This window comes from Ipomoea nil, unplaced genomic scaffold, assembly GCF_001879475.1.
Source record: "Ipomoea nil cultivar Tokyo-kokei standard unplaced genomic scaffold, Asagao_1.1 scaffold1770, whole genome shotgun sequence".
NCBI lineage: Eukaryota > Viridiplantae > Streptophyta > Magnoliopsida > Solanales > Convolvulaceae > Ipomoea > Ipomoea nil.
Genome location: NW_017618198.1, coordinates 3,485,066 through 3,556,235, shown reverse-complemented (window position 1 = coordinate 3,556,235; position 71,170 = coordinate 3,485,066). Strand labels below are relative to the sequence as shown.

Here is a 71,170-nt window from a genome sequence, read left to right as displayed (position 1 = left end):
TTAATCAAAGCGCTACATTGGACACGTACTTCCTAATTAGCTTTTTATGCCTAAGTGAATATTCTACTTATATTTTTTTAATCAAAGTGGAGATACTGATGATCTTACTAATCAATCATTTAATCGAGCTTTAAAGGTGGCGACCACAGTAATTTTGAAAGTGATTTGTATACCTATCAAAAAATTTACGATAATTGACTTAAATAAATTAATCTCATTTTAAGAAGTATGGATACTAATACAATTATTATTAAAAAAAATTAAGTAAGCATAATAAAATAATCAATTACAGTGATGGTTTTACGTTTTACATTATAATTATTTTCTTATACATTTACAAATTCTATCTAATTTTAAACTTAAACTTATTATATTTTCTCTCTGAATTCACTGCTGGAAATCTCGCGTTTTCCGTCCAACAAAAATTGGACGGAAAACGCGATATATTGGTCGGAAACGACGTTTCCGTCCAACATACCGACCAAAAGGAACGTTCGGAAAAACCTCCGTGGGAAATTTCGTCCAACTACGATTTGTGGTCGGAAATAGCGTCCAACGAACAAAAATTGGACGGAAATTCCGGCAAGTAACCCACCATTTTTTAAACGTTGGAAATTCCATCCAACTACGTGCGTTGGTCGAAAATTCCGTCCAACTACGTACGTTGGTCGGAAATTCTGACCAATGTTGGACGGAAAACTCACATATTATATTTTGTTATTTTCCTTCCAACTGTTGGTAGGAAAATCCTAAATCATCATATGAAATGTTTTATTATTTTTATATTACCATAATTTTATTTATACATGTTGTAAATAAATTATATGTCATCAACAAATTAATGGATACACTAAATTCAAAATTGAAAATATATTTAAATATCAAAATTATTTACAATAAAAATTATGGTCATGTTCATAAAAAAAAAAGTCATAAAAAAATATATACTACTTGATTAATACTACTTAAGTATGAAAATATATACTACTTATTCGATACTACTTATTAAGTATGCTTGTTGCACCCAAATAAGCCTTCAAATCCGGCACTACTTCAATGGCTTTGATCAATGCAACATCCACAACCTCCTTCTTCAATGAGGTTGATCAAGTGTAGACCTTCACCAAAAATGGACCATGATATAAGTAATCTAACACAGAATAAGTAGATACCTATGCATTTTACAAAATGACTAGAAAATTAAAGAAATGCCTTTATGTTTAAGTAATCTAACATAGAAAAAATAGAAAACTTCTGAATTCTTACATACTAATTCTAAAGTTTGCTTAGTATAAGAGCTGTATTACTTCTCTTCATCTGTTCATCCAACAACTAAGTTTTAGCTGGACACTAAATTATTTTGTAGTGTTGCATGCAAACAAAGATTCAAATTAAATCCAATCAAGAGAATGGCAAAGCACTAGAAAACAAGGAAGCACATGCCAGAGATTAAGAAAGCATTCAAGTTATGCAATCTCACCTGATTGAAGTGATTGCTCTATTTGTTGTGCTAGGCCAGCCTCTAGAACATCTTCAACTAGAAAATCACCAGTTAATTTATTTGCAACTCTATAGCAAGCAACATTCGTTGTCAGGAGAGTTCAAGAAACACAAACGACGAAACGTTATGTAACATGAACACCATTGCAAAAGAGGTTATTTGTTTCTGTAACCTAGTACAGAAACAAATAACCAGATAAGATCATTAAAAAGAAAGACACAAAAATGACCATACAAGGTGTTTGTGAGCAAAAAACGCGTGGCTAATCTGGGAAAGAATGCAGTGCAGTTTCGTCATGATAAACCCAACTCAAGAAGGCCAATCGAAAACTGCTAATAACTGACCAACTCAGACCAATAAACTTACGTTGAAAGTCAAATTTGTATTTACCAAGCATACAGCCCGACCAACTTAGCTGGCCCATATTATCATTGCCATTTCAAACATAATAGGATGATGAATCAAGCCATCAACAATATTAAAGAAAGAACAAAACTTTTGGCAGTAAACAAGAACAACAACCTTTACCCATTTCACTTTGCAACACTACAATAATATACAATCTAAATCAAAATATAATGAAATAAATAATCAAGACTGCAACTTTAATCTTCCAAACGAGAGAAGGAGTTTGAACAGAAAGCTTACAGAGGATAAACCAGAGCAAGCATAGGCCTGCAAGCAGAAGAGAAAGCAGCACATTTATACGGTTCATATACGTATATACAGACATCTATATAGTCTCTATAATGTATGTATCCGTTTATACAGATTCATGCAGTTCAGAAATGAAGAAGAAGATGGATTACCAGGCAAAAAAGCATATGATCATCATCTTGAAAATAGTGAAATGCAAAGAATAATAAGAACATGTTCAGATATCTTTATCAATGAATATACTAATCACAGGTGCTTCCATTCAGCACCAGAATTTAGATTAAAATAATTGCAGTAAGGCAACTATATCTACTCACTCAAAGATTAACTGAATTTTACAAACAAATATCATTTTCCAGTGAAATAATAAGAACATGTTCAGATATCTTTATCAAGCCTCCTTAATATTTGTCACTGTGCCCAGTACCACCTCAGCATTCAAATTATCTTTCAAGGATTTTATAAACTACAAGAAAAGATTACAGAACCTCTCAAAAAATGCCTAAGTATCCCATCCTAATGACAAAAGTAAAAGACAAATCAGAACCTTAGCTTAACATAAGCATCACGTACCATTACCACCTAACTACCTATTCCCACAACTAATCAATACCACCATTGCCTACCTTGCACATTAGTATTTTAAAATGAAGAAAGCAAGAAAACAAATTGAAGTTCAAATACTTTCATACTTCATAAATAGAAATAAAATTGAACGTGAGCATATTAAACTCACCAATTGCTTCCATATACTTTGGATCACCAGGTGACTTGAGATCTGTCACTTGAGGCTTCACTCATGATCAACACCACCACCTCATATGTGTGTGTATGCCCACCTTCGACCACTAACACCTCTACCACCATTATCACCTAACTACCTATGCCCACAACTAATCAATACCACCATTCTATTTAATCTTATTATCACATAAATCATAAAAAAAAAAAAAATTTAAATCAAATATAGCAAAATAACAATAAAATTCAAAATAAATCAACAATAATTCGAAATACATTTTATTTAAAATAAAAAAATAGCACAATAACTCTAAGCCCAAGCCAGGGGTTTGTTGAAGAGAATACTTCCTCTAATCATACTCACTGTGCACCTCACAACCTAAACCAGTGAATAGGCAGCAGCTAATCCATTGGGTATCACAAAAAACCTGAAACCCAAAAAGAATATACACACACCAAACCAATTTTATATTTGAGTGTAAAGAATTAAACCCCAACAGAATTTAGTGTGAATTATTAAGGGCTTTCATGTCTGAAAATTTGGAGATCTCCCTAACTTGAATATCTGTCCCTATAAGAACAGAACCAACAAATCGCGCACCTCAAAACCAGCTCTGCAAGTCTTAATCTCTTCTCAACCACCTTTAGGTTGATGCCATAGTAAAATATAAAATATCAATAATATATTTGTACGTACCTATCACTTGCGATGGAGACCGGATATTTCAGCAACAGCGAACGATGGCGACCTTGTGCGAAGAGTGACGGCAACGGAGCGTGACCGGCGACCTTCCTCTGCTCCAATGGAGAACGGGGCGACGACGAACTAGCGAAGGAGGATGCGATGGCGAAGGAGGGGGCGGCAGAGACGACCGGCGATGATGGATGCGATTGGTTGGAGAGAAGACCTAATTTTGCTAAGTATTTGGGACTATTGCGTAATAGAGAAGGTTGGAAGCGGGAATATTTTAATTTCCTAAATATTTGGTGGGAATGAATTAGATTTTATTTTGAGATGATATTTCAGATATCAATTGTGGGAATGAATATTAAATTTCCGTCCAATATTACGTTGGACGGATATTAAAATACCTACTATTTTAATTTCTACCTATCAGTCAATTCGACTTTACCAACCAACACTATAGGTTGGTCAGAATTTCCGTCCAACGCGCGAGTGTTGGACGGAATTTCCGTTCAACACTTGCGCGTTGGACGGAAATTCCGACCAACTTTCCGTCCACCCATCTTTAGTAACAGAAAGTTGAAATCTTTAGTAAAATACCGACCAATTTACGGTTGGACGGAAATGTTGGACGGAAAACGCGAGATTTCCAGCAGTGATTGTTGATTGAACTTATCTTTATAAATTATGTCAAATATTTAGGGCTGGTTTACTAACTGAAGAATAGGAGAATAGAAAACAAAAACATATTTACTAGCACAGTAACAGGAAATAATTTTCAATTTTTTAAAACACTGAAAATTTTTAAAATTTGTTTTCTAAATAGAAAACATAATCATATATCATCTATTTTGTTATATATCACTATAATCATATTTTTACCATTATCTACTTACATCTTTATTCGTTACTATGATTACATTCATTATCATCTTCTTTTACTTATCACATCTTTTATCTTTTCTATTCACATTTACTTATATAAAAATAATTTATTTGCTTACATATAAAGTTATACATTATTCACATTATCAAAATTAAAATTTGAACTCTACACCAAGTTTTAGATTTTGATTGAACTCAATAAATTATTGGTTTGGATATTTTTAGTTATGTTATATTGTAATACATGTTTGGTCCGAATATCGGATATTGAAATTTTACATATATTAGACTTTAAAGTAAAAACAATATATATACATGTCATTGAAATGATTATATCAAAAAATATTTTAAATATTAGCTCAAAAAATATTAATACGGAGTATTATTTAAACTAAATTTTAGATTATGATATATTTTGAGCTATGTTATATACAGATATAAATTTTGTTTGGATATCAAATGTAAATGTCTTACATATGTTAGACTTAAAAGTAAAAAGTATATTTATTAATTCCACTTAAACTAAACATATTTAAAAATATTTTAAATATAAGATCTAAAATTTACTCATAATTAAACTTGTGTTGATTTTATAATGCTAGACTAAAAAATAAATTTGAAAAATGAGTATTAGTAAACAAGTTTTCTAAACAAAAAATAGGAATGAAAATTGAAAAATATATTTAAAAAAAAAAAACAAATAACAATTTCTTAAAGTAAGCGGACCCTTGATTGTACACAAATATTTTTTTTTATTTTACATTTTTTTGGTTGGTATGTATTTATATTTGAAATTTGTGTGTATGTGGTGAAGCTTTTAATTAAATGGATGAATTTGAGGCTTTTAGTTAGTAAAGGAACCACAAACTTCCACCATTGCTTTAAGGAATTATTGCCACTACTACTATGATTTAAACTTTAAAGAAGTGGGCATGAGAAGTTAATTAATCCAAATAAATTCACATATTTAAAAATAAATAAATAAAAGGGTGAAAACTTTTGCCAGAAGTGCATGGCCCATAGATTCACATCTGGTCTATGGATAGTTTGTTGTCACAATTTTGAGTACCACAGTGTGATGTATATATATATAGATAGGGATGAGTGGGACAATTCTATCCACTACGTTTTGTATGTATTATAGGCTCCTTTTTTTTTTTTTTTTTTTAGGGGTGTTTGCAGCTTTATTAAAGTTTTGGACTGTATTTCCCTCAATAATTGGATGCATTATATTATGTATATTGATAACTCAAGTGATGCACTCGGAGCATACTTTTGTAGTCGAAAGGTTGAGTATATATGGGTGTAATGACTTGATAAATGTCCGAGTTTGAATCCTGACAGGGTATATCCTTTGCTTGTACAATCGTAAACCTGCTCGGTATATACACCTAGGGTTTCATAGGCCACATCCCAAACAGAATCGACCCCGACAAAATTTGACCTGACCCAAATTAAGTATAATTTCGTTACATTGAACCGATCACAGTACGCTTTATGTCCCATGGTTGGAGTTAACTCCTCATCCCTCATGCTCGGGTCAGGTATACCTGAATATAGGGTTCATGGCACTAAGGGACAGGCAACATTACCTCGCTCCAACTGGTCGCTTCGCATCAATACAATATCAGAAATCGTCACCCACATGGACCTATTGGAAATGCTGTCGACCGCAGCGGTGCATGTGGAACATGTGGAGGGCATGTTAAACGTCCGACATGTGCTTCCTCCTAACCTCTCTAAATAGCGCATTTAATGCTTATTGAATTGGGAGGACTTTTAAATCTTTCTCATTATCAATATATTTAAGCTCGAGAACTTATGACCTATTGTCAAACGCTTACCTACATACAACATATTTACCACATCAAATCCTCAATGGGGATTTCAACCTTGAGACAAAAAGTAAACATTCAAACCATGCGTCAGTGTCACACAGTCACACATTCTACAATTTGTCTCTGTGACTCTTTTCATAACCTCATAACAAGAGTAAGGGGACATTCATCAAATTTAGAGTTCAAACTTATTGATAACTGATGTTATCTATCTTAAAATTTATGAAAAAAGTAAATTTTAAATTGTTTAAGTGATTTCAGGTTTTCGTATGTACGCTTCTTCTATACACAAAAGTTTGATAAATTATATTTGAAGTTTTAGACTGTATTTCTCTCAATAATTGGATGCATTATATTTGAAGGGAGAAAAATAGGGAAAAAAACAAAGTATAACTGTCCCACTGCCTAAATATGCGAGCACGATCTAAGAGTTGCATTATTATATTACATCCAAAACCTATGCTAATATAATTAAATTAAAGACTTACAGTAGATGTTAAGATTGCTTTAATTGATTTGTTTGTTTGGTTCTTCTTTTCCTCGGATGCGTAAGCGAAAACTTTAAGGTTAGACATTGGGTGAGAAGTCGATAGGGTAATAATGATAAACGAAATAATGGGTTTAGAAGAAATTAGTGGGAATACAGATTATATTAAAATTTATATATATTGAGATAAAAGTTACAGGACAACAAAGAGAGATAAAATTAAGTAATTAAATGAAACTAGAGATGGAATAGGCTTTAGGCAAGTCCTCTATCAGGGGACTAATTTTTGTATAGTAGGGGGTAGAAGATTATGACACTACTGGAAATTATGAAATTTTCGACCATTTAAAAATGATCTTAAATTAAGTTGATACCAAAAAGTTCAAAAAGTGGTCGGAAATAGCAACAAAGGTTTTTCCGGATACTAAAAGTGGTCGGAACAAGACTTTCGACTTGATTTAAGATCACTTTCAGGTGGTCGGAAATTCCATAATTTCCAGTAGTATGAATACTGTAGGGTGATTTTTCCTTTTTTTTTTTCTTGATCTCTTCAATATTTTCTTTCTTATTTATAATAATAAAAGATTATAATAAAAATTTAGAACATATTAATCTCAATCAAACATAATTGACAAACCATGTTGAAGTTCGTCAAGGCATCTAGAAAGTACTGGTCCGTATAATGTCATTTTGTTCATTCATTAAATCCATGTACTTAGTTTTTGTTTAGTTTGGTTTCTAATTTTCTATACTCCAAATTAAAATCTAAAACAATTAAAGAGAATACTTAACAATAAGGTTATCACTTCCACATCCAATTATTCTAACCTATCATGGCAATTATTTTTTCTATTTTGTTTTTAATATAATTAACATCAAAAATAAAAATAATTTAACAACAAAATATAAAAAGGAGAAGCTGATCTGATGTGGCACCTTATAAAATAGGCCTTCTCCTTTTTATATTTTATTATTAAATAATTTTTTTTTTTGTTTTTAATTATAGTAAAGATAAAATAAAATAAAAAATATGGATTGTCATAACACCTTATAATACTTTGACATAGGCACATAGCAATCAAAAAATCAATAATAGTAAGCATGATTTTTAATGACATGCTTGGTTCACATGAAAATAATTTTATGGGGGATTTTTTTTCTAAAATTTGAGGGGGAAAAAAAACAAGTTTTACCTTGTTAGATTGATGGAAATTTTATTTAAATTGAAAATGAATTAATTACTGTTCTTTGGTATTTTGGATGTGTTTGGTACAAGTGACTAAAAAGCTAGTTGAAAGTTGAAAATCTAGTAACTAATAATCTAACTAATTAAAATAAGTGTTTGGTAACATTAATTGTTGAATTATCTGATAAGTGTAAAAACATAAAAAGATAAATTAAGATATTAGAATTTTGGTTAATCAAGGGTAGATGGTGTCATTTTTATAAATTAATAAAGATGGAAAGAAAAATAATAATAAAAAAGTTAATAAGTTATTATTTTAAACTTTACATATTTTACCAAATAGAGCTTATAGCTTATTTATAATTTAAAAAAGTTATATGTTATAAGCTCTAATCTAAACTCCACCAAACAGAGTCTTTATAGGTAAGAATGTTTTGTTTATGATACAATTCGATTTTTAGTAAGTTTATTACGGAATATATTTTAATATATGTTCATTTTTAATATGTTATAAGTCAAAGTAAATTTGTAATACACTGAAACGAATCTATATCACAGTCCATCTTACTGTGCAGACCATAGTCCACGGTATACAATAGTAATTTTGTGTGAACCACGGTAAAAAAAAAAAAAAAAAAAAAAAAAAAAACGACATCATTTTGGTTAATTTTATATTTTCTCGGCCCAACTACAACAAACATTTATATAACTCATAACGTACATTATTCTAAAATATAATGTACATTATTCTAAAGCATAATGTACATTATTTTAAAACTTAATGTACATTATATTACTGCAGATGTTTCAGTACTCTAACACGTAATGTACATTATTTAACACATAATGTACTTATTGTTAAACATAATGTATATTATTTTAACACATATTATACGTTATTTTTATTCATAATATTCACGACGATATTTGAACCGTTGTCCACACAATAATTTGCCCACGGTATAAGCATTGGTCTACAATTGGGCTTGGTCCACTTCAAGTTCTCATCAAACAGGCCTTGTTCAATCTGTCCATCATCGAAACCAGCCACGTCCATCGACCCAATCATTTACATGCCGCAAATTATGCTGTGGACTCGTGTCCACAATGCATTATGAACACGAGTCCAAAATGACGTCGTTTTAAGAGAAAACGCGGCCTTCCAGTTAAAAAAAAAAAAAATTAATTAATTTTGTCTCGCCGTTAACGGCGTTATTCGTTTGTGGCATTATGAATGTACAGTTATGCAATTATGAATGTAAGTTATGAAATTATGAACACAGAGTTCTGACATTATGAACTTACAATTATGAACATATATATGGTGATAAAATTATGAACATAGAGCTCTAAAATTGTGAACATAGAGTTTTGAATATTATGAATTTACAGTTATTGAATTATGAATGTACAGTTATGCAATTATGAACACAGAGCTCTGACATTATGAACTTACAATTATGAACATATACTCCTATAAGAAAGTGGTCAGAATATATTTAAAAAAAAAAAGTGTAAAAGAACGGTTCCATTAACGACACCGTTACCATGTCCACCATGTATGCTGGAGACCGGTTCATAGCATAACGATTGTTTACATGCCAATATTCAATATGTGTCAGAGAAATTGCGCCTCAGCCCAAAAGAGCCCACAAGATGAGTAGTAGGCCCAATACCACAGCTACACTGAGCAGACGTTATGCCATGGAACCGTGTTCACCATTCATGGTGAACACGGTTCTAACGGTGTTAGTACACCGTTATCTTTTTTTTTTTTTTTTTTAAATTAATTGCGTGATTTTTTTTCTTTATTTTCACATTTTGCGGTTTCACTTTAATTTGAGGTGAACAAAGATTTCGGACATTCATAAATTATGAATTCATGCCTGCACATTCACTTTGGAACCATGCCTACACATTCCCGTCCGAAATCACGGACATTCATAAATTATGAATCCATGCCTGCACATTCACTTTGGAACCATGCCTACACATTCACTTTGGAACCATGAGATTATGAATTTTCTGTTATAAGATTATGAATATTCTGTTATGAGATTATGAATTTTCAGTTATGAGATTATGAATTTTCTGTTATGCGATTATGAATTTTCTGTTATGAGATTATGAATTTTCATTACATTCATAATTTCGGACATTCATAAATTATGAATTCATGCCTGCACATTCACTTTGGAACCATGCCTACATATTCCCGTCCGAAATCACGGACATTCATAAATTATGAATCCATGCATGCACATTCACTTTGGAACCATGCCTACACATTCACTTTGGAACTATGAGATTATGAATTTTCTGTTATAAGATTATTAATTTTCTGTTATGAGATTATGAATTTTCAGTTGTGAGATTATGAATTTTCTGTTATGCGATTATGAATTTTCTGTTATGAGATTATGAATTTTCATAAAATTCATAATCTCATAACAGAAAATTCATAATTTGATCAAACGCGCGCCGTTAACTCCACATCCGTGAATTTTTTTTTTTTTGGCCTAAAAACGACGTCGTTTTGCCTTGTATTCACCATTCTCGGTGAACACGATTCTATGGCATAATTTGCGTACACTGAGACCCTAGCTCTATTTGCCATAACAAAATGTTAGAGCATCTTGGATAGGGATATTAAAAGATGTGGGATGAGATTATTTGAAGGAAGAATCCTCCTGCAAATGCAAAAATAATGTCAAAAGAAAGAAAAAAAAAAAACAACACAGGTTGTGCACGTTTGCGCACAGCCTGTGGCCACACGGGTGCGTGCACTGCATGCGCCCGTGTGCGCGTTAGCGCGCCTGACACTTCAATTTTATTTTTTTTTCAATTTAAGTTTTCTCTTTATTTATTTTTTTATTTTTTTTCTCCCCCGCTTTTTCTTTCCTAATCACTTTTACATTATCCCTCAATTCTTCCTAAATGATGCGGATGCTCTTAGGCCAGATCGTCCGTACACCGACAACATGCGACAGGAGGAAAGGGACAGCTCGTGGATGGGGCTGCACATAGGGCCATAAAACACAGGATCAAAAGATTGCCCATACATGAATCCAGTTTATTCTCTTTTTTTTTCTCTTTTTTTTTTAAGCAACACTTTCGTTCATTGCTACCAAGCGTTTGGTTGGGAGGAATAAATTGTAATTCAGAGCTAATAAAAAAAAAGTAAAAATTCAAATTATATTATTTGGTAAGAGAAAATAGAATTATTAAAAATGAGTAGGAAATAAGTGGTATAAAAACTAAAATGTACTTGTATAATAATAATAATAATAATAATAATAATAATAATAATAATAATAATAATAATAATAATAATAAGTAGTGTCATTTCCCCCATTTTTCCTTTTCTACACCACAGAATTTCAATCCATGGGAGTACTCATGAATTACAATTCAACAAAAGGAGAGAATTGCAATGTCCTTTAATCAAACACTATAATTGAGGTGACTAAAGAATTGTGGTGGAATTGCAATGCAATTCATGTCAACCAAACAACTTGTTAAATCTTTTATCAAAACATTACAAAAGGAAAGAAAGAGGATGAGTCACCCATTCCTCACAATTTGGCTTAGAAACAGTTCGTAAATCACTTAACAATAAATAAATAAATAAATAAACACTTGATCAAACAAAGAAATCATATCTTTAATATCTAACTGAATCAAGTCAAAAGATGAGTCTCTTGTAATAGAATTTAGACACTGAACAATAATCAAATCATTAGTCTCAATAGTCACTCTATCGCAATCAAGAGCTTTCCAGACCCGAATGGCAATAACTTCGACTTCTTTTCAGGAGAAAACATCATTTCAACGAATGCATCTAGCCGCTTTTAACTGCCCAAGATCGTCTCATATAATGCATCGTAACCTTATTTTACTCCTGTAGGAGTCAATCGCAGCATCAACATTTATTTTGAGCCATTCCGATTGAAGTTTTCCCTAACTAGTCAGCGCTTGAGCTGGAACATGAATCCATTTATGCATTTATTTTGGTCGCAATCTTAAGCAAATTAATAAAACAATAAATTTGATAAATATAAAATTTCAAGTTAGCTAAGGCCTATTGACGGTCTCTGGACTTAATTTTTAAAATCATTTAAATTGGTGTAACTATTAATTGAGACGGAATGAATTTTTTAATTATTCCAAAACAGCAGAAAATGTAGAGCTCGATTTGCTCGGTATATTGGTCCAATGGATTTTTTTTCAAAACAGCAGAAAATGTAGAAAATGTACAGCTGGATTTTCCCGTATATTCGTCGAACTGATTTTACAGAGATCCCAGGATGTTGAAACCATTTTTGGGTCTGACATAAATTTTGCAGGCCAAGTTGTTGCAGCAGGTTTCAAAGCCCAACATACCAAATTTGTAATTATTATGCTGATAAAATATATTATTTTAACTCATACAATATATTATAAATTTATGATAACACATAAAATATATTATTATAATATATAAATTATATTATTTTAACTCATAAAATTTATAATTTCATTATTGAAATTATATTATTTTAAAACATATAAAGTATATTATTTTAACATATAAATTCATTATTCTAATTATAAAATACATTAAGTCATTAAGTGTAAGTCTAAAAAAATATTATTATTATTATTATTATTATTATTATTATTATTATTATTGTTGTTGTTGTTGTTGTAAATTAAAATGTAATCTCGTATGAATTTTGTGAAATTGTACACTCAAATTACTAAAATGTACATAGGTAGAATATAAAAATTATGTGAAACAGACTCTTTTGATTATACATATGTAGAATATAATCTCGTGGTAATACTTATCTTTCATTTAGTGTTACTACTTTTAACTATACATTCCCCACAACCAACATATATAAAACACCATATTGCCAATAGACTCTTTATCGAGTTGGTTGCACAGAATCTTCCTAACATAATTTACCTCGAGTATATAATTTACAAGCCAAGCACAGTATGCTCAATATAGCTCAGGTGACTCACAGCCTCCCTCTCGCCCAAATGAAATGGGATGAATCAAATCAATAAGCTTTTTGATTTGGTACCTCATGGCTCCGCTTAAAGGAAGATCACGGGATCAATAGATGGAGCAAGTATATTAAGTAGATACCATGTGTCTTCATATAGTAACTGTAAATTTTCCTCATCATTTAATAAAAAATATATAAAGTGACTACCACTATCTTTTGTCTAATACTATAGATTGATGTTTTGTTTTTTTTTTTTTTCTCATGCATGTAACATGTTATTCATGAATATATAAAATGATTTCCACTATCTTTGTCTACTACTATAAATTGATTATTTTTTTAAAAAAATTTTCTCATGCATGTAACATGTTATTCATGATAACATTGAAGCACTTTCATTCTATTTAGGTTAATATAATCCTCACTAGTTTATTTGATAATAATTTATCGATGAATAAAGCATGTTTGATGTTTAGATACCGGCCAGTTCATATTTTAATAATTAAGATTAAGAAAAAAATGATTAAGATATTGTTGATGGGGAATTTTTTGTTTTACTAGCATTTTTGGTCACTTAATTATTAAATTAGACAATTTTTTTAATTTAATATATAATCAATCAATCAATATCTTATGTGAAAATAAAATTTGTCATGTTTAAAACAAATGTAGTATTACATATGTTACTACTTACTAATCAATATTTGGTATCATATCACTCAAAAAGTCGTATTACAAGTGATGGTTTTTGGGTTTTCGGGCCCAAGGAGGTCCAACACAACCTTTAGCTAGAGGATACACCTTTCAATAAAAATGTGGGTCTCGAAGGAAAGAAAAATGCTTTGCTTAGAATCTCTTCTATCCCTCTCCGGGTCCTCTTTTCCCTGTCCTTTCTACAAGAATGGAGGAGTCTTTATATAGCGGCTCCTCCCCTACTGACTTGAAGGCCCTTAATAGCCGACTTCAAGGCTAATTAAAATATCGAGCCGTTGGTCGCCTTTACTGAGTCGGCCAACGGCTCTTTCAAGCTCGTAACAGCCGGACCAAGTCCGGCCTTTTAATGCCCTAACGGTTCCCTGTTTAAGAGTCTCTTTGATGATCTCAACGGCTCCTTGAGCCGAGTCATTCTCTGAGCTTGGGGTCTGGCCGACTCCTCGTCCTCGACCCAAACTCTTGTTGGGCCCTGCTTAGCAATCCTGAGCTAGGTTCCCGTACTTGGGCCTGGGCCGATCCCTGGACTCGGCCCAAGCATTCTCCGGGCTCCTCCTGATGCTAGCCCACTTTTCTTGTCTTGGGCTCTCTTCTTTGGGCCAATTTTTCTTGGGCCGGGGTCCTCACCCCATCAACAAGCAATTTACTTTTATCAATATTTAACACCAAATCAAAATCAAAAAGGCATGATAGATTTCATCATCTAACAAAGGTTACCCTTTTTTTTGAGTGATTACAATGAAAATTCGTTATCACTATTTTAGGGTTTGTACTAAGTAAATTTTATTCATATGAAATAGTCTGTAATCACACAAAAATTGTAAATCATTAGGCTAAAGAAATTTTGTGTGAAGCAAATGCATCCTAATTAATTGTTTACCTTCCTAATAAGTAGCAGGCTAAAATTCCTGGTTACAAAAAACAAAATTTCTTCACCGCAATAAAATGAGAAAAGAATAAATTACAATAATTAAGCGATCACAAAAAAATTACTACACTAAATGTAACTCTATACTACAATTATCAAATTTGAGAAAGGTTAAAGTTGCCCACACTTTCAAGGAAGGCAACCAATGTGCTCGCTAATATGGGACAAAACACTAGTCCAGGGACTTCCATACTTGAAGAACCGCCGAACTGCATCATGGATCTTCTTTTGGCCGATTCAGGAGGTGCTCGAACTCGTAGAATTAGATAATGGGGGCCTTGCCTCCTCCAATGTACCCAAAAAAATACTACAACTATCAAATTTGATTATTTATTCTTTATCTAAAACTTAAGGGCATCCTCAATAGTTGGGGATTTTACCCCCGATTTTGCAGGTGAAAGATGCACTCTAATTTTTGCCTTTTCATTTGTTAAAATGTAAACCATGTGCATTTTACTGTTCTAAAATTAAGGGATGAACTCCTAATGGGGATGTTAAGTATCAACTGAGGTGTATTTGCGTGCTAAAATTCTTCATTTATGAATTTGGGATGTGGCGCGCGTGCGGCACGTTGCGGATTGAAGACCATAGACGCCTCCGCCCTCCGGCCCCCGCCTCCCTGAAACATGTGGCTGTGCGTGGGAGTAGGGCCCCCCAAGCTATATTTAACGACGCGTTTTCTCTTCCGCCATTAAAACCTTGGCCCAAACCCTACACCTGAGACCACCGCACCTACCTGGGAGGCCCATTTCATTTCTAATTTTCTATCCAACAAATTAAAATTTAGTCAGTTTACAAAAATTGCAATTATAATATTCTAAACAACGGCGTGGATTATACTATTAAATAATGTACATTCAATACATAAATAATATATTTTTAATAAATTAAAAATATACATTATATTCATAATAAATAAATTATTTTGTATAATGTACATTCAGTATACGAATAATATACTTTACTATATTAAAAATGTAATTTTTATTATTATTCACATAACACTATGTGAACTATGGTCCACACAATAATTTGTCTCAAAATTGCCCCTTCAATACACGTTGAAAAGTGAGAACGAAAGTGGTTTCCGTAGGTGGGAAATCCTTAGAATTGCCGAATCGGAGATGGAAAACCACACCTGGTAAACAAGAAAGGTAACGCGTGCGAGACTACAATTATATAGCTTGTGGAGCTTAATAATAATAGTGTATAGAATTGAAGGTGGTTGGATTTGACTAACAACTCCCTACTTACTAATTCAAACGGTGCATCCAACCCTCCTGTTTTTATAAACCAATTACGTAGCTACCCAATCGTTATACCGTTGATCCTCTTTAATTTTGACAGCTGACAGCGATTATTTGTTGTTCAATTCAGGTTACAATTTTTTTTTTTATTCCTGTAAAACACGTGTATGTGTTTTGTATTATGCGTTTCTGTGTTTCATGTTATGCAATTCTGTACTTAGCGTATGGATTCTGTATCTGAAATAAAGTAAATATAACATGTGTTTTTGTGTATTGTGCATGCTATGCGTTTTTGTATCTTGATTCTTGTGTTGTGCGTTTTTGTATCTTGTGTTATGCAATTCTGTACCTTAATAATATTGATTATGTACCTGAACTAAAGCAAATATAAAACATGTGTATGTGTCTTGTGGTATGTGTTTATGTGTTTGTTGTTGTTGGTATCTCGGTGGCCATTCTAAATAGATGGTCATAGCACTACTACAGGAAATAGCTTTAACCTCGGCAAAATGACCCCATTTAACCTCGGCTATCCTACGACGTCGACTAAATCGACGTTGTAAGAAAATAAACGACGTCGATTATATAACCGACGTCGTACGTATTTTAAAATTAAAAAATAATGATACGACGTCAGCTAATAGCCAAATAGCCGACGTCGTATGTATTTAGTTTTTTTTTTTTAAATGATACGACGTCTGCTAATTGGCTATTAGCCGACGTCGTATCACTATTTTATATAATATATATACATACGACGTCGGCTACGCCAAATAGCCGACGTCGTATCCATTTTTTTTTTTATACAGAAAATGTTTTATGCTTTCTAGCCAACCTGCTGTGCAATCAGAATCTGTGCAGCTAGTTACATTCAGCATCAACATCAACTAATTCAAACTACATACTAAACATTAAACTAATTAAGCACAATGCAACAAAACTACATACTAAAACTAAAATTAATATAAATAACACAATGCAACAAAACTACTAATTAACATCAAAACAATAAACACAAAGTAGTTTTAAACATAAACTAGTATCAAATTAACAACGTTTTATTAACCCATTCATCAATAAGAAACTTAGACCATTTGTCTCTAACGTCATCAATATCTTGTTTGTTGTAGGGCAATCGTCCTTGTCTTTCCAAAATCTACAAAGTTAAAAAAAAATAATAATAATAAATAAGTAAATATTTTAAACAACATTTGAAAAAGAAATATGTATTATTAGAGTACTTGCCTTATCCATTCCTTTGCTTAGGTTGTTGGAAACAATTTCCCACATGAATTTCATCACATAAAAACCACATTCATAAAAACCACATTCAGTGCTTCCTTTTTGTATAGCACACTACATTTGAATTTCATCACATAAAAGTATACTATAAGCCTAATATGTACTAGTATAATATGATGTTATATTTTAAAAGTATACAATTATAGGCCACTAAAATTTCCAATAATTCATAAAATTTCAAAATATACACAATAATAATTTATAAAATTCAAAATTCAAAAAATATAAAAGAGTAATTAAATATAAATATAAATATAAATAAATATATATATATATATATATATATATATATATACCCTATATATATATACGTACCAGCCGTATATGCGTCGATCGACGACGACGTCCGGCGTCCGGCGGCGTGGCAGCGCGGGCGAGCGGCAAGCGGCGAGGCAACGATCGGCGAGCGGCAAGCGGCGAGGCAGCGAACGGCGAGGCGGCGAGCGGCAAACGTCGAGCGGCGATCTGATCTGTGTCTGTCTACTGTCGCTGCCTCTGTCAGGGCCGTATTTTAAGTTTTTGTGGTCCTGTTCTGATAAATAAATGTGGCCCTATCAAAATAATAATTTTTAAAACTAATATATGCAAGTTTCGAACCTTTGACCTCCTAAGTTAAAATATAATAAATACACATTCTTACCATCTCTTCATGGAACATTTTAAATTCAATTGAAAACTTTTAATTTTATTTTTAAATTAGCTAGGTAAAAATTAAATATTGAACCTCTAAAATTTGGGGCCCCCTAAAATTGGGGGCCCTGTGCGGTAGCCCAGCTTGCACAGCCTAAAATCCGGCCCTGGCCTCTGTCTACGGTGGCGGTAGTGGAGGGTTTTTGGTGGTGGTGGCGGTTGTTGAAATGAGTGGTGGAGAGTTTTTGGTGGCGATCTGATCTGTTTCTTCGATCTGTATTAAATGAAATGAGTATACGGCGTCGCCGACGCTGTATACTATATATATTTTTTATATTTTTTTTAATTCGAGTATACGGCGTCGGCTATATACGTAGCCGACACCGTATACTATATATATTTTATTTTTTATTTTTTAATTCGAGTATACAGCGTCAGCTTTATACACGCCAACGCCGTATACTATATTTATTATTTTTTTTATAGAATATACGGCGTCGGCTTTATTAATAGCCGACGCCGTATACTATATATATTTTATTTTTTATTTTTTAATTCGAGTATACGGCGTCGACCTTATACTCGCCGACGCCATATACTATATTTATTATTTTTTTTTATAGGATATACGGCGTTGGCTTTATAAATAGCCGACGCCGTATAATATATATATATATATATATATATATATATATTTATATTATAGATACGCCGTCGGCTATACCAAAAAGCCGACGTCATATGTGTTTTTAAAAAAATAAAAATTAAATTTAAATATTTAACGTCGGTTTTTAGAAAAATCGACGTTATAATGGCGACGTTAAATCCTTTTTCTGTAGTAGTGTAGGTTTGAACCCCGGTGGTGGGGGCTTAGATTCTTTAGGCTAAAATTGTTAGAAAAAGTATAGAACAGATACTATCTTGTAAAGAATGACGACAACAGTTTATATTGTGGACCAGGGTCCACATAGTAGACCGTGGATCAGAACGACATCGTTTTGATATTTAAGCTTTAACTTATTATGTATTTAATTTAATCTTAAAACAAATTCAGTAGACGCATAACACAAGACACATACACATATTTTATATTTACTTTAGTTCAAGTATAGAATCAATATTCTTAAGGTACAAAATTATAATGCATAACATAAGACAAAAAAAAAAAAAAAAAAAAAAAAAAAAAAAAAAAAAGCGCATAGCACAATACATAAAAACGCATGTTGTATTTACTTTATTTCAGGTACAGAATCTATACGGTATAAAATTGCATAGCATGAGACACAGAAACGCATAACACAAGACACATACACATGCTTTAAAAAAAAAACTATAACGTGAATTGAACAACAAACAGTCGCCGTCAAAATTAAAATTTAAAACTACGTCATTTAAGACCAGAGTCCACAGTATAACGATTGATTATTTTCCTCTTATTCATCCCTCATGTTCTAGCATTAGTTAATTGGTTACTAATTTTTTTTTTTTAACAAGCTTAGTTGCGTGAGTAACCGTCCACTCTCATCCATTAAGAAGAGAATATGGGAGTCTCTTCTTCCAAAAAAAAAAAAAAAGAAGTAGAAGAGAGAATATATGGGAAAAAATTTCAGGAGGGATTGTTGGGTAATAAGGTGGAAAATCCCAAAAATAATAATTTTACAGAAAAATTATTATTATATGGGAAAAATAGAAAACTGGAAAGGAAAAACTAGAGTGTTTGGATATAAGTTTAGCACGAGTTCGAACACAAAGTTCTTTTCCTTAAAACCTTATTTGCTACCTCCCACAAGTGCTAGGAGCGTTGTAGCCTAGGTTTCCCAGGATAAAACGTGCTACGATTCTTTGTTTAAGCACCTAAACAAAGAACCCGGAAAACAAAGCAAAGCTTAGAACACTGCTGGGTAAAGAAGAGAGTATAATCAGAAGTTTTGAAGCAAAACAATACTGGAATTCCTTTGGTTTTGTGCTCTGTGTAAAATGCTTCTGCCTTACCTCTCTTTATATAGGGCTGTTGGAAGGGATAACATTCAACATGACCATTAATTGGTATTAAACCAATTGTATAACACCTGTAACAGCCACCCACTAAGTAGGATTAAACTCAGATTTAATCGGGTTTCGGGTTTCAGACCATTGGGGTGCAGGTTCACACGAGAGACTGTATCAGTTGGATTTTCGATCTATTCTAATTAGTAATGTGATTTGCAACCCCCCCCCCCCCCACACACACACACACACTAAGAAGAGAGTATAATCAGAAGTTTTGAAGCAAAACAATACTGGAATTCCTTTGGTTTTGTGCTCTGTGTAAAATGCTTCTGCCTTACCTCTCTTTATATAGGGCTGTTGGAAGGGATAACATTCAACATGACCATTAATTGGTATTAAACCAATTGTATAACACTTGTAACAGCCACCCACTAAGTAGGATTAAACTCAGATTTAATCGGGTTTCAGGTTTCAGGCCATTGGGGTGCAGGTTCACACGAGAGACTGTATCAGTTGGATTTTCGATCTATTCTAAGTAGGATTTTCGATCTTTTTCCAACAGGGATAAGATGCATTTTCCTTTTGTAAATTTATACGAGCAAACATAAAAACGCAGAAATACTAATTCTTGAAAGCTTCTGTATAGTACATCATATTTTAATGCAAATATCATGGAAAATTACATTTGATGGTATTTTGTAGACTCGCACTATATACCAATGAGTAAGGACTAATGAGAGTTAAATTAAACCTCAAATTCATATAATTTTAAAAACAATTAAAATTAGTGGAGCAACTTACAAGAAAATAAAGAAACAAAAAAAAACAGTCGCCGCTAAGTAAAAGACAGGCAAAAGTATTAGGAGAACCTAGTATTCTTAGATTGCTGCCATCAAAATCTAAGGAACAAAGGAAAGCAAGAAAGAGATATCCTGAAACCTATGCATATATGCATGGGCACGTACAGTCCACAGAATTTTGTCACCGATGCATCCTAAACTATACAAAATTTATTTAGGTTTTAGCAGCTACACTTTTCCTTAAAAAATAAGAAACAAAAAAGCAGTCGCTGTTTCAATAAATCTGGGTTCTTGGCTGCTATATATTTTATTGTGGCAGCGCCATATTATGCCAATTGTAGTCCCAAATAGTCATCATCACCGTCCGAAATAGTCATCACCGTCCTTCTATAAACTCCAAATCATGTTTAGTTTAATTTTAATCTTAAACTTTCATAATTTCATTGTCATACGAGCCCTATTTGGTAAAATAATATATTAACCTATTAATTAAGTTTGACTTATTTGATCACTATTGATTATTTAACTGGTTAAACAATCAATGTGTTTGATTAATTAACTTTTTTAACAACTTATTACTCCAAAATGTTAAAATTTAAAAGTTGCTCAAAGTAAATTTTCTAATAAGCTTTTTTTGAGAAAGTTATTTTGAATTTCTACTTTATTCTTTTCTCATCGAATTATCATTCTTTCCCCTTTAATTCATTCCTTTCAACCAAATGCCATATTAGTTATGAATTCTATTATTACCCTATAACTTTGGGACGAAAAGTGCAAATTTCTATATTTAGTATTAAACTTTAATGTTTGAATATTGTTGTTGAGCTTATCATTATTTATTTGCGGTGGGAAAACGAAAGGTAGGGCGCATGATAGGCCCCAACACACAAAAGTGAACAGCCTAGCTACAAAAATGAGTGGTTCATGTATCCTTGGTGTTGGAGCAATGTGCAGATGATGAGAGGGCAATTACCAAGAAGACAAAATTTAATGCATGTATGTATGTATATGTATATGTATATTTCTAAGGACAGCAACCACACACCTAGTATGCTGATCATCCTCACATTTGGAAATCCATCATTACATTATTGGATTCATATTAGATTACAAGGATCAAAGGATTGATTGAGCCCCACTAATTGCTCCATTGTTGAAAATTTCCATCAATAGTCACTACATAGCAAAATAGGTAAAGAATAAAATGATATTTTGCAATCATCGTCATAATTTTCTCTTCAAAATTAATGATAAATTAAGTGACAGAACATACGTGTTAAAGCCAAACACCCTTGTGTTTAGTCGGCACCTCTGTGAGTTAGTGACTTTTTTTGAAGGAAGGTCATAGGATCAAATTCCGGTGTTGGGATATTTTGATCTTCCCTTGATTAGTTTTTTTTTTTTTTTTTTTTTTTTTTTTTTTTTTTTTTTTTGGATATGGAACCATAACAAATGGTTGTTATTCCTATAATTTGCAAATTGTAATGTGAAGCTTATGGATTCCTATAATTTGCCTAGCCATTTCAAGGTCGATTTAAATCAAATTGTTGTCATCTTAATCTCTAGTTTGACCCTTTATTTATTCACATTTTTCCTATCTGATGCAAAATGTTAAAAACTACTCCGTACTAATTTATGATGTTAAAAACTACTCCGTACTAATTTATGTCTCAAAATTTAATTTCTCATACCAATTTACAAGTTTGGTCATGAGAAATTAAAATTTGAAAATAAAATTAATTATCACTAATAATTCCATTTTAATAAAGATAAAAAAAACTATTCTATTAATTAATTAATTAATTGGGGAGCAAAACGAGAACTGTTTGTAATTGATATATTGAATTCACTATATATATATATATATATATATATATATATATATATATTCATTAATTAATTATAAGTACACGGTATATTTGAGGGACCAGTTTTTGAAGCACAAAGAGTCAACACTGTCTCCATTGAAACTTAATCTCATGACTTTCTATTTGGGAGAGTCAATTCATGCCATTTGAACAAGATGATTAGCATTTAATACAATTTATATTCATTTAGATTAGAAAAAAACGTTACATCCTCCTCATTTAATAGCAAAATAAAACAGTTGAGAAAGGCGAATGGTTTGGGTGACAACATCATAATCGCTTAGGATGAAAACACAACCTTGTCCTGTCAAGTTCAACACGTTTATTCCTAAATTGCCCATAATGCGCAATGCCCACGTTAAGACCACATCTTTTACTTTACTTTTTTCTTTTTTTCCACCCACGTGCAATAATATGTATTTCCATAATACCAACTATTATCTCCAGATCTGATGCAATAGAACTGAAAAAATTGTTCCCACCGACTTAATTCATTCTTCCAAAAAGACTGAACCCCAACCCCGGCCCAACAGAGCATTTGGGAGGATGTAAATCATGGTGACTCAACTGAACATGAATCATGTAGGCTACTGCACACAAGAAGCCCCCTCCTCACTTTAAGAAGTTGCTCCCACACTGCCGCTGGTGAGACTCGATCACTGGTCATTCTTCCAAAGTTTCACCTCTATGACCAGTTGAGCTACCCATGCGGGCCACCAACTTAATTCATTGATTCAAATAACTAGTATTTGAAAAAGAAGATTAATGTTTGAATCTTGGCAGTACATTGCCTAATTAAGATAGGTAATGATGTCATTTACAATATTAATAATTGAGAGATTCAATTTATTATTTAAAAAATTAATATTGTTTTTCCTTGACCTTTTTTTTTTTTTCCCTTCAAGGCATGCCTTGTACACAACAAATAAAACCTACTCATTATTGTATATATATATATAGTGTTTTGGCAATGAAACAAGCAAGGTAAGGAGGTCAAAACTACAAATTCAACACTAATGCAAATCAAATAAAATATCATAAGTAAGTCTAATAAATTAAATATTATACTCTCTAGCATACTTTTATTTAAAAAAAGAAATAAACAATTTTAATTTGTTAAAAACGTGAGATATTTCTTTCTTGTTCACATTTTATTAAAAATAGTATGTAGTTATATTATATGATGTGGTTAAAAAAAAAAAATCTTTTATATATCCTATAAAGATACATTCAACCATTTAATCCTATATATAATAAAGCCACATGGTCTTGTGAAAATTAAATGGTGATAATCAACATTTAATTTTCACAAGACCATAATAATATTGTTAATTATAATAACAATAATAATAATAATAATAATAATTGCAATAATAATAATGATAATATATATATATATATATATATATATATATATATATATATATATTTATTTATTTATTTATTTATATTTCAATTTCTACTAGCAAATTATTGTGTGAACGATGATCCACATAATTGTATGGATCATGAATATCAAATACATTTTTAATATATTAAAAATACATTATTTTTATATTGAAAGTACCTTACATACATATATAATGTACCCTTAGTATATTTAAAATATACTTTTTATTGGCATGCAACCCTAAAGTTCATAAGTTTGAAATTAATATATGGCATAGCTAGGCGGCCTAATATTTAAGATTGTTGATGTGCGTATTGAGGACTACGGAGACAAAGATGCGTTTATTCGTGGATTTATCGGATACTATCCAACAACACTCTCCAACTTAATTGACGTGAAGTAGGCTTAGTAACATTAAGATTATATTTTCGAATGGAACCATGCCTACACATTCACTTGGAACTATGAGATTATGAATTTTCTGTTATAAGATTATTAATTTTTGTTATGAGAATTATGAATTTTCAGTTATGATTATGAATTTTCTGTTATGAGATTATGAATTTTCATAAAATTCATAATCTCATAACAGAAAATTCATAATTTGATCAAACGCGCGCCGTTAACTCCACATCCGTGAATTTTTTTTTTTTTGGCCTAAAACGACGTCGTTTTGCCTTGTATTCACCATTCTCGGTGAACACGATTCTATGGCATAATTTGCGTACACTGAGACCTAGCTCTATTTGCCATAACAAAATGTTTAGAGCATCTTGGATAGGGATATTAAAAGATGTGGGATGAGATTATTTGAAGGAAGAATCCTCCTGCAAATGCAAAAATAATGTCAAAAGAAAGAAAAAAAAAAAACACACAGGTTGTGCACGTTTGCGCACAGCCTGTGGCCACACGGGCGTGCACTGCATGCGCCCGTGTGCGCGTTAGCGCGCCTGACACTTCAATTTTATTTTTTTTTCAATTTAAGTTTTCTTTATTTATTTTTTTATTTTTTTTCTCCCCCGCTTTTTCTTTCCTAATCACTTTTACATTATCCCTCAATTCTTCCTAAATGATGCGGATGCTCTTAGGCCAGATCGTCCGTACACCGACAACATGCGACAGGAGGAAAGGGACAGCTCGTGATGGGGCTGCACATAGGGCCATAAAACACAGGATCAAAAGATTGCCCATACATGAATCCAGTTTATTCTCTTTTTTTTTCCTTTTTTTTTTAAGCAACACTTTCGTTCATTGCTACCAAGCGTTTGGTTGGGAGGAATAAATTGTAATTCAGAGCTAATAAAAAAAAAGTAAAAATTCAAATTATATTATTTGGTAAGAGAAAATAGAATTATTAAAAATGAGTAGGAAATAAGTGGTATAAAAACTAAAATGTACTTGTATATAATAATATAATAATAATAATAATAATATAATAATAATAATAATAATAATAATAATAAGTAGTGTCATTTCCCCCCATTTTTCCTTTTCTACACCACAGAATTTCAATCCATGGGAGTACTCATGAATTACAATTCAACAAAAGGAGAGAATTGCAATGTCCTTTAATCAAACACTATAATTGAGGTGACTAAAGAATTGTGGTGGAATTGCAATGCAAATGTCAACCAAACAACTTGTTAAATCTTTTATCAAAACATTACAAAAGGAAAGAAAGAGGATGAGTCACCCATTCCTCACAATTTGGCTTAGAAAGTTCGTAAATCACTTAACAATAAATAAATAAATAAATAAACACTTGATCAAACAAAGAAATCATATCTTTAATATCTAACTGAATCAAGTCAAAAGATGAGTCTCTTGTAATAGAATTTAGACACTGAACAATAATCAAATCATTAGTCTCAATAGTCACTCTATCGCAATCAAGAGCTTTCCAGACCCGAATGGCAATAACTTCGACTTCTTTTCAGGAGAAAACATCATTTCAACGAATGCATCTAGCCGCTTTTAACTGCCCAAGATCGTCTCATATAATGCATCGTAACCTTATTTTACTCCTGTAGAGTCAATCGCAGCATCAACATTTATTTTGAGCCATTCCGATTGAAGTTTTCCCTAACTAGTCAGCGCTTGAGCTGGAACATGAATCCATTTATGCATTTATTTTGGTCGCAATCTTAAGCAAATTAATAAAACAATAAATTTGATAAATATAAAATTTCAAGTTAGCTAAGGCCTATTGACGGTCTCTGGACTTAATTTTTAAAATCATTTAAATTGGTGTAACTATTAATTGAGACGGAATGAATTTTTTAATTATTCCAAAACAGCAGAAAATGTAGAGCTCGATTTGCTCGTATATTGGTCCAATGGATTTTTTTTCAAAACAGCAGAAAATGTAGAAAATGTACAGCTGGATTTTCCCGTATATTCGTCGAACTGATTTTACAGAGATCCCAGGATGTTGAAACCATTTTTGGGTCTGACATAAATTTTGCAGGCCAAGTTGTTGCAGCAGGTTTCAAAGCCCAACATACCAAATTTGTAATTATTATGCTGATAAAATATATTATTTTAACTCATACAATATATTATAAATTTATGATAACACATAAAATATATTATTATAATATATAAATTATATTATTTTAACTCATAAAATTTATAATTTCATTATTGAAATTATATTATTTTAAAACATATAAAGTATATTATTTTAACATATAAATTCATTATTCTAATTATAAAATACATTAAGTCATTAAGTGTAAGTCTAAAAAAATATTATTATTATTATTATTATTATTATTATTATTATTATTATTGTTGTTGTTGTTGTTGTAAATTAAAATGTAATCTCGTATGAATTTTGTGAAATTGTACACTCAAATTACTAAAATGTACATAGGTAGAATATAAAAATTATGTGAAACAGACTCTTTTGATTATACATATGTAGAATATAATCTCGTGTAAATACTTATCTTTCATTTAGTGTTACTACTTTTAACTATACATTCCCCACAACCAACATATATAAAACACCATATTGCCAATAGACTCTTTATCGAGTTGGTTGCACAGAATTTCCTAACATAATTTACCTCGAGTATATATATTTACAAGCCAAGCACAGTATGCTCAATATAGCTCAGGTGACTCACAGCCTCCCTCTCGCCCAAATGAAATGGGATGAATCAAATCAATAAGCTTTTTGATTTGGTACCTCATGGCTCCGCTTAAAGGAAGATCACGGGATCAATAGATGGAGCAAGTATATTAAGTAGATACCATGTGTCTTCATATAGTAACTGTAAATTTTCCTCATCATTTAATAAAAAATATATAAAGTGACTACCACTATCTTTTGTCTAATACTATAGATTGATGTTTTGTTTTTTTTTTTTTTCTCATGCATGTAACATGTTATTCATGAATATATAAAATGATTTCCACTATCTTTGTCTACTACTATAAATTGATTATTTTTTTAAAAAAATTTTCTCATGCATGTAACATGTTATTCATGATAACATTGAAGCACTTTCATTCTATTTAGGTTAATATATAATCCTCACTAGTTTATTTTGATAATAATTTATCGATGAATAAAGCATGTTTGATGTTTAGATACCGGCCAGTTCATATTTTAATAATTAAGATTAAGAAAAAATGATTAAGATATTGTTGATGGGGAATTTTTTGTTTTACTAGCATTTTTGGTCACTTAATTATTAAATTAGACAATTTTTTTAATTTAATATATAATCAATCAATCAATATCTTATGTGAAAATAAAATTTGTCATGTTTAAAACAAATGTAGTATTACATATGTTACTACTTACTAATCAATATTTGGTATCATATCACTCAAAAAGTCGTATTACAAGTGATGGTTTTTGGGTTTTCGGGCCAAGGAGGTCCAACACAACCTTTAGCTAGAGGATACACCTTTCAATAAAAATGTGGGTCTCGAAGGAAAGAAAAATGCTTTGCTTAGAATCTCTTCTATCCCTCTCCGGGTCCTCTTTTCCCTGTCCTTTCTACAAGAATGGAGGAGTCTTTATATAGCGGCTCCTCCCCTACTGACTTGAAGGCCCTTAATAGCCGACTTCAAGGCTAATTAAAATATCGAGCCGTTGGTCGCCTTTACTGAGTCGGCCAACGGCTCTTTCAAGCTCGTAACAGCCGGACCAAGTCCGGCCTTTTAATGCCCTAACGGTTCCCTGTTTAAGAGTCTCTTTGATGATCTCAACGGCTCCTTGAGCCGAGTCATTCTCTGAGCTTGGGGTCTGGCCGACTCCTCGTCCTCGACCCAAACTCTTGTTGGGCCCTGCTTAGCAATCCTGAGCTAGGTTCCCGTACTTGGGCCTGGGCCGATCCCTGGACTCGGCCCAAGCATTCTCCGGGCTCCTCCTGATGCTAGCCCACTTTTCTTGTCTTGGGCTCTCTTCTTTGGGCCAATTTTTCTTGGGCCGGGGTCCTCACCCCATCAACAAGCAATTTACTTTTATCAATATTTAACACCAAATCAAAATCAAAAAGGCATGATAGATTTCATCATCTAACAAAGGTTACCCTTTTTTTGAGTTGATTACAATGAAAATTCGTTATCACTATTTTAGGGTTTGTACTAAGTAAATTTTATTCATATGAATAGTCTGTAATCACACAAAAATTGTAAATCATTAGGGCTAAAGAAATTTTGTGTGAAGCAAATGCATCCTAATTAATTGTTTACCTTCCTAATAAGTAGCAGGCTAAAATTCCTGGTTACAAAAAACAAAATTTCTTCACCGCAATAAAATGAGAAAAGAATAAATTACAATAATTAAGCGATCACAAAAAAATTACTACACTAAATGTAACTCTATACTACAATTATCAAATTTGAGAAAGGTTAAAGTTGCCCACACTTTCAAGGAAGGCAACCAATGTGCTCGCTAATATGGGACAAAACACTAGTCCAGGGACTTCCATACTTGAAGAACCGCCGAACTGCATCATGGATCTTCTTTTGGCCGATTCAGGAGGTGCTCGAACTCGTAGAATTAGATAATGGGGGCCTTGCCTCCTCCAATGTACCAAAAAAATACTACAACTATCAAATTTGATTATTTTATTCTTTATCTAAAACTTAAGGGCATCCTCAATAGTTGGGGATTTTACCCCCGATTTTGCAGGTGAAAGATGCACTCTAATTTTTGCCTTTTCATTTGTTAAAATGTAAACCATGTGCATTTTACTGTTCTAAAATTAAGGGATGAACTCCTAATGGGGATGTTAAGTATCAACTGAGGTGTATTTGCGTGCTAAAATTCTTCATTTATGAATTTGGGATGTGGCGCGCGTGCGGCACGTTGCGGATTGAAGACCATAGACGCCTCCGCCCTCCGGCCCCCGCCTCCCTGAAACATGTGGCTGTGCGTGGGAGTAGGGCCCCCCAAGCTATATTTAACGACGCGTTTTCTCTTCCGCCATTAAAACCTTGGCCAAACCCTACACCTGAGACACCGGCACCTACCTGGGAGGCCCATTTCATTTCTAATTTTCTATCCAACAAATTAAAATTTAGTCAGTTTACAAAAATTGCAATTATAATATTCTAAACAACGGCGTGGATTATACTATTAAATAATGTACATTCATACATAAATAATATATTTTAATAAATTAAAATATACATTATATTCATAATAAATAAATTATTTTGTATAATGTACATTCAGTATACGAATAATATACTTTACTATATTAAAAATGTAATTTTTATTATTATTCACATAACACTATGTGAACTATGGTCCACACAATAATTTGTCTCAAAATTGCCCCTTCAATACACGTTGAAAAGTGAGAACGAAAGTGGTTTCCGTAGGTGGGAAATCCTTAGAATTGCCGAATCGGAGATGGAAAACCACACCTGGTAAACAAGAAAGGTAACGCGTGCGAGACTACAATTATATAGGCTTGTGGAGCTTAATAATAATAGTGTATAGAATTGAAGGTGGTTGGATTTGACTAACAACTCCCTACTTACTAATTCAAAACGGTGGCATCCAACCCTCCTGTTTTTATAAACCAATTACGTAGCTACCCAATCGTTATACCGTTGATCCTCTTTAATTTTGACAGCTGACAGCGATTATTTGTTGTTCAATTCAGGTTACAATTTTTTTTTTTATTCCTGTAAAACACGTGTATGTGTTTTGTATTATGCGTTTCTGTGTTTCATGTTATGCAATTCTGTACTTAGCGTATGGATTCTGTATCTGAAATAAAGTAAATATAACATGTGTTTTTGTGTATTGTGCATGCTATGCGTTTTTGTATCTTGATTCTTGTGTTGTGCGTTTTTGTATCTTGTGTTATGCAATTCTGTACCTTAATAATATTGATTATGTACCTGAACTAAAGCAAATATAAAACATGTGTATGTGTCTTGTGGTATGTGTTTATGTGTTTGTTGTTGTTGGTATCTCGGTGGCCATTCTAAATAGATGGTCATAGCACTACTACAGGAAATAGCTTTAACCTCGGCAAAATGACCCATTTAACCTCGGCTATCCTACGACGTCGACTAAATCGACGTTGTAAGAAAATAAACGACGTCGATTATATAACCGACGTCGTACGTATTTTAAAATTAAAAATAATGATACGACGTCAGCTAATAGCCAAATAGCCGACGTCGTATGTATTTAGTTTTTTTTTTTTAAATGATACGACGTCTGCTAATTGGCTATTAGCCGACGTCGTATCACTATTTTATATAATATATATACATACGACGTCGGCTACGCAAATAGCCGACGTCGTATCCATTTTTTTTTTTATACAGAAAATGTTTTATGCTTTCTAGCCAACGCTGCTGTGCAATCAGAATCTGTGCAGCTAGTTACATTCAGCATCAACATCAACTAATTCAAACTACATACTAAACATTAAACTAATTAAGCACAATGCAACAAAACTACATACTAAACTAAAATTAATATAAATAACACAATGCAACAAAACTACTAATTAACATCAAAACAATAAACACAAAGTAGTTTTAAACATAAACTAGTATCAAATTAACAACGTTTTATTAACCCATTCATCAATAAGAAACTTAGACCATTTGTCTCTAACGTCATCAATATCTTGTTTGTTGTAGGGCAATCGTCCTTGTCTTTCCAAAATCTACAAAGTTAAAAAAAAATAATAATAATAAATAAGTAAATATTTTAAACAACATTTGAAAAAGAAATATGTATTATTAGAGTACTTGCCTTATCCATTCCTTTGCTTAGGTTGTTGGAAACAATTTCCCACATGAATTTCATCACATAAAAACCACATTCATAAAAACCACATTCAGTGCTTCCTTTTTGTATAGCACACTACATTTGAATTTCATCACATAAAAGTATACTATAAGCCTAATATGTACTAGTATAATATGATGTTATATTTTAAAAGTATACAATTATAGGCCACTAAAATTTCCAATAATTCATAAAATTTCAAAATATACACAATAATAATTTATAAAATTCAAAATTCAAAAATATAAAAGAGTAATTAAATATAAATATAAATATAAATAAATATATATATATATATATATATATATATATATACCTATATATATATACGTACCAGCCGTATATGCGTCGATCGACGACGACGTCCGGCGTCCGGCGGCGTGGCAGGCGGGCGAGCGGCAAGCGGCGAGGCAACGATCGGCGAGCGGCAAGCGGCGAGGCAGCGAACGGCGAGGCGGCGAGCGGCAAACGTCGAGCGGCGATCTGATCTGTGTCTGTCTACTGTCGCTGCCTCTGTCAGGGCCGTATTTTAAGTTTTTGTGGTCCTGTTCTGATAAATAAATGTGGCCCTATCAAAATAATAATTTTTAAAACTAATATATGCAAGTTTCGAACCTTTGACCTCCTAAGTTAAAATATAATAAATACACATTCTTACCATCTCTTCATGGAACATTTTAAATTCAATTGAAAACTTTTAATTTTATTTTTAAATTAGCTAGGTAAAAATTAAATATTGAACCTCTAAAATTTGGGGCCCCCTAAAATTGGGGGCCCTGTGCGGTAGCCCAGCTTGCACAGCCTAAAATCCGGCCCTGGCCTCTGTCTACGGTGGCGGTAGTGGAGGGTTTTTGGTGGTGGTGGCGGTTGTTGAAATGAGTGGTGGAGAGTTTTTGGTGGCGATCTGATCTGTTTCTTCGATCTGTATTAAATGAAATGAGTATACGGCGTCGCCGACGCTGTATACTATATATATTTTTTATATTTTTTTTAATTCGAGTATACGGCGTCGGCTATATACGTAGCCGACACCGTATACTATATATATTTTATTTTTTATTTTTTAATTCGAGTATACAGCGTCAGCTTTATACACGCCAACGCCGTATACTATATTTATTATTTTTTTTATAGAATATACGGCGTCGGCTTTATTAATAGCCGACGCCGTATACTATATATATTTTATTTTTTATTTTTTAATTCGAGTATACGGCGTCGACCTTATACTCGCCGACGCCATATACTATATTTATTATTTTTTTTTATAGGATATACGGCGTTGGCTTTATAAATAGCCGACGCCGTATAATATATATATATATATATATATATATATATATTTATATTATAGATACGCCGTCGGCTATACCAAAAAGCCGACGTCATATGTGTTTTTAAAAAAATAAAAATTAAATTTAAATATTTAACGTCGGTTTTTAGAAAAATCGACGTTATAATGGCGACGTTAAATCCTTTTTCTGTAGTAGTGTAGGTTTGAACCCCGGTGGTGGGGGCTTAGATTCTTTAGGCTAAAATTGTTAGAAAAAGTATAGAACAGATACTATCTTGTAAAGAATGACGACAACAGTTTATATTGTGGACCAGGGTCCACATAGTAGACCGTGGATCAGAACGACATCGTTTTGATATTTAAGCTTTAACTTATTATGTATTTAATTTAATCTTAAAACAAATTCAGTAGACGCATAACACAAGACACATACACATATTTTATATTTACTTTAGTTCAAGTATAGAATCAATATTCTTAAGGTACAAAATTATAATGCATAACATAAGACAAAAAAAAAAAAAAAAAAAAAAAAAAAAAAAGCGCATAGCACAATACATAAAAACGCATGTTGTATTTACTTTATTTCAGGTACAGAATCTATACGGTATAAAATTGCATAGCATGAGACACAGAAACGCATAACACAAGACACATACACATGCTTTAAAAAAAAAACTATAACGTGAATTGAACAACAAACAGTCGCCGTCAAAATTAAAATTTAAAACTACGTCATTTAAGACCAGAGTCCACAGTATAACGATTGATTATTTTCCTCTTATTCATCCCTCATGTTCTAGCATTAGTTAATTGGTTACTAATTTTTTTTTTTAACAAGCTTAGTTGCGTGAGTAACCGTCCACTCTCATCCATTAAGAAGAGAATATGGGAGTCTCTTCTTCCAAAAAAAAAAAAAAAAGAAGTAGAAGAGAGAATATATGGGAAAAAATTTCAGGAGGGATTGTTGGGTAATAAGGTGGAAAATCCCAAAAATAATAATTTTACAGAAAAATTATTATTATATGGGAAAAATAGAAAACTGGAAAGGAAAAACTAGAGTGTTTGGATATAAGTTTAGCACGAGTTCGAACACAAAGTTCTTTTCCTTAAAACCTTATTTGCTACCTCCCACAAGTGCTAGGAGCGTTGTAGCCTAGGTTTCCCAGGATAAAACGTGCTACGATTCTTTGTTTAAGCACCTAAACAAAGAACCCGGAAAACAAAGCAAAGCTTAGAACACTGCTGGGTAAAGAAGAGAGTATAATCAGAAGTTTTGAAGCAAAACAATACTGGAATTCCTTTGGTTTTGTGCTCTGTGTAAAATGCTTCTGCCTTACCTCTCTTTATATAGGGCTGTTGGAAGGGATAACATTCAACATGACCATTAATTGGTATTAAACCAATTGTATAACACCTGTAACAGCCACCCACTAAGTAGGATTAAACTCAGATTTAATCGGGTTTCGGGTTTCAGACCATTGGGGTGCAGGTTCACACGAGAGACTGTATCAGTTGGATTTTCGATCTATTCTAATTAGTAATGTGATTTGCAACCCCCCCCCCCCCCACACACACACACACACTAAGAAGAGAGTATAATCAGAAGTTTTGAAGCAAAACAATACTGGAATTCCTTTGGTTTTGTGCTCTGTGTAAAATGCTTCTGCCTTACCTCTCTTTATATAGGGCTGTTGGAAGGGATAACATTCAACATGACCATTAATTGGTATTAAACCAATTGTATAACACTTGTAACAGCCACCCACTAAGTAGGATTAAACTCAGATTTAATCGGGTTTCAGGTTTCAGGCCATTGGGGTGCAGGTTCACACGAGAGACTGTATCAGTTGGATTTTCGATCTATTCTAAGTAGGATTTTCGATCTTTTTCCAACAGGGATAAGATGCATTTTCCTTTTGTAAATTTATACGAGCAAACATAAAAACGCAGAAATACTAATTCTTGAAAGCTTCTGTATAGTACATCATATTTTAATGCAAATATCATGGAAAATTACATTTGATGGTATTTTGTAGACTCGCACTATATACCAATGAGTAAGGACTAATGAGAGTTAAATTAAACCTCAAATTCATATAATTTTAAAAACAATTAAAATTAGTGGAGCAACTTACAAGAAAATAAAGAAACAAAAAAAAACAGTCGCCGCTAAGTAAAAGACAGGCAAAAGTATTAGGAGAACCTAGTATTCTTAGATTGCTGCCATCAAAATCTAAGGAACAAAGGAAAGCAAGAAAGAGATATCCTGAAACCTATGCATATATGCATGGGCACGTACAGTCCACAGAATTTTGTCACCGATGCATCCTAAACTATACAAAATTTATTTAGGTTTTAGCAGCTACACTTTTCCTTAAAAAATAAGAAACAAAAAAGCAGTCGCTGTTTCAATAAATCTGGGTTCTTGGCTGCTATATATTTTATTGTGGCAGCGCCATATTATGCCAATTGTAGTCCCAAATAGTCATCATCACCGTCCGAAATAGTCATCACCGTCCTTCTATAAACTCCAAATCATGTTTAGTTTAATTTTAATCTTAAACTTTCATAATTTCATTGTCATACGAGCCCTATTTGGTAAAATAATATATTAACCTATTAATTAAGTTTGACTTATTTGATCACTATTGATTATTTAACTGGTTAAACAATCAATGTGTTTGATTAATTAACTTTTTTAACAACTTATTACTCCAAAATGTTAAAATTTAAAAGTTGCTCAAAGTAAATTTTCTAATAAGCTTTTTTTGAGAAAGTTATTTTGAATTTCTACTTTATTCTTTTCTCATCGAATTATCATTCTTTCCCCTTTAATTCATTCCTTTCAACCAAATGCCATATTAGTTATGAATTCTATTATTACCCTATAACTTTGGGACGAAAAGTGCAAATTTCTATATTTAGTATTAAACTTTAATGTTTGAATATTGTTGTTGAGCTTATCATTATTTATTTGCGGTGGGAAAACGAAAGGTAGGGCGCATGATAGGCCCCAACACACAAAAGTGAACAGCCTAGCTACAAAAATGAGTGGTTCATGTATCCTTGGTGTTGGAGCAATGTGCAGATGATGAGAGGGCAATTACCAAGAAGACAAAATTTAATGCATGTATGTATGTATATGTATATGTATATTTCTAAGGACAGCAACCACACACCTAGTATGCTGATCATCCTCACATTTGGAAATCCATCATTACATTATTGGATTCATATTAGATTACAAGGATCAAAGGATTGATTGAGCCCCACTAATTGCTCCATTGTTGAAAATTTCCATCAATAGTCACTACATAGCAAAATAGGTAAAGAATAAAATGATATTTTGCAATCATCGTCATAATTTTCTCTTCAAAATTAATGATAAATTAAGTGACAGAACATACGTGTTAAAGCCAAACACCCTTGTGTTTAGTCGGCACCTCTGTGAGTTAGTGACTTTTTTTGAAGGAAGGTCATAGGATCAAATTCCGGTGTTGGGATATTTTGATCTTCCCTTGATTAGTTTTTTTTTTTTTTTTTTTTTTTTTTTTTTTTTTTTTTTGGATATGGAACCATAACAAATGGTTGTTATTCCTATAATTTGCAAATTGTAATGTGAAGCTTATGGATTCCTATAATTTGCCTAGCCATTTCAAGGTCGATTTAAATCAAATTGTTGTCATCTTAATCTCTAGTTTGACCCTTTATTTATTCACATTTTTCCTATCTGATGCAAAATGTTAAAAACTACTCCGTACTAATTTATGATGTTAAAAACTACTCCGTACTAATTTATGTCTCAAAATTTAATTTCTCATACCAATTTACAAGTTTGGTCATGAGAAATTAAAATTTGAAAATAAAATTAATTATCACTAATAATTCCATTTTAATAAAGATAAAAAAAACTATTCTATTAATTAATTAATTAATTGGGGAGCAAAACGAGAACTGTTTGTAATTGATATATTGAATTCACTATATATATATATATATATATATATATATATATATATATTCATTAATTAATTATAAGTACACGGTATATTTGAGGGACCAGTTTTTGAAGCACAAAGAGTCAACACTGTCTCCATTGAAACTTAATCTCATGACTTTCTATTTGGGAGAGTCAATTCATGCCATTTGAACAAGATGATTAGCATTTAATACAATTTATATTCATTTAGATTAGAAAAAAACGTTACATCCTCCTCATTTAATAGCAAAATAAAACAGTTGAGAAAGGCGAATGGTTTGGGTGACAACATCATAATCGCTTAGGATGAAAACACAACCTTGTCCTGTCAAGTTCAACACGTTTATTCCTAAATTGCCCATAATGCGCAATGCCCACGTTAAGACCACATCTTTTACTTTACTTTTTTCTTTTTTTCCACCCACGTGCAATAATATGTATTTCCATAATACCAACTATTATCTCCAGATCTGATGCAATAGAACTGAAAAAATTGTTCCCACCGACTTAATTCATTCTTCCAAAAAGACTGAACCCCAACCCCGGCCCAACAGAGCATTTGGGAGGATGTAAATCATGGTGACTCAACTGAACATGAATCATGTAGGCTACTGCACACAAGAAGCCCCCCTCCTCACTTTAAGAAGTTGCTCCCACACTGCCGCTGGTGAGACTCGATCACTGGTCATTCTTCCAAAGTTTCACCTCTATGACCAGTTGAGCTACCCATGCGGGCCACCAACTTAATTCATTGATTCAATAACTAGTATTTGAAAAAGAAGATTAATGTTTGAATCTTGGCAGTACATTGCCTAATTAAGATAGGTAATGATGTCATTTACAATATTAATAATTGAGAGATTCAATTTATTATTTAAAAAATTAATATTGTTTTTCCTTGACCTTTTTTTTTTTTTCCCTTCAAGGCATGCCTTGTACACAACAAATAAAACCTACTCATTATTGTATATATATATATAGTGTTTTGGCAATGAAACAAGCAAGGTAAGGAGGTCAAAACTACAAATTCAACACTAATGCAAATCAAATAAAATATCATAAGTAAGTCTAATAAATTAAATATTATACTCTCTAGCATACTTTTATTTAAAAAAGAAATAAACAATTTTAATTTGTTAAAACGTGAGATATTTCTTTCTTGTTCACATTTTATTAAAAATAGTATGTAGTTATATTATATGATGTGGTTAAAAAAAAAAAATCTTTTATATATCCTATAAAGATACATTCAACCATTTAATCCTATATATAATAAAGCCACATGGTCTTGTGAAAATTAAATGGTGATAATCAACATTTAATTTTCACAAGACCATAATAATATTGTTAATTATAATAACAATAATAATAATAATAATAATAATTGCAATAATAATAATGATAATATATATATATATATATATATATATATATATATATATATATTTATTTATTTATTTATTTATATTTCAATTTCTACTAGCAAATTATTGTGTGAACGATGATCCACATAATTGTATGGATCATGAATATCAAATACATTTTTAATATATTAAAAATACATTATTTTTATATTGAAAGTACCTTACATACATATATAATGTACCCTTAGTATATTTAAAATATACTTTTTATTGCATGCAACCCTAAAGTTCATAAGTTTGAAATTAATATATGGCATAGCTAGGCGGCCTAATATTTAAGATTGTTGATGTGCGTATTGAGGACTACGGAGACAAAGATGCGTTATTCGTGGATTTATCGGATACTATCCAACAACACTCTCCAACTTAATTGACGTGAAGTAGGCTTAGTAACATTAAGATTATATTTTCGAATTATTAGTTCTCATCTTTTATTGATTACACACTTAATTCGATAGTATTTGGAAGAAAAAATCAATGTTGGAACTAAGATTGTGATTTTGGTCTTTAAAGGTCAATTATATGTTGCTACATCTAGAGTTAGAAATCTCAAAGGTCTAAAAGTTTTGATCCGTGGTGACTCTAAAATTGTAATTCAATTACTATTGTAGTTTACTAAGTTCTTAAAAATTTGTAATATTAAATAGTATGTACTAAATTTTTAATATAGTTTAAGATTTGTAGTAATCACCCACCTTAAATATTATTTTAATTGTAAATATATTTATGTTCATAATTTTATCATAGGAATTCACACATAATAATTACGGAGTATTAAATAACAAAAATTTTATATATGAATAAACCTCATATAGGTTATATTTTTATAACATATTTTTCGTGCATCGCACGGGACAAATACTAGTTTATGTTAATAGATTAACATTTATAATTTAACATTCATTTATAACTTTATATAAAATCCTTACTAAAATAATATGTCATAATTTTATTAGATTTTAATTTTTAATTTAATATATTCCAAAATATCAAAAAATGAATGTTTTTCAAATTAAAAAAAAAAATCATTCTAAAAACATTTTTTTTTAAACATCATTCTAAAAACATGATAAACTAAACATGTTTGATTTTTCTTCTACTCTACCTTTCTTCTCAACCCCATCTCTTTCCTCTACTCTTTACTTGCACACTTCCTTCAATGATTTTTTATTTTTTTGGTCCAATAGTTTATATAGAGTACTTATCATGTTATCATTAATGAAATGTTTCCATAACAAATCCAATATCTTGGAATAACTCTTAAATGAAATGATAATACAACTGCATGATGATTCTATTCGCGTGGTAATGGTCTAAATTCTATTTTATCTAAAAACATAATAAATGTGAATGAAAATTATACCCTTGATTTATGTCCGTTTTTTTCCTTTAATTTTTTTGTACATTATGTTATAAAGGTTGTACATTAAAATATTTTGGACAAACATACCTTTACCGTTATAACTTTCGTTATCTTTTCCACTATTATTACCATGCACATGCATTCACCATATATTTCCTTATCTTCTTCATTAATAATAATATATAAACATTATATATTTGAGGTATATGTTAATTATTATATAAAATATAAATATCAAATTTATAAAAATGATTTACATTATTATTATTATTATTATTATTATTATTTAGAATAATTTAAATATTTAAAATTTAAATAAATTTAAAATTTTAATATAATGTATTAATATTGGACACCTAATTTTTGCACATCGCGCATAAAAAAATACTAGTCATATTAATAATAACTCATTTATGAAGTTAATTACAATATACTTTTGATTATTTAATTGTTATAGCATCTATATCAATAATTTTTTCACGATTTTTGAGAAAGAAAAAATCATGTATTATTTTTGAACAAATGCAGAGGGTGATTGTTTTGGGCATTTTACTCTTGCAAGTTCAAGATCTTTGTGGGGACCATCGCTCAGAGTGGAATAGGGAAGAGACGCGGAAAATCCGTGTGAAGGGCACTGCCCAGTGCCCGCACGCGCCATCTTGGCGTGTTTACTCTTGGGGTTTTTTTTTTTTTTTTTTTTTTTTCTCCTTCATCCTATTTTCTCTTTCTTTATTGACGCGGCAAAAACATCTAAAATACTTTACTATTGAGGATGTTCTTAGTTTATTTTATTTTAAAAAGTTTAGTCATTGATTTAAAATATTTTAATGCAAAAGCAAAAATGTAAGTTGTACAAAAGTACCAAACTATCCCCTAGTTTTATAGTAGTATAAAATAATCAGCAGAAGCAATTACAGTTCCATGCCAGTTCAGAGACATAAGCAGTACTAAAAGGGAGACCGGTAGGAAAGAGAGAGGAAGAGTAGGCGAGAGGGAGAGAGAAAGAGTAGGGGAGAGAGGAGAGAGAGGAGAGAGGAGAGAGAGAGAGGTATATACACACACATTAAAGGAGCATAGCCCCTCTTTTCCTTTCTTCCTTCGCTTCTCTTTTTCCTCTATTTCTCGGTGAAACACTCGGCCTTCTTCGTCTTCTGCTAAAGATAAACATGATTTCCTTAAGCGGGACCGCTTTTATGGTATTCCTGATCGACCCCGTTTCATATGCTTCAGTTTTGAGAACACCCATTTCCAAAAATTGGATTGCTTTGTGGGAAAGTTTGGATTTTTGGTCTGGGTTTCGCGTGATTTCTTGATTTTGTGGGTTGTGTTTTTTGCAGAACAACTCCCTGTCTGGGGTTTCGAAATGCTTGACTCAGTCACAGTCGCAGCGGAGGTTTTCAGCTCCGAAGGTTGTAGCCGCCGTCAGCTCCAACGGCAGACCCGGAGACCGGAATGCGAGCATCGTGATGGAGAGTGCTCTGAAGGAGGTGACGGAGTCAGTTCCCGTTGTGGAGAAGGAGGCCAAATCCACCGTCGCCGGCGGAGTTGGGGATTTCTACGGCGAGGATACTGCCACCGAGGATCAAGTGATTACCCCTTGGACTGTCTCTGTTGCGAGGTAAAATTGGTAAAAAGATCTAGTCTTTTTACGAGGTTTTGTTGTTTTCTAGTTTGTCCTTTTGATTTCAGTTCATTTCAATTTTGAAGGGTTCTTACTAAATTATATGCGATTCCATATTAGGGGTATTTTAATAAACTGATCTGCTGATTAGATTCTTGGAAATTTTCTTGTTCCCTCTATCTGATCTGAAACTTTTAAGTGATGTATGTACAATATCTGGACTTCTCTTAGGGCTTGGTTATCTGGTTATGCTTTGTGATTTGAGAAAAATATTCTGCTGTGTCTTCTTTATTCGAATCGAATGTTATACTTATATATATGGAGTAGCATCTGATATGATTACTCCTTTTCTGCTCAGTTTTAAAGATGCAGTTCTATGTTAGCAAAGCTGTTTGCCAGTTTACTCCCCTAGCCTGAAAGAAATGCCTCTTAGCTGTGTGTTCTTGATCGTTATGAGATAATAAAGTTTTCATTTTGATGCAGTGGATACACATTGTTGCGTGATCCGCACTACAATAAAGGTCTTGCCTTTAATCAGAAGGAAAGGGATGCCCACTACTTACGTGGTCTTCTTCCTCCCGTGGTTGTCAATCATGAGCTTCAGGTGATCTATAGCATATTTCTGTACTGCATAAATATTGGCAGAAAATAGGTATTGAGAATTATTCAAGAATTGTTTTGTCCTTTTTGCAGGTGAAAAAAATGATGCACAATCTCCGTCAATATGATCTACCATTGCAGAAGTACATGGCCATGATGGATCTCCAGGTAACACTTTGGAGTTTTGTTTCTAAGTTCCTTATTAGTACAGTATTGAAAATGTTTGTATCTATTCTCCCTTTGCCCTCTATCTTACTTTTTCTCTGTTTTCAGGAGATGAACGAAAAGCTTTTTTACAAGCTTCTGATTGACAATGTTGAGGAGCTTCTTCCAATTGTCTATACTCCGACTGTGGGTGAAGCATGCCAAAAATATGGAAGCATCTTCAGGCGTCCTCAGGGTCTTTTCATCAGTTTGAGAGAGAGGTAATTTTCACGACTTTACGGTCTATTTAGTTCCTCAAGTTATAGTGGCAAAGAACTGATTTTTGGAAGCATTCTCCAGGGGAAGAATTCTTGAAGTGATGAAGAATTGGCCCGAGAAAAAAATTCAGGTCATTGTTGTCACTGACGGGGAAAGAATTTTGGGTCTCGGTGACCTTGGTTGCCAGGTACATTAACTTTGTTCGGTTCTTGGAACTGACTCTTTTTTTGTTATCTGGAGCGAGACTCCTTTAATATATATCTGCTTAGTAGACGTGATTTTTTTAATTTTTTTTTTAAATGCTGAAATTAATAGATTGTAGAAATAATATTTTTACCAGGGCATGGGGATACCTGTAGGAAAGCTCTCATTGTATACTGCTCTTGGAGGCATTCGCCCTTCTGCTGTAAGTTTTTGTATTGCTAATATATCTGTTTATAAGTTCTTATAAGTTTTACTTCATACGAGCTTTTCGATTTATGTCATTTATTCCCTTTTTCTATTCAAGTTTTTTTTTTTTTTTTTTTGAAAAGTTTTCTATTAAGTTGATTATTCCCGTTTTATGGCAGCTTATAATGTATTTGCTTTTCTTTTCAGTGCTTGCCCGTAACCATTGATGTGGGGACAAACAATGAGAAGTTGTTAAACGATGAATTTTACATCGGGCTCAGACAAAGGAGAGCAACTGGACAGGTAAATAACTTGATTTCTAGTAGTCTTTGTTTATACATCTATATATTCCAAAGTGTTATCTTTTGTCCACGTGCTGAGACATAGTGTTTATGTACCCCTCACTAGGAATATGCTGAACTTTTCGACGAATTTATGACTGCTGTTAAGCAGATGTATGGGGAGAAAGTGCTTATTCAGGTTTGATTATTTTGCTCTTAATTGCGGATATGTTAATATTCCATTTACTTGGTACTAATTTTTTTGTCGTTCTGTAGTTTGAAGACTTCGCGAATCATAATGCTTTTGATCTTCTCGCAAAGTATGGCCCTAGTCACCTTGTTTTCAATGATGATATACAGGTGATTGGATGCCTTTTCCTTCTTAACTCCTCGGTTGTGTGTGTGTGTGTGTGGGCCCTACTTGAAAATGGTGCGGTATAAGTGCATTCTATAACGCCAATCTCCTTGTGATTATGTTCCAGGGGACAGCATCTGTGGTTCTTGCGGGGCTTATAGCAGCGCTAAAGAAAGTTGGGGGCACGTTGGCTGAGCAAACATTTTTATTCCTTGGGGCCGGAGAGGTATTTTTCTTAGCCATGGTTAGTCGGTTTTAGGATAAACTTAAAGTCTCGTCTTTAATTTCTTTGCTTGGTTCTATGATTAGGCGGGCACTGGCATTGCTGAACTCATTGCGCTCGAGATGTCAAAACAGGTTGGAACTTTATGACAATATCTGTCCGTTCGGGTTGTTCCAAATAGCTACTGGCAAATTGATAAATTTGTAATTAATTTTATGCGTGACTTATTTTATCCAGACGGGAGCCCCATTGGAAGAAACTCGGAAGAAAATTTGGCTGGTGGACTCCAAAGTATGCAAATTTACCATTCCAGATCTTTGTTTCTCTTCGAGTATTTCTTTATCCTTCCCGATGTTGAATCCCGTACTTCAATTTCCCTGTAGGGGCTGATTGTTAAGTCCCGGGTGGAATCACTTCAGCACTTTAAAAGGCCGTGGGCCCACGAACACGAGCCCGTAAAGGATCTTGTGGATGCAGTGAAGGTAAGGATTCTTTCTTGAATTCTTGTGATGTCTCGTGTAAAATAACAATAATAATGAGTTTTTGTTGTTTTGTCAGGCTATCAAGCCTACGGTCTTGATTGGATCTTCTGGAGCTGGAAGAACGTTCACGAAAGATGTTATTGGAGCTATGGCTTCCTTCAACGAGGTTTTCATTCTTCTCCTCTTTTACCGTTTCTTCGCTTTCTTTTCAGGGTTTCGTTCACCTAGAAATAATGAATTGAGATTGTTGCAGAAACCTATCGTTCTTGCTCTCTCGAACCCAACATCGCAGTCGGAGTGTACCGCGGAAGAGGCGTATACCTGGAGTGAGGTAGTTTTTGAATATCCGTTCATTTTGTTAACTCGGGCATTCGTTTTAAACATGTTTGATCATAGTCCCACGCCTTATTTTTCTTCAGGGCCGAGCTATATTTGCCAGTGGAAGCCCATTCCCCCCTTTCGAATACAAGGGGAGGACCCTTTTGTCCGGGCAGGCAAACAATGCATATATCTTCCCCGGGTTTGGTTTAGGACTCATAATTTCGGGTGCAATCCGTGTCCACGATGACATGCTTCTTGCGGCCTGTAAGTTGCTGGTTTTCTTTATTTGTGAGCTAAAGCTCGACATTTCCTTTACGGACGAGAAAATTGTTTTTCGTGCTGGATATATGAAAACCCACAAAGCCTTTGGCCTGAATTTTGATTCTAAAGTTTTATCCCTTTCTGTCTTTTTTCTATCGGGAACAGCGGAAGCTCTAGCTGCCGAGGTTACGCAAGAGAACTTCGATAAAGGACTCATATACCCTCCGTTTTCGAACATCAGAAAAATCTCGGCCCATATTGCCGCCAGAGTAGCCGCCAAAGCATATGAACTCGGTAAGTTAACAATCCCGTTCTAATATTTTAGTACAAATCCATACGCTAGTAGTACCTAAACGACGTGATTTCTTTGTTGGTTTTAAAGGTTTGGCCACTCGTCTACCACAACCCGAAAACCTGGTTGCTTATGCCGAGAGCTGCATGTACAGCCCTACTTACCGTAGCTATCGCTAAGCGGTTGGAAGATTTACTCTTTTTAAGATTTAGATAGTTAAGTCTTTATTTTATTTTTTTCTTCTTTTTACATTTTGAATATGTGGTTTTAATTATTGAAGTTGAGGGTGTTTTTAGGAGCAGGTTTAAGGTTAGATTGCAGAAATGTTGTGTGCTAGTGATGAACTGATGATGTTAAAAAAATAAGAAAGTTTTTTACTACTTGAAAACATATGTAGCTTAAAGAAATTAGAAGGATTGTTGAATCTCAAGTGAAGTTCTGCAAGTTTCAAATGTATACATTTATGAATGATTATTTTCATCCTCCACCTATCAAAAACATGGATTCTCAGCTCCCAAATAAAAACATGAAATTTTGCCCGTATGGGCTTAGCTCACTGGTTCAGTAGGTAGTATTTGAAAGAAGAGATCAATGTTTGAATATCGATGGTGGCAGTGTGAGGATTATGCCCAAAGTTGACAGATTTCTTATATGCACTGGTACTTGGCTCTGTCTATTAAGTTATCGTAATTTACTTCTTTTCAAATACTCTATCGGGTCGAAATGCAAGAGATCCTTGGAGTTGGAGATTTAACTTTTTGGGAGAATGAAAAAGATGAAACTCTTGTGCATTAATCTTAGTTACATACATCTCTTCAGAGGGCAGTTGTTGCGGTGAAGTTAGATTGGCATAGAAACTATAAACTTGCTCGGCTTACACCAATGCACTATATAATTGGAATTACAATTATTAACTTCGGTTATGGGAATCAATGCGGATATATTATAATGGAATTGCAATGATAGGTTTTTGGTTATTTATTGAGTTAATACCCAAAATTGTCCTCGACTATAGTGATTTTTTTTAATTTCGTCCTGAACAACTTTGGTGACCTAATATCGTCCCAGACTTTTGTGTTTCGCTCAATTTAGTCCTCCATTTGTTATTCCGTCAAATTGGTGTTAAATTAAGGGACAATTCAGTAATGTCAATATTGATCTCTCTTTACTTTCAACTTGTGAAGTGCGAAATTCCTCTTTCTTGTACGAATTACACCCAGATTACTCCCAGACCTGCAAATCTAATTTTATATTCGCAGTTTTAGGAGTAATTCGTAAAAAAAAAAAAAAAAGGGATTTTGCAGTTCACATGTCTATGAGTAAAGAGATGCCAATATTAAAATTACTGAATTGTCTATTTATTTAACACCAAATGGACAGAATAACAAATGAGGGACTAAATTGAGCAAAAACACAAAAAGTTTGGGACTAAATTGAGCGAAACACAAAAGTCTGGGACGATATTAGGTCACCAAAGTCGTTTAGGACGAAATTGAGAAAAAGCACTATAGTTGAGGACGATTTTGGGTATTAACTCGTTATTTATTGGAACGCGGTCAATTTAATACGTTAAAAATGTAATGTATAACATTTTAAGCACAATGTATAGATATGATGAAAATGCAATATATAATATTTTAAGCACAATGTATAAATCTATAAAATGACAAAATATCATAGCGATTGCTTAGATTTACACAATTTTTTTAAGACTCTCAAGGCATTAATTTAGATGAAAAATTTCGCTTAAAACTTGCTTCTAGTAGCATGATGAGAGTTTGATTCATGTCAGAATTTTACTACATGAACTCTTAAAGCTTGCTTCTAGTAGCATGATAGCATGATGAGAGTTGAAAAAAAAAATGTCAATATCAAAGTTTTGAGTGAAGGAGAAGTTAGGAGTAGAACTTGGGAGTTCAAGTATAGTATTTTCCTCTTGCCATGGGTATTGGGGTTTTGGGTTGAGTTCTTTGTGTGTGAAATTGTATAATTTGATGTTGATTGACATGGATTTGGGCCGATGGGTTTGGACCTTTAGAGCGGGTTAAATTATCTGATTTACCTTATGAGCTTGCATAGAACAGGTTCATAAGATCCCAGATATAGGGCTTGTTTGGTAAATGGCGGATCCACCAAAAAATTAGCGAATTTGCAATTTTGACGTTTTGACCAGAGTCAAAATGCCAAAAAAAAGTTATTAGTCAAAACGCCAAAAATGTCATTCGGTTCCTCAGTGGAAACACCAATTTTCAATTTGACGTTTTGAGAAAAGAACACATTATATTTATATTTATATATATAAAAAGCCTTGGTAACCAGAGCTTGGAGCCATTAAAGGCTCCTTCCTTAAATGAGCCTTTTAAGCTTCTCTCATAATGAGAGCAATGTTCCTCTTATATAGCGGAGGTCTTTGACACTCTCTCCACTCAAGTAACGATGTGAGATCAAAAGTGGTTTTTTTTTTTTTTTTTTAACTTGATTTTGCTTTATATTATAATTATTATTATTATTATTATTTTTATTATTGCTAATAGTAAAAAAGAATTTCACCAAATATTTTTTTACAAATCACTAATGCAATCCGTTGGTCAAACCCGTTAACACAATCTGCTATCCATTAACAGCTAGCACAATCTTGCCAAACCAGGCCATAATCCGGTAAAGTAAGAAATTAAAACCTATCTTATAAATTTTACTCCGTATTTTTTAAAGATAAAATTAGATAGTTGGGTGAAGGAATGTGGACAAGATACAGGGTTGAATTAAAATATTCACTGAACCTGGTCAAGCCCGCGCAAAGCTTTTTGTAATAAGCTGCTGCCCGCTCGCTGCACTGCTGCTCACCATCACTCCCATCAAACAGTAGTAGAAACCCAGATACAGCATTTTATTTTATAGTGCTTTGATGCACAACAACCCTAATTGAAGAAATCAAGAAACTGAGTAAATAGCTATGAGTGGAGATGGTGGTGGCGGAGGAGGGTGGAGAGATATGGGCAGCGTCGCCGTCCACATACTCACCGGCCGGTGGTTCATGTTCTTTAGCTGCCTCCTTCTCATGTCGGCTGCCGGAGGGACCTACATATTCGGGATCTTCTCCGAGGAGATCAAGACATCTTTAGGCTACGACCAGAAAACCTTAAACCTCGTAAGCTTCTTCAAGGAAATCGGGGCCAACGTCGGGATCATAGCCGGCCTGATTAACGAGGTTGCCCCGACGTGGCTGGTTCTCCTCGTCGGCGCCGCCATGAATTTCTCCGGCTACTTCTTTATCTGGCTGGGCGTCACCGGCCGGATAGCCCACCCCAGAGTTTGGTGGATTTGTTTGTCCATTTGCGTGGGCGCAAATTCCCAGACATTTGTTCACACCGGCGCCTTAGTTACTATGGTCAACAATTTCCCAGAATCACGGGGAATCGTGATAGGATTGTTGAAGGGCTATGTCGGGTTGAGTGGCGCGATAATGACGCAGTTGTACCATGCTCTGTACGGGAACGACGACAAGTCCTTGATTCTGTTGATCGCCTGGCTGCCGGCGGCGGTTTCCTGCGTTTTTCTGGGCACGGTTCGGACTATTAAGGTTGTTCGGCAGTCGAATGAGGTGAAGGTGTTCTACAATCTGTTGTTTGTGTCGCTTGGGCTTGCCGCGGTTCTCATGGCCGTAATCATCTTGCAAAATAGGATAGCTTTTAGCAGGACGGATTACGCCGTCACCGTTTCTGTGATCATCGTTTTGGTCTTTTCCCCGTTGGTGGTTGTGGTTAAAGAAGAGGTGAAGCTCTGGAGGAGGAGCAAGAACCCACACTCTCACCCTTTCACGGTCAAAACGCCAGAAACCAAAGCCGCACCACCACTGCAGTTGCAGCAGGTAAAAACCGTTTCAAAATAAGCTCTTATTTTAAGATATTAGTTTAGCCAATTATTAGTAGTTTCAAAATTGCCAATTATTTCAATCATTTTAGAACTATTTGGGCTGAAACAATATTGAGCAAATACCAATTTTGGTCCCACGAGTATTAGCAAAATGACAATTTTAGTCCACATGTTTAATTCCTACCAATTTTCATCCTCGACTATTACTTTAGTACCAATTTTCATCCACGACTATTGTTTTAGTGCCAAAATTCATCACGCCAGTCACACATTTGTTTAAAATATGTCGAAATATGAAATTATTAAGGGTATTTTCGTCATTTTAAAATTAAGATCCCAATTTGAGCATGAATAAAAAGATTTAAGCCCTAAGATCTATCGCGATTTACAATTTTTCTCCTCAAATTAAAGTAGGATGATGAGGAGAACTGCCAATTGGGATTGATCTTAGGGCTTACATCCCTTTATTCATGCTCAAATTAGAGTCTTAAGTTGAAAATGACAAAAATACCCTTAAAATTTTTAGATTTCGACATGTCTTGGATGGTGGGGTGACCGACGTGATGAATTTTGGTACTAAAATAATAGTCGTGGATGAAAATTGGTACTAAAACAATAGTCGTGGGATGAAAATTGGTAGAAATTAAACATGTGGACCAAAACCGTCATTTTGTTAATACTCGTGGGACCAAAATTGGTATTTGCTCAAACAATATTCCACACTGGAGCATGTAAAAAGTGTTTCAAAATAAACTCTTATTTTAAGCTATTAGCTTCAAATAAGCTGTAAGCTTTGCCAAGTCTGTCCTTATACATAAATTTCATTGATTATATTTCGGATTAAAATTGACATCTCTAGTTGCAGGCCAGGTCGAATCATGTATGGTATAAAAATGTGTTTACGCCACCGGAGAGAGGGGAGGATTACACGATCCCACAGGCGGTTTTCAGCATTGATATGCTGGTTTTATTCGTGGTGACGATGACCGGCGCCGGAGGGACCTTGACGGCGATGGATAATTTAGGCCAAATCGGCAAGTCCTTAGGCTACCCAGACCGGTACATCACCACATTCGTGTCGCTAGTCAGCATATGGGGCTATTTAGGGAGAGTAGTCTCCGGGTTTTGCTCTGAAATCTTCCTAGCCAAATACAAATTCCCCCGCCCATTAATGCTCACACTAGTCCTCCTCCTCTCCTGCTCCGGCCATCTTCTCATCGCTTTTGGGGTCCCAAATTCTATCTACGCCGCCTCGATTCTTATCGGGTTTTGCTTCGGAGCACTGTGGCCGCTCATATTCTCAATCATCTCGGAACTATTTGGGCTGAAACACTACTCCACACTGGTCAGTTTTGGCGGCGCCGCCAGCCCGGTGGGATCCTACATATTCAACGTTAGGGTGGCTGGAGTTTTGTACGACAATGAAGGTTTGAAGCAGATGGCTAGAAAGGGGATGAGCCGGAAGGCCGGAGAGGATTTAACGTGCGACGGCGTGGAGTGTTTCAAGGTGGCGTTTATCATCATCGCCGCTGCTACATTGGGAGGATGCATACTTTCGTTGATCTTGGTAGCTAGAACAAGAAAATTTTACCGTGGGGATATATACAAGAAATTCAGGGAACAAGCTCAGGTGGAGGATGGCCCCTGAGAATCGAAGATGAATGGGTTGGATCATCGAAGCTAGAGGTGATGACCATGAAAATTAAGCATAATTGGATTACCCATTTTTTATTCTTTTTAAAAGAACTTGTAATTGATTTTTAGAATAAGTTCAAATTTAATTGATAAGATTGCTAAGCATGATATTAAGTTGAAAAGTTTGATGGTATTAAGCTATTCGTTATATTCATATTAATGCAAATATGCAATACTTACTTAATTTTAAAAATGAGGCGGTGTTATATATTACATTTGTAAATTGTAATGCACTTGATTGGTTGGGCATTCGACGTGACCTTAGCCTATTTGAGTTCGAGATTCTAAGACGCGTAGATGTACCCATTTTTGGAAATGACACAGGCAATCAATTTTGTAATTAATGCATATGATTTGCGAGATTTATTTTCCTAATATAGGCTGAGTACCATAATTTATTAGGTTTGAGCTATATAAGTATCATGGAAAAAGGTTCATAAAGGGCTTGAAATATTATTCAAACAGAGCAAGAACAATATTTTGTTCTATCCCAAATGGCCAATTATTGTGTGGACCATGAATATATCAGGTATATTTTTAATATATTAAAAGTACATTAGTTTTGTATTGAAGGAACATTATATAAAATAATGTACTTTTAGTGTATTAAAAATGTACTTTCAAAAATGTACCCTTAGTATCATTAGCGCCTTTCATGCAGATTGAGCAAAATGCACATTATGTGTTTCAATTTTACCAAAATCCTAAAGCATTGACCCCATTAATTTCACCATTTACCTACATAGTAGATCCCAAATTTACTTCGATGAGTATCATCGTGATAAAAATGGTTTAGATGAGGAGAGAAAGATAAGACATTGGGCCCAATTGGCCAATTCGAGCATGATATGAGGATATAGCTAAGAGCATCCATAGTAGTTTAACTCCGATCAAAATTGAATTTTTTTAAAAAAAAATAGTGCATAGTGGCTAGGGGTGGGAATAGGCCAGGCCCCTTGTAGGGGCCTATGTCCTGGCCTAATTAAAGCCTAGTTAGGCCTAGCTCGTTTAGTAAAAAGGCCAGGCTTGAACCAATTTCAAAGCCTATTAAACTAAACAGGTCAGAGCTATATATACCAGGCTCGGCCTTCAGGCCTACAAGCCTGGCCTATATATATATATATATATATATATATATACCAATATTTGTATATTTACAATAAACTCCAAGTATATATTATTTAGATATACTAAAGTTTTTAAAACATGTAGACTTTAATAGGCTAAGGTAGGACATACTTTGAAGCCGGCCAGAGCCTAACAAAAAGGCTACATACAGGCTTAAGCCCAGGCCTAAGCTTTAGATTTTCGTAACAGGCCCAAGCCTATTTCCACCCCTAGTAGTGGCAATGCATATGTAGTTCCCCTTTCTTTCCTCTCAATAAGACTTCAAAGGGCTTAGAAATGTTATCTATTATAAAGAGGGAAAAAATAGGTTCCAAAACCAATGTGGGACAACAAGTGAGTAGAAAGCCTTCTTTGAATGAATTCTCAACAATTGCCCACACATTCGAAAAGAAAGTTGAAAAAATAACGTCTAAGCAATACCTAAAAGCTGATCTTGATGTCAGTGTTTAAGATCTTAAAGTGACATTGAGTAATTTTCTTCTGAGAGCGGTTTGAATCTTGAACTCACCGATTAGATAAATTTTGAATTGTAATGCACACATCAACTCTAATAGTAGCAGGTTCTATGAAAGTTAATCTCTTTGACTCCTTATGACTCCGGTCCCTTAGTACTCAACTATGATAAGTCTATCTCAACATAGACCACCCTTTCAAGGCTACAGAGCGATTAAGGTCGTTTTATTTTCACATATTTTGTGGAAGTCTTTCTATGATTTCGTTTGACCACAAAAGTGGTATCCATCATGAATTCCTTAGTACTTACTCCACTAGTTTTAAACCCATTTCCCATGGTATTTCAACGATGACCTTTTGTCAAAGGATATGCAATATTCCTCTTAGACCTCACATACTCCATTGTGATTATATCATTCACAGTCCACTACTGTACAGACTCATGTCTGGCTCTTATGTGTGCGTGTTCTATTTCCATTGTAGACACTATTTTTTTGCAACACAGATAACAGTTTGTGAATCATAATGTATAGTCATAGAAGAAGTTGGACACTTCCACAATGACACGTCTGCCAATAGACTTCTTAGCCACTCAGCTTCTTGGCTTACTAGATCAAGTGCTATGAACTCTACTTCCATATTTGATCTAGCTATGCACAATTGTTTTGTCGAATTCCACGATGTAGCCGTTCCGCACATAGTAAACACATATCTACTAGTGGAGCTGACATCATCACCGTCATTGACCTAGTTTGCATATAACATAGAACCCTTCCATTACCGCTGGGAATCCTACATAGTGAAGACCCCAATCCATGGTGCCTTTGAGGTACCAAGCACTTGATTTAGTGCATCCTAGTGTGTATCACTTGGGTTGTGAATATAACAATTGAGTCTATTCACTGCAAAAACAAAATCAGGTCTAGTATAATTCATAAAAAACATTAGGCTCTCGATTATTTTTGCATATTCTTCTTGAGATACACCTAGCTATCTCTAAAATTTTTGACAATTTTATACTTATTAAATCATATAGGGTTTTAGCCGGGGTTACATAAAAACTATTGAACTTCTTTAATAGTTTCTCTGTATAATGACTTTGTGACAGATGGTTACCGTTTGACAATTTTTGTAACTTTTACCCCAAGTATATCATTAACTTCAGTCATAAGTATTACACTTTTCTTCACAAGTATTCTCATAAGTATTACAATTTTTTTAATAAGTAACTCTTCACCACCTAATATTATATTTTTTAATTCAAAAGTATCACATTTTTCTCGTAAGTATTACACTTTATCTCATAAGTAACAATCAATCAATTTATTAATGATAAGTATACACTTTTTCTCATAATTAGTTGTTCAACCCTTAATATGACGAATTACATTTTAAATCAAAAATATTATATTTTTTCTCAAAAATATTACATTTTCTATCTTATAAGTAACAAATAATATATTCCTTATTAGTAATATATTTTCGTATTATATTTCTATATTTACTCTGCTCGTATCAAGATAAACAACGGCAAAGATAACAAAAGATAAACATTATATAAATCAATTTTTTTTTGCTTCGTTTAACAAGGATTGAAGATATTGTCGTGTCTTGAATCTGGACAGATTCTTGTGGGAAGGGGATATGTAAGATATTCCAATTATACACGCACTTGTGACTCATAAAATTATGGCCTATATTCATAAATTTAGACTCCGATCATCTTCTTCAATTCTTCTATTCTAGAGAAGGAAAATACAGATTATTAGGTTCAAAATGCCGGAAAGTTTCTTCGCCCAATTTGAAATCCCGCAAAAGAAGCGATTTGACGGAAAACCCTTTCCGGCAGTGTTGTCGCCGAACCCAAACGTGTCGTCTACTACAAGCTTCCCGGTTGCGATTAAGGAGCAAAAGCCATGGCTGGACGCTCTTCTTCATCAATCTGGGGCTATTCTCTTCAAAGGCTTTCCAGTCAACTCGGCCTCTGACTTCAACGACGTCGTTGAGGCCTTCGGCTACGAGGAACTGCCCTACGTCGGCGGCGCCGCCCCTCGGACCAACGTTGTCGGCCGTGTTTTCACTGCAAATGAATCCCCTCCCGATCAGAAGATCCCTTTCCACCATGAAATGGCTCAGGTACTTTATTCAATTAACCCGATTCCTCTGAAATTCTAAATTTACTGCAACTATTCCCAAATTCAATCATACTTATTTCTGAAATTCTAAATTTGCTGTAGTTTTAAAAATAACAATGAGATTGTTAGTTGTTAAGTATTCAAAACAACATATTTGTATGATGCAGGTTCCAGAGTATCCATCAAAATTGTTTTTTTACTGTGAAGTAGAACCTGGAAGTTCAGGGGAAACACCCATAGTTCTTAGTCATGTTGTGTATGAGAAGATGAAAAGCAAGTATCCCGAGTTCGTTGAAAGACTGGAGGAGCATGGGTTAATCTACATTAGGGTTTTGGGTGAAGAAGACAACCCTTTATCCCCCATCGGCCGAGGTTGGAAGTCCACATTCTTGACCTCAGACAAGAGTGTTGCTGAGGAAAGGTAAACAACATTGTTTAACAACATTGTTACCCCATTTTGATTTGTAAAGAATGAGGCAAAATGAGATGAATGAAAGTATACTAAAATGGAAGAGATTTGGAAAATCAATCAAATGGAATTGTTGTTTGTTGTCATGCTGGCACGGGCTTGACTCTGATACCAAATTGAAGAATATGTTCAATCTTAACTAAAAGGCTTTGATCTGGCTCTGATACTAAATTGAAGCATGTGCCCTAAACTGATAGTTGGATTGCACATTAATGGTTATAGCTCAACATGCTCAAACAAAGTCAAGAACATTAACAATGACCATTGAGTTGTTTATCTTGTGCTGTTGTTCTTTGAAATGCAAGGCGGCATTTGTTGTTCCCTCGCCACTTGCCATTGACAATCCTCCTCGAGGAGTAGTACATTATATTGCTTTTGATAATGTTTGACAGGGCTGCGAAGTTGGGGATGAAGCTGGAATGGCTCGATGATGGTGGAGTGAAAACAGTTATGGGGCCAATACCGGCTATTAAGGTGGACAAAACTAGGCAGAGGAAGATATGGTTCAACAGCATGGTGGCTGCATATACTGGCTGGGAAGATGCGCGAAACGACCCAAAGAAGGCAGTCACTTTCGGGGATGGAAAGCCTTTGCCTGCTGAAATCATACACGACTGCCTAGCCATCTTGGAAGAGGAAAGTGTTGCGGTTCCATGGAAGAAAGGCGATGTTCTGCTGATTGACAATATGGCAGTTCTTCATGCTCGAAAACCATTCCTCCCTCCTCGTCGTGTTCTAGCCTCACTGTGCAAGTGATAGAAGCATTAGACACTGGGAATTTGCAATGTACAACATTGTTTGTATTACAAAGTGAGGCATGTATCTATATCAGGATAACATTATCAGTGCTTTTAGAAATGCAAGATACTTTGTATTGCTTGCTCTGGAAGAATAAAACTGGATTTCATTGAGAATGGAACTTATAACTTTATGATTAACAATTTGAACAATTTGGTTGGGGTTACCCCTATTTGTGCAACACATTTTAAAATTGACACTATATAATTGAAAATTCAAAAAAGAAGAAGGTAGAATTAAGTAAAATATGATATGAGGCAAATTATATCGTGGACCTGGTCCATAATGGATTATGAATCGAGCTTCTAAACAACATTATTTTGTTTAATGAAAAGAAACGGCATTCGTTTCGCGCCGTTCCGCAAAAAGTAACTTTGTTTTTCAGTTTCATTGTGTATACACTACAGTTTCATTTCAACAAAACTACAGTTTCATTTCGATATAACTATAGTTTCAATTGATATTTACATACTCAAATATGTGAAAATGATATTTAATTTTATTTTATATATACATTATAGTTTCATTAAAACACAACTTATACATTATCATTTCGATATAACTACAGTTTCATTGCACAATGTACACTCAAATATGTGAAATGTTATTCAGTTTCATTTTATATACACTGCAATTTCAATTCAACACAACTGCAGTTTCATTTCAATTCAATTGCAGTTTCATTTGATAATATAAAAATAATACGTAAGGCAGTGTCAGGTTAAACACATTGTAGTTTCAGTTGGTAATTAATACACCAAATATGCGCACTGCGTTAATATAACGGCGTCGTTTTTGGACCGCGGTCCACAATATAATTGCTGATGATATGAAGTTAAAAAATCCATTGGACCTTATGGTATTTGTGATGTGATTCACACAGAGGTTAATTCCAAGCCCATTGGCGGTGCGGTCAGCATGGCAAATGGCAATCTCAATTATTATTACATGGACCATGGTCCATACAATTGTGTGGACCATAAATCAAAAGTACATTTTTAATATACTAAGCGTATATTATTTTTGTACGTAAGGTAACTTTTTGAAAGTACATTTTTAATATACTGAGGGTACATTATTTTATATAATGTACCTTCAGTACAAAAATAATGTACTTTTAATATATTAAAAATGTACTTGATATTTATGGTCCACACAATAATTTGCCTGGCACTCCCCTGTCATGCATGATTTTGTTTCGTTCTCACGTGTTAACAATCGAAGCCCGACTAGCTTGAAAGGAGTGTTGCACAAATCGGCCCAGGCGCCAGGAGCCCTTAGGTTGAAGCGATTTCAGCTTTAGGCGGCTTTTAGTCGCCTGACCGACTAACCGAGTAACCGGTCGACTAGGCACCCTAAACGTTGCCCCAGCCGAATTGAGTGCTTAACTCGACCGAGTTGGCGCTTAACTCAGCCAAGTGGTTTTTTTGCTACTCGGCTACTCCTCTTTTATATTTCTCTAGGCATATACTCAACTAACCATATAACATATGCAATTGACTAGTTTGAGGGATTATAACCGTCTAACAACTCCTAGCTCTGAGTGGAAAAAGTAGAAACAATATACTCAGGTTACTAGGCTGCCTAGGCGCTAGGCGACCAACTAACGCCTAGCCCCTTCTGCAACATTGCTTAAAAGTCTAAACAAGTTTACCAGTCTATGAAAATTGGTTTAAGACAATGAAATCTAAGACAATGAAATCTATTAAATGTGGAATTAGTTCCCATGTGAAATTCATGAGTATAAACATGGGGGAGACAGGATACAATTAACAGCCTATAGCCCCCCTTTCTTCCCATCTACTTCATATTTCTTGAAAGGCAAACAGCCTCAATTAATGACAACCAACCAAACTTGACAATATGTATATATACACACACACGGAGAGAAAGGATACAATCATAATTTGGTAGGAATGTTGGAATTAAACTGCCTAACTAGGCACCCTTCTTAGTTTTATAATTATAATTATTATTTTTTAACAAGAGAAATCTGCAATTATTATATGATGGTATGCATTAGGTAAATCACACCACAGTAACTTTTTTTTTTTTTTTGTTAATAATTAATAATAAACATAGTGATATGATTATAATATTTTTTAAAAAATAATTGATTTATCATCTTTTTGTATCAATTACTCCATGTTTAAGTCATCGGAATTTAATATCTACAAATACAATAAATACATCATACCCCTAAACAATATAGTATATAGTAACGAATATTACTATGAAGACATAGACCCTGTTTGGTAAAATAGTAGTTTATCAGTCAATTTTGGCTTATTTGATCACTATTAATTGTTTGACTTGGTTACAAAATTAATATATATGTTTAGTTAATTAGCTTTTTTGTAACTTCAAAATGCTAAAATTCAAAAAACTGCTCAAAGCAACTTTTTCAATTAATTTTTTGAGAAAATAAATTATATCAAATAACTATCAGCTAACATCTAATTTACCAAATACTTTTTTACAATCAACTAATATTATCAACTAGTTATACTATCTAATTAATAATAATAATAATAATAACAACAACAACAACAACAATTCAACAACAACAACAACAATAATAAGAGCATAAATCAAATTGATATCTTATTATCAATCATATGCTATCTTATCTTAATTTATTTTAATTTTTTTCTTTAATATATAAAAGTATATATGATGAAGTAAGCTTGCGAGCGAGATCACCATCATTTAAACAAGATTTTATTAAAAATTGGTTAATTTTTAATTAAAAAAAATAATAATAAAGTCCAAATTAATGGCTTATTTAGGAGGGAAGAATATAATATATGAGGTGGTCCAGCTCCATCCACACGTGTTGTTCTTACTTATTAATTACCAAATACCAACCAACAAACTAAAAAGTAAAAACCCTCCACCAATTTAATTCCTTTACATTCATTATTTAAACTGTACTAGAAAATAACATGGAACATCCTTAAATATAATATCATATTATCGGCGTGTTTCATTATTTTATAAGCTCAGGACAAAGTGAAATAAGGATGGCAATGTATCCCGTCCTCGTCGAGGATGGAGACGGAGACGGAGAAAAATATTGAGGATCGGGGAAAGGGACGGGGACGGAGAAAAATATTGGGGATTGGAGACGGGGACGGGAATGTTTTAAAATTCCCCAACGGGGATGGAGATGGGGACGGGGATACCCCTCCTCGCGCCGCCCCGCCCCGAAATAATTAAAATATATATATATATATATATATATATATATATATATATATATATATATATATATATACATACTGGATACATTGAATAGGGTATTATATATTAGGGTTATAGTATCTTAATTTTAAAATCTAATAATATAATTCCTAAAATAATATATATATATATATATATATATATATATATATATATATATATATATATATATATATTGCTTTCACTGCTTTTTATATATACATATATCTATGAGTTATTTTATTAACTAATTTATTTGGCTAGTAATGACTTTTAATTTGCATAGATTAACAACCAAAATATCAAACTAGGAGTTTAATTAAGTTTTGCCACTATGTTAATGGCAGAACATATTTTTATGCATTTTTTCTTCACTGTTTCGATTTTTCATTGACCGGCCCTTTATATATTTTTATTAACTTCCCGCCCCGTTGCCATCCCTAAAGTGAAATTAAGGGGCCCTTTATATATTTTTATTAACTCACCCCCCCCCCCCCCCCGGTTGCCATCCCTATGCATTTTTTCTTCACTGTTTCGATTTTTCATTGACCGGCCCTTTATATATTTTTATTAACTTCCCGCCCCGTTGCCATCCCTAAAGTGAAATTAAGGGGCCCTTTATATATTTTTATTAACTCACCCCCTTCCCCCCCCCGGTTGCCATCCCTAAAGTGAAATTAAGGGGCCCTTTATATATTTTTATATTACATGGAAGGGGATACCCAGTATACACATTACTTGCCTCAGGTGAGATTCGAACCTACCACCTCCCACTTAGGGAAGCAACCAAGTACCAGTGGACCACAAGCCACTTGGTTGGGGCCCTTTATATATAAAGTGTCAAATTATGTTGTGCAACCGTGTGCACTATGCATGGTGCACACGAAATTCGATCCATAATTTCTATATTATCGATCCATAATTTCTATACTATAGATTCATAATTTCTATATTATAAATTCATAATTATTAAACTCTATATTCACAATTACAAACCTCTATGTTCATAATTTTCAATGTTCATATTCCCAATTGTTGAACTCTGTACTCACAAATCACTGAACTATATGTTCATAATTTGTTTAGAAATTATGAATCTATAGTATAGAAATTATGAATCTATAGTATAGCAATTATGAATCTATAGTATAGAAATTTTGAATTTACAGTTTAGAAATTATGAATCTACAATATAAAAATTATGAATTTATAGTATAGAAATTATGGATCTATAGCATAGAAATTATGGATATAATTCTGTGTGCACCTTGCATGGTGTACACGGTTGCACAGCATAACGCTCCATATAAAGTGCTATAGTTATTGTGTGGACCACAGTTCAAAAACGATATCGTTTTGCGTAATTTTTTTTATTCACGCGACTCGCTGTAACATACATTTAATGTACATTATTCTAAAACATAATGTACATTATATTATCCCAAAGTTTCAGTATTCTAACATGTAATGTACATTATATTACTCCAGAAGTTTCAGTATTCTAACATGTAATATACATTATTCTAACACATAAAGTATATTATTCTAACACATAATGTACATTATTTTTACTCATAATATTCAACGGCGTCATTTTGTACCGTGGTCCACACAATAATTTGTCATCTAAAGTGGCGAATTATTTTGTGCAAGGTGGACCCGTGTTCAAAATGGTACTTAGATATATAATTTACATACTAAATGTTCACAATTTACCTTTTAAAAAACACAATTTGTATACTAGAATCACATAATGTTAACATATATGTAATTGATTACCTTGTTTTATATTCATAAGTTTCTTTCAAATACTGCACTCACACGACATTAACAAATTATGATTTGATTATATTACCATATATTGTATTCATAAATGAGTAAATACCCAAAATAGTCCCTCGACTATAGCTAAATTCACAAATTGGTCCTCGACTTTCAATTTTAACCAATTAAGTCCTTAACTTTGTAATTTTAACACAATTTGGTCCTTTGTCTATTTGACCATTTGTTGACTGTGATTTTTGAGGATATATATGTAATTTCATGGTCCATCGTCGATTTTTTAATGTTCTGGTTGCATTTCCAGACCGCACTGTTACATTTGAATCCACTGCTGAAAGCAATCTACCAAATCCGGTCGCCTTTCTTCATCCTCCCTTTGGATTCAATGTAGTTGAGTTCGTACCAAAGCTAAGAAGACGACGTGTTTCAGAACTGGTGCAACGTCATCTTGGAGGCCTCCACGTGCTCCGAGCCTCCAACGAGAGCTGAAGGTTCTTCTGGAGATCATCGATCACGGTCAACAAACGGTCAAATAGATAGAGGACCAAATCGTGTCAAAATTACAAAGTTAAGGACTTAATTGGTTGAAATTGAAAGTCGATGACCAATTTGTGAATTTAGCTATAGTCGAGGGACTATTTTGAGTATTTACTCTTCATAAATTTCCTTCTACAGTTGTTATGCGTTTTGACTTAAAAACATATTTTATATTCTAAAAGTTCACAATTCAAATACTAAAAATACACAATTTATACGTCGTTTAGGACCAGAGTCCACCTTGCAAAGGTAAAAGTATAATTTTTTTCTCAAAAATATTACATTTTCCTATATAAGTAACAAATATTTTATTCCTAATTTAGTATTACATTTACTAGTATAAATATTATAATTCATCTTGACATGACATGTTAGACAAAGGTCTATGAGACAATCTCACACAAATTTTTATCTAATTAAAATAATATATTTGGTTGAAATGCACGCAAAAATTAATTATTTGTGGTTCTTTTTTCGGCTGAAGTTTATCCTCTTTCTTAATTAATGAGGAACACTAGCAGAGGCTAGATACAACGCATATCACAAATATAATCATTAATAATGATTTATTTAATATTAAGTATTATTTAAATAAAGAAATAAAAAAGCAAGTTAAAGATTATACTAACGACCAGCTTTCCAACAACTCTCTGTATCCCTCCTAATTATGACGACTACTTAACGTCACTCTGTGCTTTTTCATTTCATTTTTTTTAAGGGAAAACGAAGGATATATTAAAGCAAATGTTCAATACAAGACGGAAAAGAAGATAATCAACACATAGGACCAGACTGAAAACGAACCTCCCTCGCTAACACATGAACAAGTTTGTTCGTTGATTTAGAAATAAACTTAAAGGACAATACTACTTCAAAGTGTTGACGAAAATTAGAGCAATCAGTGATAACACACCTTGCATAAGAATAATCGTGTCTGGCAATGCACGATTAATCAAACTGCAAACCAAAAAACAATCAGAGTGTATCAAAATTTTGGTGAAATCCCTTTCTTTAGTCCATGATAGAGACTCCTTAATTGCGAGCGCATCCTCCAAATGTGGATCATCTAGACATCGGACTAGTCCATTAGCCGCAATAGACTCGCCATAATCATCTTTAATTAGAACACCAAATTCAAAATTTATAATCGTTGATAATTCAAAATTTGTTTAAAATGTACATACTGTAATGATTGATGAGTACAGTGAAGTACTCTGTAGTTTTTACCTCAATGACACCTCTATAGCTCTCTGAAATGGGAGGTGAGAGGTCACATGTTAGAATCCTAGTAAAAGTATTAACTTAGTAAATTTATGATTAATCATTTGTATATAGATTTATAAAATTTTAAATCCTATAAATTTCACAGAAGAAACAAACCACAAAACTTGTCTTGCATGCTCAAACTAAGAAGAGCAATAAAAAACTCTAATAGAAAGCCAAACTGAGGACAACCTTATAATTTCTAAGTCAATTAGTGTCCTCATGATTTCTAAGTCAATTATTATACTAACTATGTGATTGTCCCTAATTATTATTTGGGTTGCTCACTAAATAAATTATACTGATAAAAATTAAACTCGAGGAAATTAGTACGAAACTTAATCATATGAGTGGTGGCTAGCTTTTATAACATGGATAATTCATTTTTGGTTAAATTAGTATTTTGATTTCTCAGTTATTAACAATTAGTCAATTTGGTTCTTCACTATCATGCGTGCATATAAACGCATCATCCATAACAAGCACCTACACCCCCGACATTTGAGCGAATGCACACCAAAAAAAACATCTAAGTTATACAATTCAAACTCTAAAAAGTTATTAAAAATTTTTCCAAACTTAAATTTTTTCAATTCGATAGGTATATTTTGAGAATCATTTTAAATATCATTTACTCATCATTATCTATTTTAAATGTATAATATATTAAATTCATCATTTAAACTAATAGAATCGGAATTCACTTGGACTCGACCCAAATAAAGAAGGTACCCCATCCATTCAAAATGACCGTGTTAAATGTTAATTTTAGCTAATTTATCCAACATTCATTTCAATTCCTTACAACAAAATACTTTGTCATAAAATCTATCATAATTTATAACTTTATAATGTGCAATAATGGGGTGATTGTAAAAAGGCAGTGATGCCATAATAACTACATAAGAATCATGCATACCGACATTCGATCTAAGAACATCACGTGAATATAATGTATGTGGGGAGCGTGCAGCGCAGCATACGTACATATTTATCTACGATCTACATCTATCATCTATAATCTATAAACAAATCTAATAAGAGCCAATAAAATTAGTCCCATAATAGGAACTAACAAAATATTAACTGAGTAATTATTTGTAGAAATGAATGATTTATATTATTTTGATTTTATTATTTTTCGTACTTTACCATCTATTATATCATTTACTTTTCTTAAATACCATTCTTCCGTGAGCATAAACTTTAATAATGGAATATTTGTTAACTATTTATTAGTCTTAACTTACTCATTAATTTTCATAAAGAAGGTCTTAGGTTCAAACCTTATCCCAATAAAAATAAATTGACATAATTGTTAAACATATATATATATATACTTTTTTTTTGGGGTATACATTAAACATATATATACTATGAATATGTTAGAGTGTATTAAAAAATACAATATAAAATTTAACATGATCTTTGCTCAATTAATTAGAATCACACATTGAGCATTGATGAAACGGTACACTTAATATACAGTATATATTCAACACAGATGATAAGCTATGACTATTATCATTATCTTTTTGGGAAGGTGGATTTAGTTCTGTTTTTTAAGGTGTACTGCTCCAAGGCACTAAAATTGCAGTGAAGCACAGCAAGGGTCTAGATTACATCAAAAATTTATTTTTAGCAGAAGTTACAACAAAAGAAAGTATGTATCACGTCAATTAATAAGGTTTTGTGTTGCAAAAATTATGCAATATAATGCAGTTTGTGGTTTGGAGGATGGATGGTGATATGATGGGGGCAATCAGTGAAGTGAAGAAAAAAAGTGATGAAAAAAGGGAAGATAGATAAAGCCATGGCTTTGGCCTTTGTGTGATATGGAATGAGTGAAAAAGATTAGCATTAGATGCATCCACATTTCCACACATGTAAACATCAACACACCTAGTTGAGGGTCCTACTCTATGTCTCTATGAAATTGTTAGTAATCATAATATTATATGTTTATATTATATGCTTTAGAGTCTATGGCTGTAATATAGTCAAATAGTCATAGCCTTAATAATAGGAGAGTCTTCTGTTAACTCTCCTATAGGACTCTGTAGCTCTCTCTCTCTGTAACTGATTGGTTCATTCAATTGAATTCATTGTTCATCGTCTCATCTGGTATCAGTTGCGATAGGATTAGAACTTTGTTTCCTTTCTTCTTTTCCGCTTCTTCTTTCGCGCAAACAATCGACGATGTCATCCGGTTCATCTGAACGGACCATCACCACCTCCACCCCAAATATTCCGGCCACCCCTAACCCCCTCTCTGCAGCCCATCACTTTGTTTCAATGAAGCTCACTTCAAGAAACTACCTTTTTTGGAGGACTCAACTTCTCCCGTTCCTCCGTGGCCAAGGCTTGATGGGATATATTGACGGCAGTTCTCCGTGTCCTCCGGCAACTGTGTCCGTCACCTCCGCGTCCGGTGAATCCACGGCCACCACAACCACCACATCGGCGAACCCTGCTCATGCGGCTTGGGTCCAACAGGACCAAGCCATTCTGTCCATGCTAATCTCATCCTTCTCGGATGAGGTTATGCACCATGCGCTCGGCCGGCACACCGCCAAAGACGTGTGGGATTCCGTCACTTCGGCGCTAGCATCCACCACTCGATCACGCTGCCTAAGTCTACTTGGTCAATTCCAGACATTGCGTCAAGGTAGCAGTTCCCCGGCCGAATACTTGGGCAAGGCGCAAACGATCGTGGAAGCGCTGGCTCTCGCCGGCCGGCCACTGTCCGAGGACGAACAGGTGTTGTATGTTTTGCGTGGGCTTCGTCCGGAATTCCGGGCAATGGCGAGCTCACTGACCGTCTCCGGCCACTCCGTCTATGTCTACTCTATGTCTCTATGAAATAAAGCATTTTGATATGATATGATGAGAGTACCTAATTCTCTTTACAATGTGATCACTAATGGGAAAAATAATTTGTTTTAAGGAAAAAAAATATTGAGAATATGTTTATTTGTACATATTTTAGTTTGAAAAACAAAGAAAAAAGAGAGAAAAATTGATTGAAGAATTGAAATAAATTTAGTTTTACGCTAGTAGTTTAAGTGGAAGACCACATGACTAAGTCACCATTCCAACAACAGGATTGTGTCTTGGAGCTAGGGGCGCTGTTTGGACCACTCTCACTAATAACATCCTGGAGCTAGGAGGTGTGGCTTGAACGACTCGCGATTTACTCCCCTAACTACATAAGACTCGAACTCTTAACTTTAAGATCATAACCTCATAAATTTATAATCTATTTTCCAGAATCTAAATAACTACAAACTTTCATCTATCCACAATCCTTTATTGAGGAAAAGTATACTCCATAAATGTTTACCTTTTTGTATACTATAAAATTTATTAAGTGGTTATTGATAACATTATATTTTGTGAATTTGTGCAATGACTAGTTGGTGAAATGATGATACACCATGACTACTCTCACCATTGGATTCAAATCTATGAAACTCTCCCAATTAAATAGGGTTGATAGCATGGCTTGATCTCTATTCAATTTGGGTAGTTTTATTCATGTTTTAGTGTTTCTTTCTAGTTTTATTTTTATAATCATTTAAAAAAAAAATTTCAATTTGTTTTATGTTGAATTGTGTATGTGTAAGATCAATCTCGGTACAAGTGATCAACGTAACACACAATATTATATTCTTAAACCTATCATCAATCCTCTTAGCTTGTATGCTCAATATATACCATCTATCAAGCTCACCCCCCTTCTCATCCTATCTCTCTTAACTAATAACCACACATATCCTACATTCTTCTCCACTCTCCATTGATACTTACACTTTTATTCTACTTTTTAAATCAATTATTCGTTCATCTTATATTAATTCGGTACAACTATTTCAAATTAAATTCCCTTTTTCTTTATATATATATATATATATATATATATATATATATATTATTCGTTCATCTTATATTAATTCGGTACAACTATTTCAAATTAAATTCCCTTTTTCTTTATATATATATATATATATATATATATATATATATATATATATAGACACACACATGTTTCACTTTAATTGAAGTGACTAGCTCTATTACAATGTAGTATCACCAATAACGCCTCCACCGAGACTTGAACTCACAACCTTTCAAATGGGATTCCAACCCGAGTATCATTAGACCACATAATCTTGATCTGTTCAACCAAAGACGACTTATTGTAACTATTTTATCAAATATAACATTTAAAATTAAACAAAAAGCTAAACTTTAACTGAGAATTGATAATCCATTATTCAAACATCCAAAAGACATTACGAATTGGCCCCTCATATTTTGATACTATCCGTGTTCAATTATGAAAACAGCAACGCTAAAAAAGAAATGTTTGTACGGATGAGAGTATGATAGAAATTATTATTATTCACAAGAAAAAAAAGAAGTGATGATCATCATAAATATGATGACTACCATAAGTTTGATTCGACTACCGAATACCGATGGCCATCCTTAGCTTGTAGAGTTGTAGTGCGCTTACCTGTTGCATTCCAATAAAGCCGCCATTGTCGAAAGATGATAAATGGATTCATAAGTTTATTAAAGAAAAATTTTAAAAAATACCAACCTACTTTTTTTTAAAAAAATTAATTAGAATATATTATTAAATAAAAAATTAAAAATAGGGTAGTGTAATATTATTCTATCTCAATATGTTATTACTCTACTCTCTCATTTTACATATTGATTGTCTTAATAACACTTAATTAAAGTTATTTTTAATTTAATTTTACATAAATTTAAATTTAGCATTAATATATAAAATTTAAATATTTAAAAATATATTAAAAGTATTATTAAAGAAAAACAAATTTAAAAATATGTAAAAATGTTAAAGAAAAATTGATTTGATTAATTTTTTTTATTAAATTATGATGTGTCTTGAGTAGTGTAAAAGACTTTTGTCAGTACGGACTTAACTCAATAATTCAGTATTTATGAGAAAATAACAAATTTTGAACCCTCTGCATCGATATTTGATCCTATTTACTGAATTACTGAATCATTGTCATCATTATTAGTACGACTAGGCCTGACAATCCTGCAAAATGCTGAGCCTTGATTTGACCCGTTAATCACGAGTTGCCTCCCATCTTTTTGCTCCGACACATCAAAATTCCTTTGATGTTCCACTATTTCATTGCCACAATTAATCTCTGTAGCTCCAAGTGTTGCAGTGGAATTTTCATCATTATATTTTTGTTTTTAAATAAGTACAATAATTTTATGTAGGGCGGCCGACGTTCTCATTAAACTGTCAGTTTGTGCACATTGAGATTTGAGGATCCTCGTTGGTGCCTCATTGTCATAGTTGAGAATGAATTGGATTTTGCATAAACCACAACTATTAGTTTCCTTTTTCTTCAGGCAATTTCTTCCTTTAGCATCTACATCTGGGGTGAAATGGGATTCATGTCAGGTCATTTAATTTGGGTGGGGTTAATAATCAATGTGGAGTGAGATTATTTTAAAAAAGAATTCTACTGCAAAGACGAAGTTAATGTCAGACAAAAAAAATAGAAGGCTGATGCGTGTGTGTATTTAAAAATTATATTTCATTAATACATTTCAAAGAATGTATAATATTTTCAATAAAAATGTAATATTTGTTGACTCATCAAAAATATTATTACTCCTTACATTCTTACTAAAATATTATTTTAAAAATTTATTTCACATGAGAACGTCTTACACAAAATTTCGTATTTCATATTTAGCATATTAAAAGTCTCGATTTAATTTCAATTTGATTGTGTAAATCTGAACAAACGTTTAATTAATGAAAACAATATAGTAACGTATAATCCAGCGTCAGAAGTTAGCCGCAATTGGTGATTGAGTGATTAGGTGTTAGGTGCGGTGCTGGCTGGTTGGAAGCACACAACGTAACCCAATTCCCATATTAATCACTTCCCCAATTAACTTCCTTTTCCTTTGACTTTTATTTCATCTTTCGTCTTTAACCATCAAAAACCTTAGCATATTTAGTAAAAAATGAAACCTAAAAACAACCTTAATTATGATATGAAAGTTAGGCGTCAGCTACTGGATGGTTATTGATTTCCTTCGGGTATGTGGTGTTTAATTTTGTCTAATCTTTTAGAGCTAGTTTGGTTCCTGGAATAGGTCGGAAATAGAATACCATCTTTGGGAATAGACTTATTCCATTGTTTGGTTTGTCTTTTTATAGGAAGGGGATACCCAATTACATAAAATGCCTCCACTGAGGCTTGAACTTATCAAGTCCCACATAGGTGAGCAACATGGTACCATTAGACTACAAGATCCTTGGTTGGTTTGTCTTTTCATGGCTGGGAATAGCATTCCCGAGAATAAGCTATTCCCTTTCCAGGGAAATAGCCATTCCTAGGAGACCCCCTAATATTAGCTATTCCCAAGTATTTAGAAATAACTTTTGTACTCTAATACCAAAAATACCCTTTGTGTGTGTGTGTGTGTGTATATATATATATATATATATATATATATATATATATATATCACCACCGCCACCACCATCACCATCGCCACTACCGCCGCCATCGCTACCGCCGCCGCCATTGCTACCACCGCCGCCATTGCCACCACCACCGCCACCATCGCCGTCACCACCACCACATATTTTTATAAGGGTATTTATGTCTCTTAGCTTAAAACATATATCATTTATATTCCTTAAACTAACCAAACACTGTAATATAATTCCTAAAGTCTATTCCTTCCGCGAACTATATAATAGAATACAATTTCTATTCTCTTCCTTAACTATTCCATTCCTTATGGAATAGCATTCCTATTACCTCAAAATTTATTTCGTGAACCAAACGTGCTATTCTTTTTTTCATGTCTTTGGATCAGTGAGCTCCATAATTATTCTATTAAAAGTTCAGTTAAAAATGACATGTAAAATAACTATTTTAAGGTAAAATTTTGTCCACCTATGATTTGAATCAGGTCAAAGTAAATTTATGTTTAAAGACATCTCCAACCAATGAGAAAGAGAAAAAAATAAACGGAGGGAAGAGGATATTACTCTCCGGAGTAAAAGCACATTGGCTTGTGGCAGGTGAAAACCATTCAGACACCCACATAGTTGGGGATAACCTGTCTCTTCTCCCTCCCCCGACACGCATATTTTGTTTTTTTTTTTTTTTTTAATAAAAAAATTGTTATTTTATTTTTTTAAATTTATATATATTAAAATTAAAATTTGTATTTAAAATTTTAAATTTTATTAATTCCTGGTATATATAGTATTTAAAATTTGATTCCAAATTTTTATTTCATTATTTAAATTTATTTTTATTTAAAATCAAAATTATTATTATAAAAATTGAAATTATAAGTTATAGAAAAGTGAATAAAATAATAGATGATGTGTATAATTGTGTTGTTTTATAGTTATGTAAGTGATTAAACGTACATCAATTTATACATTTAAAATATAACATTTTACGTACAACATTGTATTATTTATTATCCTTTCAAAAAAAAAACATTGTATTATTCATCTACTAATATAATATTGTTTCTATAAACTAGTAATTCACCCGCGCGATGCACGGGGAAAAAATTATGTTATTATAAATATAAATAAAAAATAGAAAAAATAAAAATATTTTAAATTGTTTAATATAATAATATTTTTGAGCTTCCATTGGTCAAGTATTTATTATTTTTAAAGAATAAAAAATTATAATTAAAATTTTGTATGGTTAATATAATCTCTAATTATGTACATATTCAAATAAACTTATAGAGAGAATTTACATAATTACATTGATTTATTCTTAATTGTATTTCATCTATATTATAATTTTCACAATACGAATAATAACTAAGATAATTACATTTAGAAAGCAAATTTCAAAATTTATATGAGTAAATTTAAACTCTAATTGAACACATTTTTTTATATGATTATATAATATATTCTTTATGCACATGGCATTCCATGTTGGAAAAAACAGCATTAAAATGGCATAAAATGACATGTTAAGTGGCTATTTTGTGGTACAATTGTCAGTGGGGTCCACTTCCGATTTGGATCGGGTCAAAGTGGATTCGGGTTCTTCGTAGTGAGACGAAGAGATTGATATATTGTACGCTCAAAACGGATAATGGGTGAATGAGATATTGATTCCAATGTAGACCCATTGAGTTGGAAAAATGTAAGGGAAAAGTGAGCTTTGTCCCACATAGATTTGGAAAGAGGATTTCACCCCCCTTTTATACAAGAGCTCTTTTGGAGCTTGTAGAATTGTATAGCATAGAGGCTCTCTCACGCGGGGGGGCGGGGGGGTGCAAATCAAATTCCAACTAGAAACGAGATCGAACAGGCTTGATTCAAGCCCGAGCTCGTGTGCGCCGGCACCTGGGGGCACGAATGTCGTCCGGAAATTGGCTGGCCTTGCGGGCTACCAACACTATATGGCCACACCACGAGAGATCTCTCGTGCGAGATCAAGTTTGACTCTCGTGTTGTGAGCACACATGAGAGATCAGTCTCGTGTGCACTGAAGCACGAACTTTCGTGCATCCCGAAAGTAACTGAACTGAAACAGCGCGGACCATTCGTTGGTTCTGGACTGTTACAGGATTAATCTTGTATTAATTCCACCTTTTGAATTTTTGAGTTAAATCTCAATAATGGTGGCTGTTTCAGGTGTTACAAATCGTGGATTAAATGCTAAACTAAATGCTATTGATTCCTCACCTCCTATATAAGAAGGGGTGTTACAAATCGTGGGTGCTCAAACGTCGAACCGTTGTACGTTTTATCATGGGAAACCTAGGCCACAACGCTCCTAGCACTTTTGGGAGGTGGCAAATAAGGTTTTAAGGAAAGACAGGCACTTTGCCTAAACTCGTACGAATCTTTCTTCCTTCTCCTTCTTTCTTGTTTTGGATTATGCTCTAAGCAAAAATTCGTTCTTTCTTGTTGTTTTGGAATTATAATCTAAGGATTATATTTTCTTTTTGGTTGATATATATTGGTATATCTTTTTTCGTAGATATACATGTATATATAACCGTTGGGTCCGTTTTATATATATTTGTGTGTATATATATATTTCGGATATATATCCAATAATATTTTATATATATTTTGTGTGTATATATATAAATATTATTTTACGGATATTAAATCGATTGTGGTTCATTATCTCCAACATTCCATAAACTAAAATGTCATTTTATAAGTCCAAGACCACTTTTTATGGAGATAATTCAAATGTATTTTTTTTCTTTTAAAAGTCCTAAGTTTAGACATCCCAAAAAACATTAAAGACCCATACGATATATACATTTATATATATTTAAATTTTTATTTATGGCT

At 33.1% G+C, this 71,170-nt stretch overlaps 3 protein-coding genes across 3 annotated transcripts; all 3 read left to right on the top strand.

Moving 5' to 3' along the window:
- Positions 1–40,113: 40,113 nt before the first annotated feature.
- On the top strand, positions 40,114–44,916 carry LOC109192477 (NADP-dependent malic enzyme, chloroplastic-like). Its single transcript, XM_019343133.1, has 19 exons — positions 40,114–40,383; positions 40,525–40,805; positions 41,292–41,412; positions 41,502–41,576; positions 41,682–41,833; positions 41,913–42,018; positions 42,172–42,237; positions 42,429–42,524; positions 42,630–42,701; positions 42,779–42,862; positions 42,985–43,083; positions 43,167–43,214; positions 43,318–43,371; positions 43,464–43,562; positions 43,639–43,728; positions 43,816–43,893; positions 43,982–44,147; positions 44,310–44,438; positions 44,527–44,916. The coding sequence occupies exons 1-19, from the start codon at positions 40,354–40,356 to the stop codon at positions 44,613–44,615; spliced, it is 1,935 nt and encodes a 644-aa protein (XP_019198678.1). The 5' UTR covers positions 40,114–40,353; the 3' UTR covers positions 44,616–44,916.
- Positions 44,917–47,225: 2,309 nt separating this feature from the next.
- Positions 47,226–49,980, top strand: LOC109192478. The gene is made up of 2 exons (XM_019343134.1): positions 47,226–48,304; positions 49,169–49,980. Exons 1-2 carry the CDS (start codon positions 47,390–47,392, stop codon positions 49,955–49,957), a joined length of 1,704 nt encoding a protein of 567 aa, XP_019198679.1. The 5' UTR covers positions 47,226–47,389; the 3' UTR covers positions 49,958–49,980.
- Positions 49,981–53,201: 3,221 nt separating this feature from the next.
- Positions 53,202–55,112, top strand: LOC109192479 (clavaminate synthase-like protein At3g21360). The gene is made up of 3 exons (XM_019343136.1): positions 53,202–53,721; positions 53,888–54,141; positions 54,582–55,112. The coding sequence occupies exons 1-3, from the start codon at positions 53,362–53,364 to the stop codon at positions 54,943–54,945; spliced, it is 978 nt and encodes a 325-aa protein (XP_019198681.1). The 5' UTR covers positions 53,202–53,361; the 3' UTR covers positions 54,946–55,112.
- Positions 55,113–71,170: the final 16,058 nt, after the last annotated feature.

Bases quoted from the DNA above. Each gene is read 5' to 3' on its own strand.
- LOC109192477 (XM_019343133.1), top strand. From the start codon at position 40,354: ATGATTTCCTTAAGCGGGACCGCTTTTATG. The intron at 40,806-41,291 runs GTAAAATTGGTA...ATTTTGATGCAG, and splicing joins TGGACTGTCTCTGTTGCGAG to TGGATACACATTGTTGCGTG. The intron at 42,019-42,171 runs GTACATTAACTT...TATTTTTACCAG, and splicing joins TCGGTGACCTTGGTTGCCAG to GGCATGGGGATACCTGTAGG.
- LOC109192478 (XM_019343134.1), top strand. From the start codon at position 47,390: ATGAGTGGAGATGGTGGTGGCGGAGGAGGGTGGAGAGATATGGGCAGC. The intron at 48,305-49,168 runs GTAAAAACCGTT...TGACATCTCTAG, and splicing joins CACCACTGCAGTTGCAGCAG to TTGCAGGCCAGGTCGAATCA.
- LOC109192479 (XM_019343136.1), top strand. From the start codon at position 53,362: ATGCCGGAAAGTTTCTTCGCCCAATTTGAAATCCCGCAAAAGAAGCGA. The intron at 53,722-53,887 runs GTACTTTATTCA...TGTATGATGCAG, and splicing joins TCCACCATGAAATGGCTCAG to GTTCCAGAGTATCCATCAAA. The intron at 54,142-54,581 runs GTAAACAACATT...AATGTTTGACAG, and splicing joins AAGAGTGTTGCTGAGGAAAG to GGCTGCGAAGTTGGGGATGA.